The 65,029-nt window shown below is 44.3% G+C and overlaps 1 protein-coding gene across 2 annotated transcripts; it reads right to left on the bottom strand.

The window, feature by feature from the left end:
- Positions 1-27,994: 27,994 nt before the first annotated feature.
- On the bottom strand, positions 27,995-59,381 carry RPIA (ribose 5-phosphate isomerase A). 2 transcript variants are annotated; one of them, XM_007082460.3, is made up of 9 exons: positions 58,669-59,379; positions 49,704-49,764; positions 47,987-48,042; positions 40,676-40,735; positions 38,298-38,362; positions 36,790-36,858; positions 35,906-36,047; positions 33,603-33,702; positions 27,995-28,317 (listed from the first exon to the last, which is right to left on the bottom strand). In XM_007082460.3, exons 1-9 carry the CDS (start codon positions 58,951-58,953, stop codon positions 28,220-28,222), a joined length of 936 nt encoding a protein of 311 aa, XP_007082522.2. In that variant the 5' UTR covers positions 58,954-59,379; the 3' UTR covers positions 27,995-28,219. The 2 variants fall into 2 exon arrangements, with proteins under 2 accessions (XP_007082522.2, XP_042837886.1); XM_042981952.1 differs by lacking the exon at positions 36,790-36,858 and having other exon boundaries at positions 58,669-59,381.
- Between the last annotated feature and the right edge of the window lie 5,648 nt (positions 59,382-65,029).

Raw genomic sequence — 65,029 nt, 5'->3', positions numbered from 1 at the left:
GTTCATAACTTCTTCAATAAATATGTAGAATTTAGATTGTGGAGGTTTAGCGATTCAAGAAGACTGTGTAGACAGAAGTACACAAGTAAAGGCTCCAGGAAGGGGGAAGCTAGGAGAAGATGGAGAAGATTGGAATTCACAAGGGAGTCCCCTTACCATCTGCCACTTCCTGTCCCCTAGGTTCCACATGCCAATTCCTTCCATGAATTCTTAGAGACCACTGGCATGGGAAAGACCCCCATAGATACCTCTGGTCTCTCCCCTTAGCTCCTCTCAGCCTTTCTACCCCTCCATTGTCCTAACAATCTCTTCTTAGGACTTGAATGGCTCTTACTACCCCTACCATGTGGTTACTTATCTCTTAAGAGAAGGTCCTACTTCCTAACTCTGGAACCTTCTGTATCCCTGAAACCAGCAAGATTCTCTGCATAGAGGGAGAAGAGGGAGGACGGTGAGGACAGGGGCAATGGGGTGGGGAAGGCAGAAGAGGGGAGAGTACTGTCATTTGCTAGCACTGTCACTAGCACGACCACCTTGATTCTCATACCACACACTGAGGTATTTATTAACCTGGCCTCGTGGATGAGGATCCTGAGGCTAAGGAAGGTTATGTAGTGTGCTTAAAATCACAGAGCTCACAAGAGGTAGAACCGTAACTTAAACCAAGCTTATCAAGCCCAAACCACCATGTCTTTCTTAGAGTTTGCACTCAGAAGGTTCTGTGCAGGTTTTCAGTAACACTGGTTTGTCATAGTAATAGTAAGGCCTCAAGCAACTCTAAAACTAACAAAGAGATTGGACTAGAGAGTGAATGAAGGTCTTCCCTCTCTCTGAGTCTTTCTTAAAAAATTACACAAGCTTTTCTTTCACCATGGGCTCAAGGAACAAACAAGGAACAGCCTTCAACTTACGACCCCATGATAAAATGTTGATGGTCAATGTAGGAAACAAAAAGTGCACAGAGAAAACCTTCTGTAATACTCCTTCTGGCTCAACACATGCCAGCTTGTAACAGGTTTTTACTCCATAATAATAGCAATGCATACAATGTCCAACACTGACAACGATGATCGTGTCACTGAATCCTCCAACAACCCCACGTGTAGTCTGTATTACAAGGAAACTAAGACTTAGTGTAAATACCATGTCCCAGGTCACACAATAGGTAAATACCAAAGTCAGGCCTCAAACTCAGGCAGCCTGATCAACAGCCCTAACTGCAACACATTGTGGTCCCTTCACAACTTCTATTCACAGCTGCCATTCTTAGGGGCAAAGAAGCCCTGGGTCTTTGACCGAGTAAAGAGCTTGGAAGTCAGGTCAGGAGACTGAAGAGCAGAGGCTGGATGGCATGGCCTAATCACCTGGAGACAGACTGAGATTCAAGGCTAGAGTTCTTCCCATCTGTTACCAGATGCAACAATGAGCTCACTATGGACATTTCGGGAGAGAAATCTGTGATCCTCAGCAAAACTGGAAAGTCAGCCATGCCGAAGATAGCTAGGAGTATTGGTCTCATTTGGAAAAATAACTCATTAACCAAAGGTCCCTCTTAGTACCAAAACATCTTCCATCATCATAGTGCTCAGACCCCAGACAGGCCCTGCCCATCCCCACCCCAGGTGGGTTAGTATCGAGTTTCATGGTGACTGGCCTAAGAAGATTAAAAAAGTAATGCCACCTTTTGAGGGAGAGTCCCAGGGACCAAGATAGCAACTGTCATGGCAACGGTCACACTGCTTTGGTCAAGGAGAAGACCTTTTGGGGAACTGAAAATAGAACCTTGAGCACATCTGTTGGTTTCACTCCCATCCTCCTCCAACAGGCTGGGCAGTGTACTCCACGCCCTTCCAGTAGTTCCTATGGCCCCCTGCACCTGGGTCCTCACAGTACCTGGTCAAGTCTGGGTCCAGCACTTGGCTGGAAGTAACACTGACCCTAACTTTGCTTGATACATTTCTACCTAAACCCACTGCCCCGGCTCTAGTCCCAGGGTTCTCTCCCTGGAAAACCTCAACCCAGAATAGGCAGCACCCTCTCAGAGGTCTGATATGTTGACAGGACCCATACAGTCTGCATGTAAGAAAGACACTGTGAGTAGGTAGATGCTTCGTGAAGCCCACAGAGGTCCTGGAAGTATTTGAGGGCAGCAAGAAATGGTTCACGTTGAATAATAGTTTGGGCACCTCAGGGATAGAAGGCCGGGAAAAATAGGGATGAGTCATGGCAACATTACAGAGCACATTTCAGTAAACTTCCTAGCACCCATGACAGAAACATTCTCTTCTCCTATATTCCCCTTCCGCCAATACATATACCAGGCCACACAACCACTCACTCATCCATTGGTCCTTACCCAAGTCACCATGTTAATTGCTTGCCCTTCTACACCATGCAACCCTAACTACTACATACAAAACTCGTTTATACGATTGGATGTATGGACGCCCACCTTCATTCATTCTACAGACATTGATTAGCATCTTCATGTACCTGGCTCTGTACTATGTTCTGCAGGTAACACAGTGAACAAGAGACAGCTCTCAACCTCAAGGAACTCCCAGCCTAGTGTGGAAACAAGTTAACAGAAATTGCAACATGGAGCAATGGGATGGACAGCGGGGTGTCTAGGGAGCTCTATGGAACCACACATAACACATGCTGGAGGTCAGGAAAGGTACATACCTTCAACCTCCTGCCCAAACATTAGCCAACCTGGGGCTTACTGACACTAAGGGTGTCCTCATAAATCACTGCAGTGCTCCAGTCCTCCAACTGGGAAGCCATAGCTTCTATCAATGAACTCTGCCATGGGGACTCATCACTTATAACTTATATTGGAATTAACACCCTCCTGGTCTCAGGTTCTCTGTCTATAATAAAGTAATAGTAATAAAACCTCTGTCTCCACATCACTATTGACATTAAATGAAACACTGTACATAACCCACTTAGTAGAAGGCATGCACAGAATATATGCTCAATCCATGATCTTTTCTTGTTCTTAATTATTAATAGGTTCTTGGATTCCATGACTGAGTTCAATGGATGTTCTCCTTGCAGCCATTCCACAAGGAAGCCTTTTTAAATTTGGCCTGAAACCTTCATTTCTTCTAATTTGCAATAATACATCACAATCCTTCTGTTCCTCTTTACCTATTTGACATGTCAAGGCAAAAAAAATCTCTGTCTGAAAGATGGAGAAACTAAGGTACAGTGAAGAACTATTTGTTGACACAATATCTCACCCACAGGCCTAAGGATCAAGTTCAGTTCAGTGTATTTCCCCTGAGCTTGCCTGACACCATAATGGAATGTAAAAGTGTTGCAGGGATTTAGGTGGAAGGTGCGTTTCCCAAAGACCAATATTTTATACTGAAAGAAAGGAAACGTGCTCCCAGTCATCAGCATGTGATTTCAAGTGGCCCAACCATTCAGCAGTCTTCCCAGCCAGAAGGAGAGTGAGCTGAGGGTGTCTTTTATATCCATGTGGAAAAGAAGGCTCTAGAATCTGAGACATCATAAACTCTTCTTGGACTACATGCCAACTGAGACCCGTCTTCCTACCCACTTGGTTCATGAGCAGGTGGGCAATGGTTCATTTACAGAAGTCCTCTACTCTCTGGAACTGGTTTGTTGCCCTTCACTGTGCAAAAAAACAAATATCAAAGGAAAAAACAAACATCACAGATAGAGAATAAGAAAATACACAGGGGCGCCTGGGTGGCTCACTCAGTTAAGCATCCAACTTTGGCTCAGGTCATGATCTCATGGTTCATGGGCTGGAGCCCCACATTGAGCTCTGTGCTGACAGCTCAGAGCCTGGAGCCTGCTTCAGATTCTGTGTCCCCTTTCCCTCTGCCCCTCCCCCACTCGTGTTCTGTCTCTCTCCTTCAAAAATGAGCATTTTTAAAAAAAATACATAGATAAATAACCTGGGAATCAGACTATATTCAACCCAGTCCCTTACAACTTCTGATCCCACAGGTATTCCTGGATTCTTTCATCCTATAAACATTTATGAGTACCTGGTCTGTGTGCTGGCAGTTGGAGGACACAGAAGTCCCTGTCCTCTAGGGCAGCAGCATGACCTATGAACACTCACCTTGAGCCCTTCAAGATCCTCAGTCACCAAACAGATGCTCAGATCTGCTCCCTGAACCTGGATAATGTGAGAAGAACTCCTACCTACTCCCATTCAATTTTCACTGTACTCTCCACAAACCTGAAACTCCACATATGGGTTTCCAATATGTATTTTCTTCTGTTGTCCACCAAAGACAATAATCTAGACATGAGGAAATTCTGGATTGAGGATCACTGATCCAAACAAATACAGTTGACCCTCAAACAATGCAGGGGTTAAGGGCCCTAACCCCCACACAGTCAAAAATCCACTCAAAAAAATATAACTTTTAACTCTTGGAAAACTTATTTACTATTAGCCTACTATTAACCAGAAGCCTTAATGATAACATAAACAGTTGATTAACACATGTTGTATGTTAAATGTATTATATATTGTATTCCTGTAGTAAAGCTAGTGAAAAGAAGATGTTATTAAGAAAAGTATAAGTAAGAGAGAAAATGCATTTACAGCACTGTACTGTATTTATCCAAAAGAAAAATGTATGTATAAGTGGACCCACACAGTTCAAACCTATGTTGTTCAAAGGTCAACTGTAATCTGCTCTGGGCTTCTACATTTTGGAGAGATTTTTCAATTCTGTCTTCTTTTTTCAAGAAATAGAAAATAATGTGTATGTGTGTGTGTGTGTGTGTGTACACATTTTATTTAGCAAACCAATGTCTATAATTTAATTCCATAGTGTGTTTAATTAAAGTACATTGACAAAAAGATTAGAGGGGAAAGGATAACAAAGAGAGCTGGAAGAAAGACAAAAGAGAAGAGGGATGGAAATAGCAAGGAAGAGAGAAAAGACTATAGAAATAGAGAAACGGGGTAGGCTCTGTAGAGATCTAATCAGAGGTCTTTCCCCTGAGAGCCGGGGCTATGGGCTCTTAAGAACCGCTGTGCACTGAGATACTGATCAGCTGGCCTGCGCTCACTGTATACCTCCTGTTGCTGGATTATATCCTTCTGATGAGTCTCCATTGACTACACTAACCAGAGCAGCCACCTAGGAATGGAAAGCTTTCCTCCGAATGCAACACTAGTGACAAAATCCACATCAGCCACAGGACTAGAAGGGTCTGAGGCTTTTGCCCTTGTGTTAGCTTGCCTTCTCCTTCCTACGCCCTCCCTGCTCTTCTAAGATTGTAAATACAGTGTCTCCTAAACTGACTGTAAAAAAAAAAAGGCAAAGTTCTTGAAACAGGAGAAGCTAAATAGACATTTGTGGAAAATGACATAATCCAGCCTTCATTGCCCTCATCCCAATACACACCTACCCCCAGATATGTGCTTCTGTCTACAGTGTCTCTCACCCCTGCCACTGTCTCTCTCCACCTTCAGCCCTTGCTTCGTTTTTAATACACTGTCGCTCAGAAATATAGTAAACCCTAATTATTAGGTAAGAAAGAGGAATATACTCTTCTCGATTACTGTATTCTGTATTAAGAGTTTGTAAGTAAAATTTAATAAGTTCCCAGAGCTTATGTTTTCATAAAGCCTACCTGATGTGACAGTTGCAAATAACTTTTTCACTCATGTTGACAGATTCATTATATACTCCAAAATAACAAGTCACATGTCAAATGTAAGGCCATCAAATTTATGAACCTGGTAACTCTTATTAGCTATTTTTCTGTAGGTAAGTCTGAAAATTAATGAAACTGGTTTTATTTCCAGCTGACCTAAAAAAATTCCACCTCCTCCAAAAGATCATCTGTGAAAAATGAGAAAATCTGATTTCACCCAGAGTCCACTCTCCCTTGATTTCCCACCTTATTGAATTCACTATGTCCCATCCATCACTTACGTGTTTGATTTGCGTGAGCCCCAAGTATCCCTGTCTTTATTTCCCATCAAAAGTTAGTCTCCTAAAAGGCAGGGCCTTTTGTCTATTATAAAGAAACCAGCAATGTGGAATTTGGAAACTGTGCAACAAAATAACACTTGAGAATCATAATAGTAGCTGGAAGACCTACAGAAAGTCACTCTTTATTTCCATGCTTCAGTTTATGATTCATCTACCATTTATTGAGGACCTGAACTAGAATTTCTACACCTTGATCTTTATACAATTTTTTACTTGTTGCAGTGCTTAGCACAAAACACCGGGCCTTGGTTGTTCAAGCATTTACTGAAAAAATAAATAAGCAAATGAATAATGAATTGTTGATGCTGATATATGTTGGTAGAACTATCATACAGATTGTTTTTCTGTGTGCCTGGTTGTGTTTGTTTGTTATTTGGATACGCTAACTCACAGAGCGTGACAATACTACCCTAGTTTACAGATGAAGAAACAGGACCAGAAAGACTGAAAGACTTGCCCAAGTGGAAAGGCCAACTCTTAGATATTTGTCCTCTGATTTCAAGCCCGCTGCTCTCTTTGCTCCACACCGTCACCTGCCTGGAACCACCCCCATTGGATCTGATGACCCAGGTCTTCCTGAAAAGCGGCGCTGCCCTTGTAATCCGCTTTTCCATCTGTGACTTTCAAGGATGGTCTGTTTATTCCTTTTCTGTCCTTGTACAGCGTGCCCGCTCTGTGCTGCCTCCGGTCACACAGAACGTTACATGGAAGCATAGGAGACCGTACCTTCTAGAGCCAGCCAACTGCAAGCCAAGTTTCATTTCTTATGACCTCAGATAATCTAATCCAGTCCAATTCCACCAGCACCCCGCCCCATCCAGCACCACGGCCATTCTCACCACCTCTGTGATGGTAGCTCACAGTGGGCACTTCCACTTGGAATGGAAAGGATCAGTCCACTTTCGGGTACAGTGGTTCAACCAGAGGCAAGGAGTCATGGAGCTGACAGAAAAGAACTGCGTGTTTGGACTGAACGACTTGCAATTACTGCTCTGCCAACAACTGGAGGATTATCTTGTGTCCCTCTCCACATAAATTTGTCAAACAACCTTATTTAGTTAAAAGAATATATCTTTTAAAAAAAACGTGTGTGTGACATTATTTCCAATGTTAACTCTAAAAAGAAATAGTGCATCTATGAAACTTCCAGAATGTATTTAAAATCGTGATACCTTCTTAGGCTCAGGTCATGATCTCACGGTTCATGAGTTCCAGCCCTGGGTCGGGCTCTGTGCTGACTGCTCGGAGCCTGGAGCCTGCTTTGGATTCTGTGTGTGTCTCTCTCTCTGCCCTTCCCCCACTCATGCTCTGTCTCCCTGTCTCTCAGAAATGAATAAATGTCAAAAAAAAAAAATAATAACTTGTTATAAAGATGTGAGAGATACCCTAAAAGAAAGGACAGAATCACCAAGAAGATGTTGTTTTGACAATGGTTCCGAGAGTTCGAGTCACCATGAGGAGATATAAGGATATGAGTGTCACAAGCCCTGTCCTCAAGAAGTCTGTAGAAAAGTCTGCAGAAAAAAACATAATCCTTGCCCCCCCCCAAAAATGGGTACAAATAAGGAAAATAATTAGAATAGTGCTAAATTGGACACTGATGTTCTGAGGAGAGCCAACTAAAAGTATCAGAGTAGTGGAAATTTGGTTTCAATTAATCAAAAAGTTTGTATAAAAGAGCTGAAGGTGAATTCATAGACTGCCAGGACTGGAGAGAAGTGCTCAAAAAAATTAGACTACTGTCTTTATTTGAAAAATTAGGAGATTAAGGCCTCAAGAGGTTGACCACTTACTCAATGCTGTTAGTAGTTGAAACTGAAATAAGCCTAGAAGCCAGGCATCGAGGCTCTGTCCAGTTCCCCTTCCTCCAATCTACATTCTTAAGCACACATAGGCCAGGAGGCCTTGAGAAGTTGGCACACAAGGTGAGTGGAAAAGGGCCAACTCAAGCCATGCTGTTTTGTTTACTTCTAATTCGGGGGGAGATGATGTTCCTTAGATTCACTGACACAAACACCAACATGCTTTTTGGACTGGTTAGATTGGACTAGTTTGCACTGGATTGGCTTGCACAGGGTTGAACTGATTTGACCCAAATTAAATTGAAAGCTGGAGGGTCACAGCCATGTTGTATCTCTTCAGTTTCTTCCCCTTGACAAGAGCCCACTTATTCATGCTATGGAAGAACCAGCCTAAGTATACATACTACCTACAGGGTAAGTGACCACATGAAATCAATGTGTTCCTGAAAAGTCAATACATTTTTGAGGGACACTCATGAAGAATTCTTTTGAAAATGAAGGGTCCATCTGCCAAAATAAAATGTAAATCACCACCTGAATTATCCATTTGCCAAGTGGACTGTTGGTATATTGGTTTTTCTTGAAGGGATATGTGCTTCTATTAAGGCTGACTGAAGCTTGGGAGAACCAGGCATTTTCTAGAGAAGTAGCAGGCCAAATCCCTAAAGTTCAAAATCAGAGCTCCCAGGGCCTCTCCCTTCCTTTGGATTCAGTATCAGGTTGTAGGGAATTTGAGAAGGAAGATCTACAGAAATGTAAATGGAAGAGGTCTCCATAATCTACTGGATTTGTTGTACTTTTTTCTCTTCAAAAAAAAAAAAAACAAAAAACAAAAAAACAAGCCATTCAAGACACAGATCACAATGAATATCACAGAAGAAGTCCTACCCCAAAGAAGGATGGAATCTTCATCCAGGGACTGGCATAATATTCAGCACAAGTCACTATTCACTATGAAATTATTCAAAATAGTTGGTGTCAATTGTTAAAACTAAAAGCCTACTAAAAGGAATGTTTTTGAAATTCACCCATAAATCCATAACCCTAACACATCTATTATTTTGATTCCTCACATTCTATTCTCATCTAATATTTATCTATGCATCTTCATACAAAGCTACAGGATAATCCACACCGTTAAGACAATTGTGTGTTCAACTTCTCTCGCTCGCTATTTCACAGCACTTCTCTTTTCTATTTACATGTTGCATTGATCATTTTGAATGATACGCCTCATTCTCTCTTATTGATAGTGGACAATTTTCCTTAGCTTTCCCCTCACTGTTGGACCCCTATAACTTGTGGTCTTGACTCTTTCCTAGGATGGTCACATGTGCTGGCACCCCACTCTCCTTGAAAATGAGACTCAGAGACCATTGCTGTGAAAATGTGCCTGCTCTGTTAGGGAGGCATACCTTGTTCCCAGGCAGCGATCAGTCATGTCCTGACTCAAGCTGTTCTCGAATTGTTTCATATGTATTAAAAAATTTGGTCTCGTTAAAACGTTGCTAGCTCCTTGATATCAGAGGGCCAATTTCTCAGCCTCAAGGCTAACCAAGAGCTAGTACTCAGGAGCAGAAAAAAACGAACTTACACGATCCTGGGAGAACAAGCATTTTCTGAGTGCCTAGTTTGTATCAAGCAGTACCCCAACCTCTTGCTCAGCTAATTCCCACAACAACCCCATGAAGGAAATATTATTCCTACTCTACAAAACAGAAAACAAAAATACTGAGACTCAAGGCTTGGTTTGACCTTCAGTAAACACACACACACACACACACACACACACACACACACACACACAGAAGAGTTTTATAAATATCAATTTCTTAAAATCTAGTCTCTTAAGATTTAGAACTTTGAAAGGAATCTTTAATTCCTTAAGACAGAAATGAAGAACAGGGAAATAACCTTCCCTGATGTTAAATTAAATCTCCTTATTGTTTGGGGCACCTGGGTGGCTCAGTTGGTTAAGCGTCCGGCTCAGGGCATGATCTCAGTGTTGGTGAGTTTGAGCCCCATGCTGGGCTCTCTGCTGTCAGTGCAGAGCCCGCTTCAGATCCTCTGCCCCCCTCTCTCTCTGCCCTCCCCTGCTGTCGTGCTCTCTCTTTTTCAAAAATAAGTAAACATTAAAAAAAAAAAAAAAGAACAACATGCCTTGGTACCAGTTTAGTAGAAAATCCACAAAATTTAAAATAAAATAAATCACCTATTGTTTTCTGTGATCCCAAACACATAATACATGGAAACTTATTCAAGCTTTTAAGTGGTTCCTGACACCTGCTCTAGAGAGGGTTGCTGATATAGAGCAAATGGGATGTCAAGATGGTAAGATGACATACTCTAACTATCAAGAATCATTTTGAGGCCCAGCTATTTCTGCTAGAATAATATTGCTGGGGGAACTAAACAAGACAGAGATAGCGAATTCAAAGATCTGAGCCCTAATCAGAAACATGGACACAGAGGGGCGCCTGGGTAGCTCAGTCGGTTGAGCGTCCGACTTCAGCTCAGGTCATGATCTCCCGGTTCGTGAGTTCGAGCCCCGCATCAGGCTCTGTGCTGACAGCTCGGAGCCTGCACCCTGCTTCATATTCTGTGTCTCCCTCTCTCTCTGTCCCTCTCCCCTTCACACTCTGTCTCTTTCTCTCAAAAATAAATAAACGTTAAAAAAAAAAAAAAAGAAACATGGACACAGAACATCAAAGCTAGGAAGGATACTCGTTGAGGTTGCCAAGAACAAGTCCTGTATCTTACAAGTGAAGACACTAGAAAGGTCAACTGACAAATGAAAGGTCCCACAGAAGTCAGGAAAATGCCACGATGAGGGCACAGATCTTCATCATGTCATTAATTTGAACAACAGGTAAAGAAGCAAGGGGGCTTCCATAGTGCCACGTCACATGGAAAAAAGGCTTCTATTTTAAGAACCCACCTCTGCACCTGCTCTATCCAGATGGGCCTTTGCAAAAGAAGAAATGAAAAACAGGGTTTTCTCACTATGGGGCTGGCATGAGGGTCCAGGTCAGGTGGCTTCAGCCACAGTGGAGGAACCAAATGTTGCTGATGTGCACCCCACAGAAGTGGGGGCCTCTCCTCCTAAGATTCCCAGTTCAGTTACTACAGAGCTTGTCCCCTACCACCAAGGGGAAAAGTAAGGCAAAGTCAGAGAAAGGGAATGTTTAAGACTCTGGCTCCTGTGAAGTTCCCCTGCCATGTGCTGATCAAGCAGGAGGAATGCGAAGAAGAGAAAGGTCCAGCCCAGCCACAGATTACAGACAGAGGAGTTAAAGGCCCACACTCCCTATTCAGCATGTCCAGAAAAAGGAAATCATTGGCTCTTGGAATCAAATGACAAGAAAAACAGGAAAAAAAAATAGTCATAGCTTCTTGAGTATAATAAAAGTGCAAAGGAAAGATCAGGGACTTCAGAGCTAGGTAGACTGGACTTCGAATCTAGCTCTGCCACCAACTTGGTTGATTGGCCTTGAGACTAACACTATCAAAACCTCAGTCTCTGCATCTGTAATTTTCAGATAGTAACAAAGCACCTCTTTGCAGGTTATTGTAAGGACCGTGACAACATGAAAGCACCAGTGAGGGCCTGAGTAAAGGTAACTACTCGTTACTTTTATGAACCCACATGCGAGCGTTGCTTTAACCTTTCAAAACCCTTCACTGCTGTTTCTTCGCTTCGGAACGTGAGCGATCAATCCTGTCCTCAGGGACCCACGATGATACAGAGGCCACTCTCTAGTACCCTCCCCCTCCCAAGAAACTTCCATCCAAGTTCAAAGGATTCTGTGAGTTTTAGTTTTAATCATGTCATCAGACCTCCTTGTTCTATCACAGCCTGATGATTTAAAATCTATTATGTGCAGGGGCGCCTAGGTGGCTCAGTCCGTTAAGCGTCTGACTTCAGCTCAGGTCATGATCTCATGGTTTGTGAGTTTGAGCCCCGCATCGGGCTCTGCTGACAGCTTGGTGCCTGCGGTCTGCTTCAGGGTCTGTGTCTCCCTCTCTCTCTCCCCCTCCCCTGCTCACGCCCTGTCTCTCCCTGTCTCCCCCCACCCCCACCTCCACCATCTCAAAAATGAATAAACATTAAAAAAATTTTTTTTAATCTATTATGTGCAGTTATCAAAATCCACAAACCCCATTTCTTTAGCAAAAAATGAAATAAAAAGTACCCAACGCAGGGCTAAGGAAATTGCCAAAATCTGTTAATCAACCTCAAAAAATTCCCTGTTAACTGCTTTACTTAAGAAATGGGTTATTCTAATTAAAATAAACTGAATAGATTTTAAAAGATTATGGCTACAGTGAAATAAGACCAGTAGAGCAGACTTCCTTTCTTTAGTAATTTTCTTTCTTTAATAATTCAGAAGTCACTTCAACACCTAAAGCCGAGTTACTTTAGTAAGGGGCACCTGGGTGGCCCAGTTGACCAAGCACCTGACTCTTGGCTTTGGCTCACGGTCCTGAGATCGAGCCCCACACGGGGTTCTGTGCTGACCATGTAGAGCCTGCTTGGGATTCTCTCTCTCCCTCTCTCTCTGCCCTTCCACCGCTCAAGCCCTCTCCCTCTCTCTCTCAAAATAAATAAACTTAAAAAAAAAAAAAGAATCCATTTCATAAAATATCAACTAAATTTCATTTTATGTATTCATACTTCTGCATCTGCAAGAGCTTCATAAGCTACAAAGGACTTTACAACTCTGCGGAGGCTCTGTAGTTATTATTTCCCTCTGATTTCTGACCTGGGACCTTTTTCCTCTTGTCTGCTTCCCTTTTGTAGAATAGCAGGCATCTCACGCTTGCTCCACCGTCTTTAAAAGCAGTAGACTGGAGTCCCCCCTGGGCCATCACCTTGCTAACAATCTTGAGCACATCACCAGGCCTCAGCCTCCCAGTCTGTAAGATGAGGGGGCTGCACTGAGCGATTAAGAAGGCCCCTTCCAGATCTACAATGCTATGATTTTTCACACAGAAATAGGAAAAAATTTTAAGGTCCTTTCTTTGAACCTGATTTTCTGTCTACAATGTAAAAATAACCACTTTAATATGAAAAGAGGCCGGGCAAGATTCACTGGAGAACATCGGTAAAGTTTCCCCAAATGAAGCGGCATCTGAAGAGGTGAATGGCCAAAGAGAAACGAAGAGAACACTCTGCCAGAGACTGGGCCCATGGTGCAGATTAAACTAGGACTCCCCTGACATGCACACCTTGTGGCAGACCTCCACAGACCCGTAGGAGCTTACCACCTACAACATGTGCTCACCCAGTGGGTGCTGGGACTACACCAACAGAGTCCGACAGCAAGATCAGGAGGTTACCCAGGTTATACAGACAATATAGTCAGAAGAAAGCATAAGTGAAATCCAGAAATCCCTAAGTATCCTGTTTGAGTGTCAACACTGGACAAAATCGCCAAGGCAACTGATCTAGTATTCCCTTTATCAGGGCACTGGATGCTAACTGAGAGATTTCTACCCTTTAATGGCATGTTTTGAAATAGACAAGCGGCTTAAAATGGAGATAAAACCCAGTAAAATGACACTGGACCTGAAGGCAGGCTTATACTTGGTTTTGGTTCGGCTCCTATGTGATGCTGACAGAGTCACTTCTCCCATCTAAAATAAAACTGAGGATAGAAAAAGCTTGCTTCAGCGCTATAGTAAGTTGAGAAATGGCCAAAGTTCAAGGAAACTCTTGGGAAGCTTATTGTATGCAACCTTCTAAACAACAGCTCCCAGGGCTACACGCAGAATTCACTTCATGAAAAGCAACACCGTGTGCCTTTTTGCCCTCATCAGCATTGAGATGAAACTGTTTTCTCTACGTGTGGCGGGCGCACAGACCCTCTCTCCTTACTGACCCCATGCTGAGTATTTACTTAGTCCTCTGTAACTAGAACAGTGGGGAACGAGTTCCCTCAGCTCCCTCCTTCTGGAGAGACGCCTGCAATCACAGTCAGAAACAGAAAGTCAAAGTTTCCACTTTACTATGCAGGCTTTGTGACAAAAACTTAACAGAATCGGGCTATCATACAGGAACTAATGCCAGAATGAGGCCAGGAGCTAAGTGGGTTGTCTGTATTTCTCAGTGAGATGATAATGTAGAATTTAGTAGATGAAGTTTAGTCATTCACAGTAAACATACATGTATGTATGTATGTCCTGCCTCGCCTTGAACCACATTTTTCTGCTGAGTGGAGGGGAGAGATATAAAGGTGTGGAAATAGCCTGTAAAACAATCCTCATATGGTTGAAAAAAGAACACTTGTGAGACACTCAGCACTGTGAGTAGGTATAGCCTTTTGAAAAGGAATTTAGTAACACGTATCAAAAGCCACAGAAATTCCACTCCCTTGCACTCAATAATTTTAAGTCTAAAAATCAAACATTAGAAAAATCCCACCCACCCACCAATCAGAGAAATGGCCAAGGAAATAAAGGAAAGCCAACTCAATGACTTACACTCATTTGAGAGGAAGGTTCTAAAGTCTACGAGGCAACGTGGAAAACTCAATGGGGCATTTGTAAAGTGAGGTGTGCAATTCTACACACTTAAAATTAGCTCTATGCAAAAAAAATATGTGGGGCGCCTGGGTTGCTCAGTCGGTTAAGTGTCCGACTTCGGCTCAGGTCATGATTTCGCGGTTCGTGGGTTCGAGCCCCACATCGGGCTCTGGGCTGACAGCTTAGAGCCTGGAGCCTGCTTCGAATTCTGTGCCTCCCTCTCTCTCTGTTCTCCGTCTGCTCATGCTCTGTCTCTCTCTCTCCTTCAAAAATAAATAAAAACATTAAAAAAAAAATTTTTTTAATGTGCTTATGAACAAAGACTGGGGAGAAAAACACCAACAAAAATGCTAAGACTACTGTGTTAAAGTGCAAGATTGTGAATTTTCTTCCTTTGAGATGTTTGTTAGAATATAATTTTTCCAGAAAGTAGTATTCAGGAACAGGAGAAGGTGGGGAACAACTTTCCAACACTGCACGGTGCAAGTCAGAAAGAAACCACTGTCTTATTTGCAGATTCAGATAATACCAATCCTTCCCGAGTACCAGCTCTGTGCCAGCCCCTGGTCAGATCATTCCACAGCTGAGGAGACCCTTCCCCAGCACCCAAGGTAAAAGGCTTTACTTAGCCAGATGAACATAAGAGCTAATGGCCTCCCAACAGTGTGAACTGATCTCAAAGGTAAAATTGCACGAGTTACAGCAAATACTTCTCAGAATCTTAAGTTGTCTTCTATTGACAAGTGACATGTGAACCATCAAAATATGTTTCGCCATTCTGGATTGAGGACCAACTGTCTAAATTAAAGTCACAAGGGCACGTTTGGGGACAGATGCAAGATTCAGTTAATCAAGTCACTTCTCTCGAATTGCTCACATCCATTTGTCCGGTTCCATTCTTGAAAGTACTTAAAAGGGCAAGAATACATTAATGAAAACACTAAAGTGGACCAAAATATTTTACCCACTTGATTGCTGCAAATGTTTCCATTTTATTTTTGGAACAGTAATACATGCCCTTGGTAAAACCTTCAAACCTCTCTCCTGCTCCATTATCCTCCAGATTAAGAAATTCTTAATAAAGCATTTTAGCTCTAAAGTAGATTTTTTTAATAAAAGTGGATTGAAACCAAAAGCTGGTATGTTAGAAGAGACATAACAAGCTAGACCTGGAGGTACAAGCTGTATAAACTCTCCTTGTAGAGCAAAAGAATTTTTGAACTAAATCTAGAACCAAAATTTGGGGGATTCATTTAAAATTATCCTTACTATAGGGGCACCTGGGTTGCTCCATCGGTTAAGCATCCGACTTCGCCTCAGGTCATGATCTCACAGTTAGGTTCATGAGTTTGAGCCCCACGTCGGGCTCTGTGGTGACAGCTCAGAGCCTGGAGCCTGCTTCGGATTCTGTGTCCCCCTCTCTCTGCCTCTCCCCCACTCGTGCTCTGTCTCTCTCTGTCTCTCAAAAATAAATAAATAAATGTAAAAAAATTTTTTAAAATAAAATAAAATTATCCTTACTATAAAATTCAGATTATAAAAGTGTTGATTAATTTAATTACAGAAAGTGATTCAGAAAAGTAAGTTCTAGAATCCAGTCTTTTATTTGGATGTTTTGGATCATTTACTCTCTGTCATTATTTATACTCTGATATACACTGAGACATGATCTAATAGAGTTCCTACAGAAAACACACAAAAATATATTTTGCCCCTTGAAACAAATTTATAATTCCTCAGTACTTACCACACGTGTACAATTTATAAGGTTACTTAGAAAAAGGATTCCTCTTTTCTCCCCAAAACTTTTAAACGTAAGTATAAAACTCCCTATGCCCACAATCTGATAAAATAGTGATGTTTTAGAAATAAGGATGCATTGTGGTGATTTGTATTGCATGTGAATTATATCTCAATAAAAAATAAGAAGGGGGGAGCCTGGGTGGCTCAGTCGGTTGAGTGTCCGACTTTGGCTCAGGTCATGATCTCACAGTTTGGGAGTTTGAGCCCAGCATCAGGCACTGTGCTGACAGCTCAGAGCCTGGAGCCTGCTTCGGATTCTGTGTCTCCCTCTTTCTCTGCCCCTTCCCCACTCATGCTCTGTCTCTCTTTGTCTCTCAAAAATGAATCAACGTTAAAAATCTTTTTTTTATTTAAAAAAAAATAAGAAGGCATTAAATAAAACCCAAGACAACTATACTTAAAAGAAAGGAGCTGATCTGAGGCATTAACCCAGAGAACACAATTCTCAGCTCTGCAAAGTACCTCGAGAACTTCCAAGATCAACACTTGCAAACATTATCAGCCTGAGTTATTGGTTATTCAGAGACTCAACTTTTCATGCCTGACATACTTTACTTTGATGAAAACGTGCTTATTTTTCACAAATTTCTGAAATGGCATCCATCACCCTCTTTACCCTTAGTAACTGTATTTTTCTTAACACACTCTATTGACATTTCACCCAAAGCAATCTTTTCCTTTAAGAGGCTTTATCTCATTTCCCAAAACAGAAAAGCATAAAGCTGTAAAGCATCCTGTACTTCCTTAGGGGGAAAAGCTACATAAATAAAAACATATGTTCACAGAGAGTAAGGGAAGGAAAGGACAAACTCTCCAGAATTACAGGAAATTATTATCCCACCTCACCGGAACTCTCTTGGATTTTTCAATACACCATATGTGCGTGCACGTGCGCACACACACACGCACACACGCACACACACACACACACACACACACACAAACACACACACACAGAGCAAACTGTGATGGGTACACAGCCTGGGGGGAGGGGGGGCACTCCAGCACCCAGCTCTTACCCGTTTCTGTACGAGCTGCAGGTTGAAAGCACTCACTGTGGGGGCCCTAGTGGCAGCCCAGGGCGGCTCCTCATGAGGCTACAGGTGCCTTCAGTATCAGAGCCCCATTACATTTTTTGCAATGTCCGCTACTCAAAGTCTGACTCATTCTCCCCCGGGAAGGCTTCCCCATTCTCTTGAATTATCTCCTGTGACCCTTGAGGACCTGTATGTAGATGTCCAGGAAAAATGATCCGCCTGAAAACATCCTGGAGGAACTTCAGGCAGGCAGGAACTCTGGCCCAGCTCAGCCTGCACCTTCAACGGTGGGAGAGCTTTGTGGACCCAGGAGATCAGAGAGAGATTAAGAGAGCAAAAGTACCAAACGGTGATGATACACACCTTAATGCAAAGAGATGTCCTGAATAATGCAGCTCTCACTGCTCCTGACTTTGTTGGTTAAGTGGCCCAAACTGATCTCTCAGAGTCAGTCACTTTAAGTGACATGCCTTGCAGAAACTGTAAGATGTGGAGCCTTGCACCCATCAATTTGAGGTACTTGTTTAGGAAAAAGCCAAGATGGTTTTATAGAGCGTTTATTCGTATATGACACTTAGGGCCGAGAGCTCTCCCCAGTGACCGCTGGTACCTCCGTGTAAGCATAACCAGTACCAGTAAGGCCTAAGGTCCAACGGGCACCATGCCAAACACTCCAAAGGGTCAAGGAAGGACCCACGAGTTCCGATGGTGGCTGGTTTTCCCACAAGTCCTCCCAGTAGCCTATAATGAGAAGAAGGGGCAGCTCTGAGAGAGACTGGCAGAGGCAAACCGCTGGGGGCCCTGGCCAGCCAACAGGGCAATGTCTCCCTTAGGGTTCTGCTCTGCAATGGCTGGGCAAATTCCAGTGTATCAGGCTCAGCCCAGGGAGGCTTTGGTGTGCGGGGCTGGAGCGCCCCCTGCTGGCACCCACCACGGAAGGACACCCAGCCCTTGGAAGGCCCCTGACAAAAGTCTGCAGCTTAATGAGACTGTTTGTGCCACATCCATACTAACATACTTATTATCTTCGTAAAAATTTGGCATCTCCCCCACACACACTTGCCATATTTTATCTTAATAACATTGTCTGCGTTCTTTAGAATATACAGAACATATGAAAATAAATCGTACCTAATCCCATCAGCAAAAATAACTACTTTCAACATCATGTAATATGCACAATTTGAATCTAGCTGAGATCATGCTGTGGGGCAGTCATTACCCATCTACTCTCTCATCCATTTCCTGCCCTTGGCTCGAATGCCAACTGGCTTCTGGCTAGATTGGCTAATGGGAGACTACTGGTAAAAGCTTGGAAAGTGAGAAGAAGGGATAAGATATTTGTCCCTTCCTCCGCTTTGAGGAGGAATTTTCCACCGGTGGCGGCATCTCCTCTACGGTTCTAGATTCCACCAACTGCCCAACTTCTGGCACCTTCTCCAGTCCTGGGATTAAAGTGGCTTATTTCTGGGTTGCTTCTACATAATGATTGGCTTCTCTGCCTTTCCATCACCTGTGAAGCATTTTCTACAATGAATTCCCTTTGTTTGAAATACCTAGAGTGGCTTACTTTTCTGATTCGATCCTAGCTGAGATATGTCACATCAATAATTTTTACTTTATCACTCAATATTATTCTATAAAAGTTTTCCTGCATCTTTAGTTCTTGACAAGTCTTTCTCAATGGCTGCGTAATATCACACCACATCACACCTTCGTTGACGTGCATCATTCGGGTTTCCAATGTCTGCTAAAGTGTAACATTGGTATGAAAATCTTCATGCATACGTTTATAGCTACATTTCTAAATGTTTGCTTCAACTGGATTCTTGGAAAGGATTATAAAGGAATGATCCATTTAAAGATTCTTGGTAAACATTGCCCCAAAAATCCCCAGGAAGAAGGTTACACCAGTTTACAATCCAGCCAGAGGTCTAAGAGAGTTTATTTCACTACGCTCTCTGCAACTCTAATCGCAACATTAATTTATTTAATAATTTGGTAGAAAAAAAAAAGACACGTTGTTGTTATTGCTTTAACTTAGATGTGCTGTGTTTTCATTGTTAGTGAGGTAGAACATTTTCCAGGTGTTTATTAGTCGTGTGCGTTTCCTGTTTTGTAAATTATCTATTTTACTATATACAGTTCTTAGTCATTCTCTTATCGACTGGGGCATCAGTCAATGTTCTAAGATGCAAACAACAGGAGTTAGCTCTGACTAAATTAAGCAGAAATGGGGTTTATTCAAAGCACATTATGCAGCTCCAAAATGGATAGGAAGGCTAGAAAATTAGTTCAAAAATAGAACCAAGGGAACCTGGTAAGCTGGAAATATGACCAAGAACTTATCCCTGAAAAGGTCTGAATAAATGCCACTATTGATGCTGCTGTCCTGAGTGTTGTTCTTGGCATTGCTGCTGCCCGCCACCAAATTCTAGATGCCACCAGCAGAATGAACACTAAACTCTTCTTGTATCTTTGTCATTCCCTGTGACAACTTGCAAACTCTGCATCAATTCCTTCTCTCTTCAAGAAGTGGAGTCTATTTCTCCACCTCTTTGAATCCGGGCTGGCATTCTGACTTGCTTTAAGTAATAAAAGCGAGAGTGACGTTGTACAATTTCTGAGGAAGCCTTGCAGCTTCCACAAGAATGCCCCTTCCACGACTCCAGCCGCCATGCTGGGAGGAAGCCCAAGATGGCACGTACAGAGTGAGAGAACCAGGCACTCCCAAGACGTTTCAGTCTCAGCCAGCTTGCCCCAGCTGAAGCCACATGCAATGGAGGTGAGTTATCCCACCAACGTCTGAGCAACTTATAGGACTGTGTGCAAATGAAGAGTGGTGGTTGTTTTAAGCCGCTATGTTTTGAGTGATTTGTTATGCAGCAATAGATAACTGAGACACCGTCTTTACATTCAAATCCTGGGCAGGAACAGCCAATTGGCAAAGCCTAGCTCTGTGCCTTGGTTGCCAGAGAGCAGGGAGAATGGACATTTCCACTTCAGTAGAGAGCAGGGGAACTATGTCCACAGCAAGTTCCTACAGTGAAGAATTCCCCAAATAGAAAGAGGGGGTTCAGAGGGTACGGGAAAAGAAACAAACCAAAAATAATCTGTCAAACTCAGTACCTGCCTTTTGTATCTGTATTTATATACTGATTTCTCTCTACAGATATTGATAATTGTGGCTCCTTCCCAAGAATTACATTCATTACTTCCATTTTATATCTTATTGTATTTGTAGGACTCTTATATAATGGGTCGCTTTAATGGAAACACTTTCAAGTTAACTGGATTTAGGAAGTTTCAGAGTCCCTGCCCTTGGGGTAACTAGTGACACTGCACAATGCCTCAGACAAAATACCCACATGAGAGGGGTGCCTGGGTGGCTCAGTCCCTTAAGCACCAACTCTTGATTTCAGCTCAGGTCATGATCTCATCATTCGTGAGATCAAGCTCCACATCGGGCTCTGCACTGGTAGCATGGAGCCTGCTTGGGATTCCTCCTCTCTCTCCCTCTCTCTCTCAAAATAAATAGATAAATAAATAAACACTTAAAAAACTACCCACATGAAAGAATGGTTCCTGGCAGTGGCAGTGGAAGCTTCTCTCCCGGCCCAGACTTGCTGTGCCCTGACATGGGAAAGAAAACATTCCATCATCCTTAAAGAAAGTCTTCAAGTAAAGTAGGAGGCTCCTTAGAACTGCTTCAATAGACTCTTACCTGATATCCCTGGCCCAGGCTCTTCCTCATCCATCCCACCCTCCTCCCTGCAGCCAGCAAGAACGCTAGCGGATCATGCCACTCCGCTGCCAATTACCCCCACTGTGAGAATTAAGGCCAAAGTCCTTAGCTTGGGTGAACAGGGCCCTTTCAGTATGTGTCCCCTGCCTTCCATCTCTTCTCCCTCTGGAGGCATTACTGGTCAGCCACACATAGTTCCTCCAAGTCATCTGTACCCACCAGGTCCTCACTAACCCCTGTCTTTGCACATTCTGTTCCCACTTCGTGGAACGCTTCTTTCCATCTCTTTCACTCTTCTCTCAGACACTGCTTCCTGCCTGGTGGGCTTCTGTTCTTCCTTTAAGATTCAGCAACTAGAGCAACCGCTGAGAAAGTCACTAAAATATATACAGTAAAAAGAAAAAAAATGAAAAAAAAAAGCCAGAGGAATTAAAAAGGTTTGCTAAAAAATATTTATTTAAATCAAGATAGCAAAGAGGACCAAAACAACAACGAAAAGGAGACAATGCAAACATACACCCATACAGAAACTTGTACATGATGGTTCACAGCAGCATTAGCCATAGAAAATGGAAACGACCCAAATGTCCATCAATTGACAAATGGATAAATAAAATGTGGTCCAGCCATACAACGGAATACCATTCAGCAATACAAAAGAAAAAAGGACTGATCTATGCTACAACATGGACAAACCCTGAAAACCTTATGCTAAATAAAAGCAACAAGATACAAGACCATATATTATAAGATTCCATTTATATGAAATGTCCAGAAGAGTGCGAATCTATCGAGACAGGAGTGAATTCACGGTTGCCTAGGGCTGGGGCGGAAGGTACTGGGGGGACACAGGGAATGCCTGTTAATGGACACAGGGTACCTCTTTGAGTTGATGAAAATGTTGTAGAATTGACTGGGGGTTGCACAGCTCGGTGAATATACTAAAACCCACTGATTTGTACACTTTAAATGGGTACTTATAAACAGGACTTCTATCTCATGAAAGCTGGAAAAATTTTTAAACATTTTTTTATTTTAAGATTCAGCTAAATGACCACCTCCTGTACCAGTCTTTCCCTGACTTCCCCAAGCAGAACACACACATACACTTATCTCAAGTAAACCTATATGGCATTTCACTGGGGCATGTCAAATTATCCTAACAATTTTTTCTTTCTGCAAATTCCAGGACAGAAATTGACAAGCCATTTTAAGAAAAATGTTATGGAAAATAGCATACATATAAAAGTAGAGACCAGTGAACCTCCATGTTATCTATGACTTAGCTCATGGTTTCTGCATCCACTGTGCACCCCCACCAAATTATTTTCAGCAAGAAACCTGGAAACTGTAAGTCCAAAGCAGCCTAATAGCAATGTGACATTTATTAAGTGCTTTATGTGCCTCTAACTGGTCTAAACACTTGGCATGAATTAGCACTCTTAATCCTCAGAACAATTCTAAAAGGTAACATTATTATACTGTGAAGAAATCAAGGCTTAAAGGTGAAACAACCTCTCCAAAAGCTACTATGTGGAAGACTGATATTCCAAACCAGGTGACTATCTTAATCACACATACCTCTCTCAGAAAAAGCACTATAACGCAACTAATCACTTAATTCAGAAGCTGAAAGAATGGTATTCTGTTCCCTGGAGTTAAGGCTACTTACAAGGTCAAGAAGCACAGATGAAGTACAGATGGTCTCAGTCTAAACTGGGGCTACTGAGTGGACCCCCTGGGGAGCCCTCCATTTGTCTCAACTCTGTGGGCTCTAAGAAATGTTCAAGGCCCCAGGAGATCCTCAGGCTTGCTCTAAGATATCAAAGGAGCCTTTACAAAGACAGAACAGGGGTGCCTGTGTGGCTCAGTCACTTAAGTGTCCGACTCTTGATTTCAGCTCAGGTCATGATCTCATGGTTTGTGGGATCGAGCCCCACATCAGGCTCTGGGCTGACAGCATGGAGCCTGCTTGGAATTCTCTCTCTCCCTCTCTGCCCCTCCCCTGCTTTCTAGCACACACTTGGTTTGTCTCCCCCTAAACAAACCAACAAACAACAAAATAAAAAGCCAGAGCAACAACACCACCAACAACAACAAAATAAAAAGCCGGAACAAGGACAACACTGGAGTTGTCTTAAATTCTAAAACTGTGCTTACCAATACTTTAGCCATTCACCAGTGTGGCTACTGAACACTTGAAAAGTGACGAGTCCAAACTGAGATATGAAGTAAAATACATACTATATTTTGAAGACTGCGCACAAAATGTCAAATATTGATTACATGTCAAAATAGTAATTTCTTTTTAAGTTTATTATTTATTTTGAGAGACAGAGAAAGAGCTCGCACAAGAGGGCAGAGGGAGGGAGGGAGGGAGACAGAATCTTAAGCAGGCCCCACACTCAGCGCAGAGCCCAACACAGAATTCGAACTCACGAATCGTGAGATCACGACCGGAGTCAAAATCAAAAGTCAGACGCTCAACCGACTGTGCCACCCAGGTGCCCCTGAAATGGTAGTATTTTAGATATGTTGGATTAAATAAAAGATGTTATCAAAGTGCATCTCGCCTGTTTCTTTGCACCTTTTTAGCGTGGCTAAAATCAGATCAGAGCTCTGGAACCTTCCGAACTCATGCGGGATTGGAGACTGGTCCAACCCGCTGCTGACAACGGCTTCTAAAATAAAATGTAGAGGAGCACAGCTCTATTTGAAACTCAGACCAGGGCACCCCCGAACCTGGGAACACCCTCAAATGTAGTTCTGTCACCAGGGAGCCATTCTGGAGTCTTACCGACACGAGGCCAAGGCCTACAGAGAGGCAGCCAGGGCTCTAGTTCCTGGAGACGGAGCTGTTTCCTCTCCCACCTTGCTGCTGAGCAGAGATACTTCTCAGTGATCTGACATAAAGGAATCAATTTCAATGCTGAATTTATCTCGTGCATCATTCTGCATAATGTATTGACCACGGAACACTGGAATTGCCTTCCCCGGGAAGGCCTTTCCCTCCCTCTCTGGATTCCAGCCCCATCCCACTGCCCACATGAACACACCCTTCACCCTTCTCAAAGCACCACTACAGATGTTTATTTGCAGAGTCAACACGGGCACATTTGAATGCTAGGCTCTGTTGGAGTGTGCTGCTGCCTTACCAGACAACCCGGTTACCAAAAAAGCAGAGGCACTGAACCTATGACAAAAACATCATCTGATTACCGGGTTAGTGGGGAGTGGAGACTGATGCAATCCTAAATCTGGCTGCCTCAGCTGCCAGGTGTGACAGGAAGTGAGCAGACTTAGGCCTTTGAGAGAGTTAGGAGGCACGGTTGTCATGGCATCAATGACGTTTGGAAGCTGGAGCCACGTCACGGGTATCTGTGGCCTGACTCCTTCATCCCAGGGTCCAGTACACAGCAAGTGCTCAATACTTGTTAATCAAAGAGAGAAGAAGAGGTGACCAGAGAATGCTCAGGCCTCCTGGATCCTGGGGTCCGCATATCCTGAGAAAGAGAAACGTAGCCCTGTACCACCAGCTCTCTCGTCAGGCCTTGGTGCTGCTACAGGCTGGCCTGGCACCCACAGCAAGGCTGTGGTGTTCTCCTGGGGAACATCAACAATTTCACTCCATCAGACACGACTGCTCTGTGACTGTGACGGACGAAGACAAAAACCAGACGACTCCATAACTACATCTCACCATAGACCAAAACTGAATGTTGTCCAAATCACAAAAAGGACCAGACGTCCCCATATTCTGGCTGAACGACTGCTGCTTCCTTATCAGTCCCAGATTTTTAGCCTCATCCTTCTCACCTTCTTGGTAAAAATGAAAATACCGAACACAGAATTTTCCTGCTTCCAATCCATTTCAATCCAATCCAATCCAATCTAATCCAATCCAATCCAATCCGGAGCAGAGCCCTGCTTCCCTGAGCCCTCCTACAAATCACCAGACCCAGGCCCAAATCCCCTAGGCCCTAACACCCTCTGACTGAGACACCCCACAGCCCTGCATGGCATGTTGACTTCCCTAATTCAATGGGTCAATAAAACCAACTCTGTCCAACCATGCGTTTCTGAAGAGTCTGGCTAAAGGGAACTAACAACCTTGGCCATAAACACCCTTTCCCAGGCGAGCCATGCTGCTGGTTGCCGCTGTGCCTACCTACCTATTCCCCAGGCCTGGAAAGGAAAAGAGGGAACAAGCATGGGGGAGGAGAAAAGTCAATGGTGGCAGATGAGGAGGACTTCTCCAAAGTGCACTTTTCCATGGCCCACCCTAGGTTGGTGCAGTGTTCTATTCCTTTCTGCCATTAAAGCTCACCCAGAGACAGAAATTAATACAATAGGATGACTCATGAACCTACACTCACACACACACACACACACACACACACACACACACACACACACAAATAAATAAACCACTTCATTAACTTTGGTCCTTTAACAAATTACTTGTGGCTCAAGTTGCAAATGATGGACACAAGAATTAAGGAATACAAACTATTCAGAGTCCTACAACCACCTTGAATTAGGAGTAAGGCCTGGAGCCAGTTAAGTCTGGCCTGCCTTCCAGTGTATGACCTGAACAAGTTAAACGAAACTTCAGTTTCTCACTCTGCAAATTAAGAGAATAAATACTATGAAGTTGACCTAAGGTAACAGGGCAAAGGCCCAGAATAGCACCTGGCACAAGGGGAGTGATGACAGGTAGGGGGCTGTCGCCAGTCACCTGATAACCGCTTTTCCCACCTACTCGCCCACCTCTTCCCCACTATGCTGATAATTCCCTCATATCACAGTGCCATCACGGCATTCCTCGGTCAACCTGCCAGGCTCATCCACCACGGCGGAAGCATCTAGGGTGTGAGAGGGGTCTTACTAGAAATTGGCACATGATGGGAATTTCAGAAAAAGGTTGGTAAGTGAATCAAAACTTTATGAGCTCTAGCTGAAACCAAAATTGAATAGGTTTTATTCAAATGCAAGTGATCCCCCCCCCGCCATATGCCTCCCAAAAGTGTGGCAGCTTAACTCGGTTATAACCTTTCCCAAATGCCAAACCTGCAGCTTGCCCTGTGCCCCTTGGATTCATCATGTGCCTGAAAATTTTTTCCACCCCATGTATCACCTGCAAGATCACATTTCATTACAATTTTATTGAAGAACCTTCAATCAAAATTCACCTCTAGAACAAAGTGCTATATGTGTGCCTAAAGCACGGCGGATGTTTTGTTTATTTCAAGAGAAGGAGAACCTCACAGTAACTCGCTGGAGCTGCAGTCTGGCCACAGGTGCGAACGGCCCTGAAACCCACTGAAAATGTCCACGGGATGTGGAGCATGCAGGTGGCTTTCAGACACCCAGTTTAACCTTATCTTTATCCCTGAATTTAACCCATGCCACAAGAGCTTTAAAGGATTTCAAAAACTGGTTCTATCAAGTTTTCTCAGCTAAGATCTGATGCCCATTTTGTACAAAATTCATCATCTAGTCCAGAGCAGGCTTGAAGAAAACTAAAGCACTCCTAACGATAGGTTTCCTTAGCAAGTATGAGGCAACCATTTGTAAAGAGCATCCTGGGGCACCTGGGTGGCTCAGTAGGTTGAGCCCCTGACTCTTGATTTCAGCTCAGGCCATGGCCCCAGGGTCGTAGGATTAGGCCCCGCTCGGGGCTCCATGCTGAGTGTGGAGGCTGCTTGGGACTCTCTCTCTCCCTCTGCCCGCCTCCCCAACTTGCGCTCTCTTAAAAAAAAATAAAATAAATCTAAAAAATAAATAAACAGCACCTTAAGAGCAAAGAAAAAGAGAAGGAAGTCGGCAAGGAAAAGAGCCTCTTTAATGCTGGTTCTGTTAACTTTCATTGTGCTACCTGGTTTAGCAGGAACTGAGAGGCCAGCCAGCAAGCTTGGTAGTTACAATCCAAGCTTCAGAATGGAGGGCAGGCTGAGGGAGAGGACTATTCCGAGTCTGGAGCGAGGTCGGCCCAGGGGAGCCAAAGGCCGTGGGCATGAACACCTAGCAAGCTGCATTCCTCAGTCCCATCAGAATTACCACCGAGGGGATCGTGGCCTTCCCTCTCCCTGTCTGTGAGGCTTTCTGGCAGTTCACTGCTCACTGGGCACACACAGTCTGAATATTGGCGAGGAGAATAAGGAGGGAATATGGGTAACCTGCTTAATGCTTGTCAGCTTCTATGACTAATGGTCTGACTACCAGAACGCTTGGGGATAATCTGCGACTTCTGTTCAGCTGAGTTATCTTCCATTAACAAAGAAAACAGCGTTTGACAAAGGTCTATGGAATAAAGTTGACATCGAGCTCTCTCAGAAATACAGGAACTATCAATCTGGTCTTTTTGGCTCAAGATTTCTCGAGTTAATTCCACCCCTTATCAAAAACCCAATGTACGCTGGGGAGCCAAACTGATCCCGATTTTACTTCAAAATGACTGCAAACAGTAAAGACAAAGAGTCAAAGTGGCACCACACTGTTTTATTTCAACCCTCAAACAGTCCGAGGAGATGACAGCTTCTGACGCCCCATGCAAGTAATAATAAAGGAAGAGAAACAATAACAAAAAGACAAGTACTTAAAAGTATTTCACATTTCACAGCAGTGCTTTGGCAGGACTGGCAAGTATTTCTGGCCAACTGCTTCCCACAACAGGGGTCTGAAGGAACCCCCAGGTCTTAGCAAAAGAACCACATTTTCTCCCTGACGGTTTACACTCTGAGTCACTCTACACCACACTGCTCCACTCGCCAGACTTCTGTAAACCTCACCTTAAAATATGTACCTAAGTATTGTACGTGATCACAACAAAAACTAAAGACAAGACAGCGTGGTAGAAAAGTAAACTCTAATGTTTCCAGTAAGGCATCAGGGAATCACTGCTGGCTGGGCCCTTCATTTCACCAGTTTAAAGAAAAGTTTTGATTTACGTTTCTCAGCAAACCCAATATTCAGATGCTTAACCAGCAGGCTCAAGTTAAAAGTTTAAAAGACAGTTCCCTTTTTTTTTTTTTTTTTGGTAAATGTTTCATATAAAACATGAAATCAAGTTCTACTTTATTAAAAAAAACAGTATTTTTAATAGTAAAAATATATAGGTTTATATTTCTCTTTTTAAAAAGACATTAAATAACAATACTTCAGAAGACTGGATTTAACCCCCCAACCCCCACCCTGCCAGCTGTCTATCTGGCACCGAGACATTAAGGCAAAGGCTCCTGGAGAGGCATGTTCACTTCAGCTGTGGGCCGGGGCTCAAGGTGAACACAGTTCGCTCCTGCACGGTCAACAGAAAGGCTTCTCCCTCATGTTCACAGAGCCGTCCTGCATCCCGAAGTAGACTCTCTCAGCCATGTTAATGAAAAGGCCTGTGTCCACCACGCCTGCAGGATGAAGGATGAAAATAAGCATTAAGTTTCAGCTCCCCAAGGCATGAAGAGTCAAGGATAGTAGGGTCGGTAAGGGCAACTACCATTAGCAGCGCTGGACAAATGACAGGTCTGAAGTCTTTCCTTCCCAGAACAATGAAGAGATTCTGATCATTTTCATTTCCTCTTACAATCCCTTTCTCCCCTGCCGTCTTTGTCTACCCAAATGTGCCAACTTTTTACCTACCTCAGGGCCTCTGCTCATGCTATTGTTTGTTGAACTAGTCGTCTTTGAGCACTTCAAGGGAATGGTGCTTCTCTTGTCCTTCAGGCATCAGATGACAAGTCTTCTCTTCAGAGAGGCCTTCCATTGACTAAGTAACCTCCACTCCCACTTGTTATTTTTTTTAATTGCAGTATAGTTGACATATAATGCTAGGTTAGTTTCAGGTACACAATATAGTGACTCAACAATTCTGTACATTACACAATGCTCACCACGGTTAAGTGTAGTTTCCATCTGTCACCACATAAAGTTATTACAATATCATTGACTATATTTTCTACCCTGTATTTTTCATCCCTGTGCCTTCTTTATGTTATAACTGTTTAGACTTCTTAATCCCCTTCAGCTATTTTGCCTATTCCCCTATGCCTCGTCTCTGGCAACCATTGGTCTGTTTCTGTTTGTTTGTTTTCTGTTTGTTCATTTGTTTTATAGATCCTCCATGTAAGTGAAATATGGTATTTGTCTTTCTATGACTATTTCACTTCGTAGAATACCTCTAGGCTCATCCACATTGTTGCAAATGGCAAGATCGCTTTCTTTTTTATGGCTGAGTAACATTCTATTGCACATATACACCAAATCTTTATGCATTCATCTCTCAATGGACACTTAGGTTGCTCCCTATCTTGGCTACTGTAAATAATGCTGCAGTAAACATGGGTGCATATATCTTGCATGAGGGTTCCCTTTTCTCCACATCCTCGCCAACATTTGTGTTTTTTTAACATGTTATTTCTTATCCTTTTGATTCTAGCCATTCTGACAGGAGTAAAGCGATAGCTCTTTGTGGTTTTGATCTGCATTTCCGTGATGATGAGTGATGCTGAGCATCTTTTCATGGTGATTGTTAGCCATCTGTGTGTCTTCTTTGGGAAAACGTCTAGTCAGATCTTCTGCACCGTTTTAATCAGAGTGCTAGTTTTTTGTGTTGAGTTGTAAGAGTTCTTTATATATTTTGGAAATTAACTCCTTACTGGATACATCATTTGCAAATATGTTCTCCCATCAAGTAAGCTGCCTTTTCATTTTGCTGATGGTTTCTTTCACTGTGCAAAAGCTTTTCATTTTGATGTAGTCCCAATAGTTTAGTTTTGCTATTCTTTCCCTTGCCTGGGGAGAAAGATCCAGAAAAAAATGTTGCTAAAGCCAATGTCCAAGAGATCACTGCCTATGTTTTCTTTTAGGAGTTTCATGGCTTCAGGCGTCCTTAACCCACTTTGAGTTTATTTTTGTGTATGGTGTAAGAAAGTGATCCAGTTTCATTCTTTTGCATGTAGCCGCACAGTTTTCCCAACACCATTTACTGAAGACACGGCTTCTCCCATTGTATATTCTTGCCTCCTTTGTCGTAGGTTAATTGACCATAGACGCGTGGGTTTATTTCTAGACTTTCTATTCTGTTCCATTGATTGATGTGTCTATTTTTGTGGCAGTATCATACCATTTTGATTACTACAGCTTTGTAGTATATAGCTTAAAATCTGGAATATCTTCAGCCTTGTTCTTTCTCAACACTGCTTTGGCTATTTACACTCCCAGTTATTTTCGATCACACTATCGGCCTTAGAAGTCTCCCCCAGAGTTCAAGAAGACATTTGCAATGCATATAGCCAACAAAAGACCCGCATCAATATGTAGACAGTTCTCCCAATCAATAAGACAGACAACCTAGTAGAAAAACGGGCAAAAGACTTAACGAGGTACGTTACAAAAGAAGCTATATAAAATGGCCAGTGGACATAAAAAATGATGCTCAAACTAATTAGAGAAAAGAGAATGCAAATATTCACCAGAATGAACATAATGAAATTTACTAGAATGCAAAGACACTTCCACTCACTGACAGTGGGAGGAAATTGGCAAAATCATTTTGGAAAACACCTGTTAGTATATCTTCTAAAGCTGAACGTATTCATACCTAACAATCTAGCAATTCTACTCCTAGGTATATATGCAATTGTTAGGCACACACATGGTCATCAAAAGACACGTATAAGAATGTTCACAGCAGCACTTTTTCTAATAGCCTAAAACCAGAAACACACGAATGCTCATCAAGAATAGAATCTCCAAACACTTTTTTTCACACACAGAAATACGATGGAATACTATTCCGTGATGCGAATTAAATGTATGCAACATTTACCAAAAATATTTACATATATACATACATGCCACAATGAATAAAACTGTTCAACTATCAGGAAAATAAAGTTTGATGAATGAGTGTGTAGGGAAAATTGTTAGAAGGGTAAATTGGTGCAATCCATGGAGGGCAATTTGGCACCATCTGACAGGAAAAGATGGAGGGAAAGAAGGAAGGGACTTTTCACTGTTTACGCTTGTAACGTTGAACAATGTAAAATAAAACGAATTTTAAAATTAAAACTTCGCAAGAAGTCCCCCAATACATAAAGAAACAAAATCATCTATCGGTGATGAAAAGCCATCAAGCAGAAGAAAAAGCTGCCGAAACCTAGAGGTCGCTGGCACGGCCCTGCACCAACCCGACTGAAGCCTCCCAAAGGAAGCAAAGTGGCCACGTAAGACCCAACGATTCTGCAATACGAGGTGACAGCTTCCCCCTGAGCCAAGAGAAAGTCAAACCAGGTTCAGAAAAGGCTTCGAAGAAAGAGTAGAGAGGAAGGACAGGAGTTGGTCTGATCTCAGAGCACCTTTGCTCGGGTTACTGACCATGCCCCAGTGGCAGAAAGGGCAGAGGTGGCTCACTGTGAGCACAGGGGCAAGAACCCGTGAGCTGTGACCCTTCTATAGAGCTCTGTGCTCTGGGTGGAACCCAATGGAACAGCCAACAGAGCGAGTGAGCAGCCAAGCACCAGTCCAGCTGTCCTCTGAGTGTCCACACACACACACACACACACACACACACACACACACGGGCAAGGGCAGGGCGGTAGGGGCAGACAGGGAAACCTGCCCTCTTCCCTTCCCTGGCTTTTAGTCCAGCAGTAACAGACCAGATGAGGAAAAGGGGAGAGAACGGGAGGAGGCAACAAGCCACATCGATGCTTCTGGTGGCATCGTACTGAATAATTTAACATCTAGCCTCTCTTTCCTCATTTTCTTTGGTTTAAGTTTCTACTGAGATTCTGAACTTCTCCAGGCTGTAGCTTCTACTTAATGAGGCAGAGGGCAAATATCGGAGAAACTTCCTCACGAACGACAGCTCCAGGTCTCAGTAAGCCAAGAAAGGTCTGAGCAGGAGCAACAGAGCTACCTAGTGGGCACTGCAAGAAATCCACCTGCAGGGGCACAATGCCCACACTAGTGAGCGGCTTCCTACACCGCCCCCTGGGTCTATCTGCATTATCATCAGGGGCAAACGCTCCCATTTTACTAACAGTGACTAGTGACCTCTACATCGTCTTTTCCTCTTGCTCTCTCGGCTCATTACTTCTTCCATTAAATGAGAACACTAAGTGAGAATAAGCATAATTCAATTCATCTTTTTTGCTTAATAAACCTGCTTAAAGATAGTCAGTCTAAAACCACAGACTCCAGTAAGAATACTTAGCTCCTTATTACATGGCTTTTATTCACACCATTTTCATTCCCAAATAGCATGGATAACTTAAAATCTAGGATGTTTAATTAATGGTGACAATACTATCCTTTCTTCCTGGGGATTTATTCATTCAACAAACACTCCCTCCCTTATGTGCTAGGCACCATTTTAACTCATTTAATCCAACAATCCTATGAAGTAGGCACTAATATTAGCTTCTTTTACAGAGGAAGAAATGAGTCACAGAGACGTTAACTAACTGCACAAAGGTCACACTGCCAGAGTGAGGCTGGGTTAGGAACCTTATCCAGGCAGCCTGCTCCTGGATCTAATCCTAGCCCCTACAATCTGCTAAACTGACCTTACCTGCCCCATTAGCCAGTTCTGGCCCAAAAATATGCTATGCCATGGAATATTCCCAGTCAGAATCTTAGTCTCTCAATACCGTATGATTGGTATTTCTCACATCTGCTTCCTCCATCTGATCCCCTCGCCCGGGCCTTCAATACTCCTCTGGCCTGGGGACATGACTACCTTCTACACTGCCCACCCAGCCTTACTTACCCAGGGCCCCAGATCCCTGCTACAAGCAGTAGAGGCTCTCCCACCCCAGTGTTCATGTCACAGATGCCCCTCCTCAACCTGGCACTTGAGGAAGTAAGGACTAAAGCTTCAGGGTCTAGAGGAAAACAACTCAGGGCTCCCCTCTTGGCACTGCAGCCCTTAGGCAAGTCGTTGAACCTTCCCTGATCCCTGGCCTCCTCTCTAACTATCTCAGCCAACTGGAGGGTTTGTAAACACTTCGTGCAGTGTCTAAATTACGCTAAGGCAGAGGTCAAAAGCCACCTCTCTCCCATGGAACTTTCCCACATTCTCCAAAGGAATCAACCCATGTGCACTCTAGACTCCTGGTATTTCTCCAGCAAATGTAGCACATTCTATCTTATCCGTAGGCATGGCTTCTACACAGCCACACACCGCTTTCCAAACCAGGTATACATGAACTTTCCTTGAGAAAGAGTCATATTCTAGAAATGGGAGCATTCCCTGTAACATGCAGCACAGCACCTGGCCTGTGGTATGTAATTAATGAGTATGGGTGAATGGTGTCATTTTTCCCCACTGCTTAAGAAGAGAGCCCACAAAAAATCAGAGAGGCTACAGTTAAGCTTCTGGAAGGGAAGGCTCTATCCAGAGGGGGTGTGGTTATTTCAAGCCAACCCCCCTCTGACACTCCATCAGCTCCAGGCCAATCCCAGTTGGAATGGGTTGTGAAATGCACAACCAACAAAGCTGCTAGGTAAGCGAGAACTATTCCTGGGGGCAGCAAAGGTGTGAAGTCGGAAACTCCAAGCATGGTACAAAGGAAATTCTTTTCAACCAAGTCTTACAAACCCCACACCATTCGTGCCTCCTACAGCCAGAGGTGGGGGACAGTCACGAAGTGCTTGGGTGTCTATGCTCGATAAACACCACTCATGTTACCTGGGATCATTTTGATAGCTGTGTTCACTTCACTCCATTTATGCACCCGATCAAACTTCCAATCCAGGATAAAATTTCCATTATCCGTCACGACGGGACCCTAGAAGGTAATTTTCCATATTTACCAAGGATATAGATATAGGTGGGCAGGTAAGTGAAGGTGATGCCCAAATACAAGTATCTTAATGAACCCGCTCCAACCAGTACCCCCACCTCATGCTTTCTAGAAGGCAGTGCCATGAAGAAGTAATGAGCAGAAGCTCTGGAATGAGAGCTGCAGAGGCATAGAGGAGGCTCAGAAGAGCCATCAACTTCTGTGAGCCTCAGATTCCTCAACTACAAAAAGGGGATAATGATACATACTTTATAAGGCAGCTTATGTATAAACCATATGGGTAAGCATTTACCGCAATGAGGGCTCACAGTAAGGGTTCAATAATTCTCAACTATTGTTAGAATGAAAAACTACAGCAACAGACTATCAACAGGATGCAACATTCTCACCGCTTCACATTAAGCGCCGGGTAATGCAAAATAAGGCGGTGCTATCGTACCCATGGCTTCCCCAAGCAGGCGCTCCCACCAAAACAGGAAGCAGAAATGGGTTCTGGGGTCAAAAAAACCCAGGGGATGTTCTGCATAGAACTTGTTTGTGTGACTCGTCATGCATTTCTGTCCAGAGCCGCACATACGTAATCGTGGGGGGCTTAGCTGGCTTGTGTTCTGTATCTGGCCTCTGGATCAGAATTGGCCCTTCTGTTCCTGATGCCAAGAGAGATTTATAAGCCTCCCATGCCTCCTGAAGCCAGACCTGGCTGGTCCCCTGGTGGATCTGGGAGGGAAGAAGAGCAAACAAATGCCCAGGCTCCTAAGATCGTGAGATATGACAAGAGAAAAAAAACCCAGCTTGCTCAGGACTGCACTTAGACAAACTTAATGTGTAGATCACACATGGATGGTATTTCTACTGCCCTGGTGGCAATAGTTAGTTGGAAGCCTCACCCGAGGGGAAGACGCTCTGCCCAGGACCCTCAACCGGGACTCCAACCGGGCTGTTCACTGCGCTTCCCCGGCCAGAAGGCTGCATGTTGTGAGTACCCGATTTGATGTATTAACCCTTCTTTGTCCTTCTCTTCCTCTTTATGTTTACTATAATTACTTAATTCCATAAATCCCTTTTCCCTTATAATTAAATAAAACTTACCTCCATGAAAACAGAAAGTGCGGCTACCGTGAATTACTATTATTCAGAACAGGGGGTCGTTTTAGTTACTTAATCTAAAATTCCTCCACAGCTTTGGGCACTAGAAGGCATTTGGGACCACAAATGTTGACAGAACCCTACAGTCACAGGCAAGGAAACTAGGCCTCCCTGTCGACGGGAGGAAGAGGGGTGGGAGTTCCGTGAAGAGCCCCCACGAAGGCAGGAGGCTGGGGCTCTTGTCTGGAGTGACGGCAGCCACGACAGAGGACCTCCAACAGTCTCCTCCAGGCTCTTCAGCTACAAAGGGAACCACGCTCAGAGCTCTGTACAACCACTAGGAATAGGGACTGATTTTTTTGGGGGGGTGGGGGGACTGATTTTTAAAACATCACAAAAACACCAGGAAAAAAAAACACACCAATATAAAAATTCATCACAGAAGAGTCACAGAGAATTTGTTTTCTGTATCTTTCAAACTTGTTATACAGTTATGTCAATAATTACAGTTCATTTTTTGGGCTATCACTTTTGCTTGTTCGGTTATTTAAGTGTAAGAGAAAAAAAAAAGTTCTATGTAGCCCACTCTAAAAGCTGAAGAGAAACATTTTGGACTAAGTTTCTGAAGCATATTCCTAGAGAGGAGTTCATATCCCCCAAGAAACTCAACTTCTTGTCACATTTAATAACAGAATGAAGTAAGAGGATAAAAAGAAAATGACACTATGAAACCTAAAATACTTGCTGCCCAGTGTGGAGGGCTTCCCAGAGCCCATCTTTAGCCACCGTTAATCACGATGGTCCAGGCCGCAGGTACAAAGGTCAGATCACCTGAGGATCGTCAGACCCCAAAGGACAGACAGAAAGAATCACTCCCCGACTTGTACAGGGGATATGCACCGCATTAAATGTAGTCTTCTCTACACGAGTTTGAATATAGAAACTGGTAAAGCCAGTACTCTAAAAATAAACCAATAACCTGATTAAAAATAGATAAATAAAAGCTGACTACCCACGCTAGGCACAGAGGTCCTAACAGAAGCAAAAAGGACCCCACACTGAGAGCCTGAAATGCCCTTGAGAAACCTCCCTGGCCACTTACTGCCTTGTTGACGGCCATCCGAAGTTCAATCACGCCCCCAAACTTCTGGGTCACAGCTCGGCTCACTGGGACATAGGCCATTGGGATGACCTCAATGGGGATTCCCTTGTGCCACTGATCCCCAAGGTTCTTTGAATCTTTTCTGAAAAGAAAGTCAAAAAGTACAATAAATATAAATAAGCTCAATGACACAGATAAAAAACCGAATTCAGACACAATGAGAGGACAAGAGAGGTCAACAGAGACAAGAACACAGGGCTTCAAATATATTAGCTATATTTTACTATTTAAAAAATGAGGTATTTGAAGTAAATATGACAAAAATGTTAAAAGTGGTTATGACTGGCTTGTGATTATTACACAGGTATTTATTACTTATATTCTTTCTACAGCTATAATATCTTGTAAGTACATACAATTTTCTTGTTAATGAACATGCTCAGCATAAGCGCCTTCTATCAGATTCCTTGAAGGAGAATCTGAGAGCCTGGTCAAAGGCGAGGCACAACACAAGTCACACAAGTCACGTGTGAGCCCAGAGGAAGCAGGGCGTGCTGAGTCACTGCCCGTGGGCAGGGCCTGTCCTTCCTCTGAGGCTCCCTGCAAGGATCAAATGAGTAGTACATGAGGACGTGCTCCTGTCACAAGAGTGACAAGCGGTTAAGCTGTTTCCTCCTCCTTCCAACGCACACGTAACACAGCAGTATCTACCTTCAGCATGAAAACAAAACAAAATCCAAGACACGGCCCTAAGTCCTAGCCATCAAGCCTCAGAAAGTCACACAGTCCTTCCAGTTCTCTATTTCCTCCTCCATAAAATGGGGATGAGGCCTGGGGTCTGATCTACCTCCTCAGTGGACAGCTCAGAACACTGAACAAGGTACCTGAAGTCGGCAATCACGATGAAGCGACTGGCATAGCCAGCCACAATTTTCTCCTGGGTCAGGCAGCCTCTGGGGATGGGAAGAGGCAAATGAACACAAGGTAGGACACAAACTCAATTTGAAAACTAATGTCAGATACAACAAACCCAAATCCACTTAATGAGATACTTAATTTTCGATTCTTAAAGGAAGATCCCAACTCCATCATGCTGTGCGACGAACTGAACTGTGTCCCCCTCAAATTTCATATATTGAAGCCCTAAATCCCGATGGGTACTTGGAAGATGGGGCCCCTAAGGAAGTAATTATGGTTAAATGTGGTCATAAAGGTGGGGCCCTGGGTCTGACAGGATTAGTGTCCTTGTAAGAGACACCAGAGAGCTCACTGGTTCTCTCTCCACCCTGTGAGGGCACTATGACAAGGCAGCCAACAACATGCCAGAGTCTCCAGAACTGTCGAAAGATGTCTGTTGTTGAAGCCACCCAGTCTATGGCATTTTGTTAAGGCAGCCCGAGCTAAGAAATGCACTATGAAAACACAAGCCTGCCTGTGTCTGGGAGAAATGGTTCCCACTCAGGCCAGGCACAATCCCATCTAAGATGCATCTGTGCTCAGGGAAAAGTCATCTGAATCTGAGCATGGCATGAATGGAAGGGTCTATAACTTGAGAAGGACGAGCTTTGAACAACCTGTCTTGTCCACTATCTGCCATTTGGGAGTGATGAAGCAGAGAGAGCACGGTGAAATATTAAACATATTCTGTGTCACCCCACAGTCTGCTTGATTATGAGAACTGGCAGAACAGGCCTTCACCTTCTTCAACTCACCATTTCCTTCCCTCCAAATCAACACTGAAGAAACACCCAGGGGTGCCTGGGTGGCTCAGTCAGTTGAGCGTCTGACTTTGGCTAAGGTCACGATCTCAAGGTTGGTGGGTTCAAGACCCATGTTGGGCTCTCTGCTGTCACCACAGAGCCCACTTCAGATCCTCTGTCCCCCTCTCTGCCCCTCCCCCACTAGTGCTCGCTCACGCACTCTCTCAAAATAATCTTAAAAAACAAACAATACAAAACAAAAAAACACCCAAGAAATGCTTTCCAAATGAATGAATAAATATATAACCAAGCACTCACAGAGCTTAAGAGAAGCTTTAAAACAAAGATCACACACTCCCCTGCCCACAGACCTAATAATCTAGCCCCAACAACATATTTGGCTTAATTTGTACAGTTTTTAAAATCTGAATCAGCAGAAGAATGTAAATACAGAGAATCCATTAAGATGAATAACCTCACCGAAGAGGCCCAGGTTCCTAGTCACCAGACTGCTACTCATGACTAGAAATGCCAAGCCGGCTCTACAGCCAAAGGCCATCAACTTCCTAGTACGAAGACAAGCTGGCATACATTACGGTGGCCATTTGTTTATTCTGTCCTCCAATTTGCTTTGCTTTGCTCAGGATGAACTGGCAGATACTCTTCAGCAAGAAAGTCCCCACAACACTTACCCGCCGCCCTTGATGAGATTGAGATCAGCATCTACCTCGTCAGCACCATCAATTGCGAGGTCGATCTGCATTGGGGGAAGGAAGGAAAGACAAAGAAACTACTAAAAGCCTTGGGAGGTGAGGCTCTGTGCAAAGCTTGGACAAGGAATAGCTCATCCGAGCTTTAGCAGCCCTATTAGCTAGTTTTAGTTGTTCCCATTAACCAGTCAAGAAACTGAGCCTCTGAGAGGTTAAGCTAGTCCACTAGGGTCACCAGGAAACAAACAGGAGGCCTGGAAACCACACTGGGTCCCGCTTTTACCCATGACATTTCACTCCCTTTTCTTATTGATGGGCTTCTCTGTGGATGAGCTAGAATTATTTGAGAGCACACAACCCCAACATGGGTGACATCACCCCCAAGTAGAAAAAAAAGATACACAGTACATCTGTGGCATTAAAATTTCATGGGGGGGGGGGGGCTGGGGGGCTCAGTCGGTTAAGCATCCAACTTTGACTCAGGTCATGATCCTGGGGTTCATGGGTTCGAGCCCCCATGTTGGGCTCTGTGCTGACAGCTCATAGCCTGGAGCCTGCTTCGGATTGTGTCTCCCTCTCTCTGCCCCTCCCCTGGCTCGCACTCTGTCTCTCTCTCAAAAATAAATAAAACATCTTTAAAGAAACTTAAAACTTCACTGGAGGGGGCAACAGAAAAAAGGCTGAGAAACGCTGACTCAGAAGTCTCCATACTAGTGTGGCAAAAAGAAAGACAGTTTCAAGCAGACACAGAAAACCCAATGTATAGTTATAAAGCTGACACACATTGGACATGATCTGCAACTGGACACTACTGAGGCACCCCCACTGTGACCCCCCCCCCCCCAAAGCACCTGTCAGGGCTTGTCCACTGCCACCATTAGGAAATTCCACCACCAACCCCAAGAGCAGTCACGGGCAAAATGGGTTCATTTATCTTTTGAAATGTAAAATCAAGGAAGCTATGTACTTCTCTTCACTACTGACCTCTGCATGAACAAGGTGGGAGTGTTAAGCATCGTTATTTAAAAGACCAGTACAAAAAACCCTCAGGGTACAAATCAGTTCAAGTTGCTTGGTCTGGCACAGGCGGAGAGCGTACAGAGCTTCAGCGGCACCGTGCTCCCACCCTTTCACAGATCCTGCCCTTGGTCTGAAGAGACAGCCTGCACCGCTTCTCCCTGCCCCACGTGGATCCGAGGGCCAGGCCACGCCAGGGCGACTCTCTGGGGCCTGGAAGTCTGCAGCCTTCTTTGCAGGAGCCGCAGGCCCGCCTTCGGCCCACACCGCTCTCCTCACAGTGTGGAACGCGAATTCACACGGTGCCCTGCTCTGCCCACAGAAATCCCCCAACAAGCCCTTCCCATGGTTCCTACTAAGCCCTCGGAGGCCCACAGGTACCAGGACGACACAGGTTAGTAGACCATCAAGTCCCACTCTGCAGTTTGGTTTGCGAGCTGCCATAACCCCTCCCCACTCTTCCGATCCAACCGCTTCCACTGTGCGCCAATGTATTCTACTCACTTAGTCCCTGCCACCCCAGCTGGCCTGGGCACCGTCCACGTATGCCACGGGCCGGCCTGGAGTTGCTCCCGTGGCTCCCATCTACTCCTCTCCGGAACGCCGTCTCCTGCCCTGGCCACCTCACCTTCAAGCTCTGCTCAAACTTTACCTCTCCCCACAAAACCCTTCTAAGGAGCACTGCTCCAGAGCCAGAAGCATCCGAATTCACATTCAAGCTCTCTACCAGTTACAAAAGGTGTGGCTCTGGCAAATGGCTTGTCCTCTGTGTCTTTTTCACATCTGTAAAATGGGATAATGATGGTATGCACCCTCAAGACTACTGGAGGTTAAGTAGTTCAATATCGGCATAGCGCTTAGCACCCATACCTGGTGCACAGGCAGGGCTCAGTAAATGCTAACTGTGAGTATGCTGCTCACTCTCATCAACTCAGTCTCCTCTGTGTTCAACCACCTTTGCTGTAACATAACACCTAACTGTAATCTGTTTTCAAATGTCCGTGGCTGCCTCAGAAGATTATTTCTTACCTCCACTTAGTGGTAAGCTCCACGGGCTCTTACACTTCTGTACCAGGACCATAGGAAGCCCTGGATCCACCCAGGGTTCGTCCAGTCCCCCCTCACCACAACCACTGAGCCCTCAGGGTTAACCACAGGGAATGTACTGGAAACTAACAACCTCTCCTCTAGTGACCTCAGCCAGATTTAACATTCAAATTCCCAGGAGAAAATCTAGCATGACTCACTGACCTTTCTCCAAGACTCAACAAGATACCGAGTCCATGAACAAGGGACAGCCTTAAAAAAGGAGACCGAAAGACAAAGCAGCCCAACTCTCTTACCTCTGGGTGTCGGTCCAGGTCACTGAGAGTTAAGCCATACTGCAAGATGAGCTGACGGGCCTACGGAGGACAAGAAAAAGCACCCACAATCATTTACTCTGAGCACGTGGCAAAGATTCTCAGCATTCTTTTGGATTTAAGTGTCAGACACGGAGTCCCAACCAAGGCTCTCTCCCAAACCCAACTGTGCCCACTAAGAGTAGGAGACACAGCTTTATGAATGGCAAAACTAAGTTAATTCATCCCGGGAGCCAGAAGAAGGCAAACAGCATACAGTGAAGATCGCCAGTGCCAGACTAAGAGTTCCTCCTCCGTGATCTGCTATTTAAGACAATGCCATGGGGGCACCCGGTGGCTGGGTTGGTCGAGCATCCAACTCTTGATTTCGGCTCAGGTCATGATCCCAGTGTCATAGGATCAAGCCCCGCATGTGGCTCCACGCTGAGTGTGGACACTGCTAAGATTCTCCCTCTCCCTCCTTCCCTCCCACCCTCTCTCTCTCTCTCTCCACCCCTCTACCCCCTACCCCACTCACACTCTAAAACATAAAGAAGTTTAAAAAAAGACAATGCCATGGACTCCTAAAGCTTATGGTAATACAGTATTAAAAAAAACAAAAACAAACAAAAACAAACAAACAAAAAAAAAACTTCCTAAAAAAGGAACTGAATGGATAGAGTGATTTCCAGGCTATAATGTTGAATAAAAATAAGCAAAAGGGGTGTCTGGGCATCTCAGTCAGTTAAGCATTTGACTCTTGATTTCAGATCAGGTCATGATCTCACACAGTTACTGTGATCAAGCCCCATGTCGGTCTCTGCGCTCACAGCTCAGAGCCCGCTTGGGATTCTCTCTGCTCCGCACCCACTTGCATGCACATGTGTGTCTGCTCTCTCTCAAAATAAATAAACTTAAAAAAATGTTTAAAACTAAAAAATAAGCCAAAGAATATATCCACTCCGCAGAGTATATTAAAGGCAGGATGACCAGAATGACTAAGTGAAGAGCTCAGCAAATGGAGAACACCACACTGGGAAAGACCTGGGATTTACTTTATAGACGTGCCTCATAATAACCTTTCAAAGAGGCTGACCAAAAACAAGAGAGCAGTGATTACTGCTACCACATGGCCCTGAGTGGGATTTATAGCTGGAATAAATATACCTTGAATCTTCAAGTATGACCACCCAAATCCAAGTGATAAGGATCTGTATTCATGCCTTTGCTTACCATAAGCAGAGGGACCAAAGGATAAAAAAAACTTTCTCCCAAAGGCATGTCTTGAAAATATTTTGTTTAAAATGAAAAGCACCTGAGATTAAGAATCAGAAGGTCTCAACTCTAATCTTAAATGAACCAGCCACATGACCCTTGACAAGTTTTCTTGGGATGGATGAAATGACCAATGTCAATCTTCAAATCCAAAATCCTAAGAGTCAAACCAAAAAGATCCTGGAATTTGCAATATATGGGCCTTGTTGGGATCCTAATCAAACAAACTATAAAAAAATATTTTTAAACGATAAGACAAATAAGGGGAAATTTAAACCCTGAACCCGTGGTTCATGGGATCGAGCCCTACACTGGGCTCTATGCTGACAGCATGGAGCCTGCTTAGGATTGTTTCTTTCCCTTTCTCTCTGCCCCTGTTCTGCCTGCACGCACACATACAACTCTCTCTCTCTCAAAAATAAACTTAAAAAAACAGCCAAGGTAGAGGAGAATGGGGTACAGATAAAAAAAATTGGCCATGAATTGGTGATTACTAAAACTGGGTGATGGGCACATGAAAGTTCATTATGTGGTTCTTTATCCTTTTTGAGGTATGAAAATTTCCATATAAAAAGCTAAAATAAATCACTGACTGAAAGTAGCAAATTCAAAACAAAAATAACTCCATGATTCTGGGGAGCCTGGGTGGCTCAGTCGGTTAAATGTCTGACTCTTAATTTCAGCCCTGGTCAATCTCGCGGTTTGTGAGTTTGAGCCCAGCATCGATTCTTAGGATTCTTTCTCTCTCCCCCCTTCTCTGCCCCTCCCCTGATCTCTCTTGCTCTGTCTCTCAAAATAAATACATAATGAAGGGAGAAAACAATAAACATGGTATTGCAGAATCATTTCTCAGTTCCTAGATTTCTCCAAAAGTAGCGCTGAGAAACCATCCCAATTCCAGACCCTGATGCTATAAGAACAACGGGAAAATCTGGAAGGTAGCCTCTAAGATGACCATCCCACCTCTTGGTCTTCATGCCTTTGGATAATCCCTGCCCACAGAGTCCCAGGGTTGGTCTGCGGGACCAATGGCACACAGCAGAAGCGATGCAGATACTTCTGGGATTGGTTTATAAAGAATGCCGGGGAGTAGGTAAGGGTGGCATGCTCTAGCAAGATCTCTCCCTCCTCCCTCCGCCCCCTCTCTTATCACACACGGCAGGGGAAAAGGTTGCTGTGTCCCGGAGACACTAACAGAGCCTCTCCCAAACAGCCTGTGAAGAATGAAGGCCTGCAACACCCACATGACTGAGCCTGGAACCACAGCTGAGTCTTGAGATGACCGCAGCCCTGGCCAACAGCTTAACTGTAACCTCATGAGAGACCGAACCCAGAACCGCCTAGCTAAACCACTGCGGATTCCTGACCCTTGGCAACTATGAGATAATAAATGTTTGCTGTTAAGTTGCTAAATTTGGGAGTAATTGGTTCCATAGCAACAGATATTGAATACAGATGGTGTTAGAAAAATGATACAAACTGCACAGAGTTCAATGTGATAGTCTACCATGCAAATAAAACTGTGTGATGTACTATGATTTCCTATTCATCTTATGTACTTTAGAAATACTAAACTGCATTCAGATATATAACAAAAAAACTGGGTATCAGGGAACTGGTCTACACTGGACAGTGTAACTGTTCCATAAGGATGTCTTCTTTGTCCATCTAGATTATAATCAGAGTATGAGAGAGCACATTTTACATACTCTTGCCACCCTACAGCAGTTAGCATCATTTGAGCCAATAGTTGGGTAAATAAGCAATCATTCTGAGTTCATTCTAGGAATTACCTAGTGCAAACCCCTGTTTTAAGGAAGAAATGGATGCCCAGAGAGGTCACAGTGGTAAGTTAGGGACAGAGTGAAGACCAGAAATAGTCTCCTGCCTTCCTCTCTTACCTAGGGACTAAGAAGGGAATCAGAAGGAAAGGAAAACAGAGAGAATGGTAAAAGAACAAGAAGCAGAGAGGACAGGCCCATTTATAAACGGAATTGAAGTCATCTTATATAATAACATGCTATTAACGATAACAATTTTAAAAGGAGTTCTTTGAGGTCTTGGCATTCCTCCTCTACCTTCTCCCAAACTCCCGCCCCATGTGACCAACTCAAATGTCATCCTTCCCGGGAAGCCCTCCCCAATTCCCCGGGCAAGGAGTAGGCTCTCCTTCCTCTAAAAGGCACATTATCTCTACTTCTCTACCATTTAATTATAAATAATGACCCACGTAAATGTAGCATTAATTCATCCAACAAACACGTACAGAGTGCCTAAAAGCCAGGCACCACACTGGGCACTGGAGATGATGATTAACACCTCCCATGCATAGGAGCCTCACATCCCTATGATACTACGCATATCCTCAGTGATCACCATGTCCAACTGAATTCTGCCTCCTCACCACCACCAGCAGCCACCCATCCCAGTTCCCATCCAAAGTCCAGCATGTGATAATGCCTAGGGGCACGGGTACCCCAGTGTTTATAGCAGCGCTCTCAATAGCTAAATTATGGAAAGAGCCTAAATGTCCATCAACTGATGAATGGATAAAGAAGATGTGGTTTATATATACAATGGAATACTACTTGGCAATGAGAAAGAATGAAATCATGTCATTTGCAGCAACGTGGATGGAACTGGAGCGTATTATGCTGAGTGAAATAAGTCAGTCAGAGAAGGACAGGTATCACTGTTTTCCCTCATATGTGGATCTTGAGAAACTTAACAGAAGGGCATGAGGGAGGGGACAGGGAAAAAATAGTTACAAACAGAGAGAGAGGGAGGCAAACCACAAGAGACTCTTAAATACAGAGAACAAACTGAGGGTGGATGGTGGGGTAGGGGAGAGGGGAAAATGGGTGATGGGCACTGAGGAGGGCATTTGTTGGGATATGCACTGGGTGTTGTAGGTAAGCCAATTTGGCAATAAATTATATTCATAAAAAATAAATAAATAATAAATAAACAAATAGTCCAGCATATGAAAGGAGCCCCATGAGTAAGTGTTGTATGGCTTCTGCAAGCCCTGGGACCCTCATCTTCCCAGACAATAAGCATTATTTATTTATTTATTTATTTATTTATTTTCAATATATGAAATTTATTGTCAAATTGGTTCCCATACAACACCCAGTGCTCATCCCAACAGGTGTCCTCCTCAATACCCATCACCCACCCTCCCCTCCCTCCCACCCCCCATCAACCCTCAGTTTGTTCTCAGTTTTTAACAGTCTCTTATGCTTTGGCTCTCTCCCACTCTAACCTCTTTTTTTTTTTTCCTTCCCTTCCCCCGTGGGTTTCTGTTAAGTTTCTCAGGATCCACATAAGAGTGAACACATATGGTATCTGTCTTTCTCTGTATGGCTTATTTCACTTAGCATCACACTCTCCAGTTCCAACCACGTTGCTACAAAGAGCCATATTTCGTTCTTTCTCATTGCCATGTAGTACTCCATTGTGTATATAAACCGCAATTTCTTTATCCATTCATCAGTTGATGGACATTTAGGCTCTTTCCATAATTTGGCTATTGTTGAGAGTGCTGCTATAAACATTGGGGTACAAGTGCCCCTATGCATCAGTACTCCTGTATCCCTTGGGTAAATTCCTAGCAGTGCTATTGCTGGGTCATAGGGTAGGTCTATTTTTAATTTTTTGAGGAACCTCCACACTGTTTTCCAGAGTGGCTGCAGCAATTTGCATTCCCACCAACAGTGCAAGAGGGTTCCCGTTTCTCCACATCCTCTCCAGCATCTATAGTCTCCTGATCTGTTCATTTTGGCCACTCTGACTGGCGTGAGGTGATATCTGAGTGTGGTTTTGATTTGTATTTCCCTGATGAGGAGCGACGTTGAGCATCTTTTCATGTGCCTGTTGGCCAGGATCTGCCCTAGCTTTAAACAGTCCGTACCCCTGTCCACAACATGGAGAACTCTGTACACTGACCTCAGGAACCATAGGGGTAGGACCTGCTCCCATCTGCAAGTCCTACAACTCTCCCTTCTCCCCATCTTTGACTGAACTCCACACGGGTCCCCTGTGAGTGTGGCCCTGCATACACAGGGAAATCAGAGTCACAAACAACACGAGCTTCCCACACTCATAACATGAGTTATGGGACGAACTGCGTTCCCCTGAAAAAAAAAAAACAAAAAAACAAAAAAAAACCAGGTTGGAGTCCTAATTCCCAGTACTTCAGATTGTGACCTTATTCGGACATAGGGTCTTCACAGATGTAATCAGGTTAAAACAAAATCATTAGGCTGAGCCTGGGTGGCACAGTCAGTCAAACATCCGACTTTGGCTCAGGTCATGATCTCGTAGCTCGTGGGTTCGAGCCCGGCATCGGGATCCATGCTGACAGCTCAGAACCTGGAGCCTGCTTCAAATTCTGTGTCTCCCTCTCTCTCTCCCCCTCTTCCCCACCCCTCTCAAAAATAAATAAACTTTTTTTTTTTTTTAAAGAAGGGTTAGAAAAGACAAAACTAAAAAGATAATAGGACAAAACAGGCCACGAGCACCAAGAATAAGACAAACATCCTAGAAAGAAAGAAACACAGAAAACAGAGGCAAGAAAATTAAAGGAATGATAGAAAAAAAACCTCCCCCAAATTAAAGAGTATGAGTTTGCAGAATGAAATGTCCCAGCAAGTGCCCAGAAGAATAGATGAAAACGAACCCCACACTAAGACACAGTATGGTGAAATGTCAGAACACTGGACACAAGGAAAAGATAATATCAGGGTATAAGGGTTCAGAGTGTAAAAAACCGGTTTCATACAAAGGATCAAGAATCAGAATGGCATCAAACTCCTTTAACAACAAATGCAAAATGACACAATAGAGAAATGCCTTCAAACTTCCTCAGAAAAGATCTAGTATATAATTCTCTAAGCCAAATAACCAACTTCAAGAAAGGCTAGAATAAAGACATTTTCAGGGGCCCCCGGGTTGAGCATCCCATCCCTCTCTCGATTTCAGCTCAGATCACCGCCCCAGGGTCATAGGATTAAGCCCCGCATCTGGCTCCGTGCTGTGTGTGGAGCCTGCTTAATATCCTCTGTCTCTCTCTCTAAAAAAGTAAAATAAAAATTAAAACAACAAAAATTTTTAAAGACATTTTCAGACATCCAAAGTTGTCAACAACTTGGCATCCCACACACTTAGCTTCCCAAAGGATGTACTTCACCAAAACTGAAGGAAACAAAAGAGGTGGAGCAGAGGGAGAAATGAGGAGAAACAGGACCAAGAAACAGGGCGATCCAAAAGGGGAGAAGAGAAGGAAGGTTCCTGACTGCAAAGTTATGTAACACGTTACCAACCCCGAAGACCCAGAGACTCGGCCAAGACGAGATGGATGGAGCGGAATACCCAGAAAGAAGTGAGATTTTCCCATCTGGGTAAGAGCTTGGGCCTGAATTAGTAAAGTGCACGTAGATAACCAAGCAAATGAAAAAAACAAAGGCAACATTTACTTCACTTGCAGGAAAACAAAGTAGCAAGGAGGTTAAGGAAGAATAATCACAGCACAGGACACAGTTCAGCTGTAGTTTGGACAATCACAAACAACTCTGTAAACACTGAGTAATGCTGCACCAAAATGTAACTGTACTGGAGGATTAGGAGAGAAAGCTGCCTGTGAACTGGGGAGCAAGGAGATAAAAAAACCAGCAAACACCCACTTCCATTCATCCATTCCGTGGAGATCACGCAAAGTTGAAAAAAAATTTTAAATAGCAACAAAAGCATGTCGTTTCCAGATACTAGAGCAAATACCCAACCAGCTAAGAGTTTTAAAACTGCATATACTACGCCGTGCTGCCACAGGATACACTCAAATATTCAGAGTGAGTACGTGAATGCGTCTAAGGCCACACTTCCAAGGAGCAATCCTCAGAAAATAAACTCCTCTCCTGCTCCTGGCTCCCCCACCTACAGCAACCCTGGTACACAACCCAAAGCCACACCTCCATGTCCTCGGGACCCAGAAGATTCAGCAGCCAAGTGCCAAGATGCAGAATGGAAAGCAGGACATACCTGAAAGGAGGTGGGAATGCAGACAAGGTTCAGATTCTCTTGTTTCACTCTTTCAGCTGTGGAGACAAAAGCCATGTTGGTGGTTTTTCACTCTCCTCACTTTATTTTTCTTGTCAGGTGCACATCTGCTCAAGATCCAACAGAAAAGGAAAGGTCTGGGGCGCCTGGGTGGCTCAGTCGGTTGAGCATCCGACTTCAGCTCAGGTCACGATCTTGCGGTCCGTGAGTTCGAGCCCCGCGTCAGGCTCTGGGCTGATGGCCCAGAGCCTGGAGCCTGCTTCCGTTTCTGTGTCTCCCTCTCTCTCTGCCCCTCCCCCGTTCATGCTCTGTCTCTCTCTGTCTCAAAAATAAATAAAGGTTAAAAAAAGAAAAAAATTTTTAAAGAAAAGTAAAAAAAAAAAAAAAAAAGGAAAGGTCTATTCCCCCACTGACAGCCGCCTTTCATTCTGTGTCCCCAGCCTTGGTGAGAAAGTTTGTGAACACACATCGCACACACAAGACAGGGACAGGAGTAAATACTAACTACGAATAGAGCCATGTCAGGTGTTTGCTACTACTACGTACCTGGCAATATTCAAAGACTTTTGTACATGTGAACTCTTCTCATCCTAACAACCCAAAGGTAAGCTGCAATTATTATTCCCACTTTACAGATGAAGAAACGGAGGCACAGATAGGTAAAGTCACTGGGTAGTTTTATCACTAACAGGTGGCAGAGCTGATATCCCATGCAGTCCAGCTAGCTCCAGTCTTAACTACTTCCTTATATTGCCTCTCACAGAAAAAGGAGAACTTTACATGCATAAAACATATAATCATTTATAGGCCACCAGAGGGCGGTTAAACAGGGTTTACTTATTCTTTTTGGATTTGTGCATTTCGGTGAGGGGGAGGGATCTTAAGAAAAAACTACCTTATTAAAAGTTCCAATCTTTTGACTCACTGGGTCTGCAACATGGGAGGTTCAGAAGCCACTATTATGAAATGCACAGTAATTCCTTTGCCCTGCAATCCTCCACACACTCAATGGTAAGGTAGAAAGGTATGTAACACAAAAGCCCGTGTTAAGGCAATAAGGATTCCAGCAGCCATCACGCCAGCACCACAGCCACTCTTTTAAAGACAAAGTGTTCCTGGACTTTGTCTCCTGAGCACTGCCCCCGCCTTGGCACCTAGAAGAAGCAATCAGCATTCAGGCAAGTCTCTCCTGGGCTTTGTTTTAACAAACAAAAGCAGGGCAGTAAAACCTGTTGAGCAGCCACAGGGGCTGATAATTCCAGAGCCTTTCCTAAGCTCAGAGACACCCTAATCAGTAAGCCAGTACCTGCAGGAAGGAGCCACCAACTCTGGGTGCCTCATATCCACTCCAGGATCACGGACAGGCGAGCCTGCTCTGAGCTCAGTTTGTCCACCTGAAATTAACTGAGGGACCCAAAGGCTTTAGAAGCCTTGCTTCAGGGCCCCAGGGGCCACACACAGGACCACTGATGAGGATTAAAATTCTGTTGAGATCTCCTCCTAAATCAGCTCCTACCCTCCACATGAACAAAGTAAACAAAGCCAGGGCATCCCCCAAAGTTGGCTGAAGAGGCCCAAGAATACCTCTCAGAAGAGCAGAGCTGGGCAGGTGCCAATGCTGTGCCCCCCCTCCATCCCCCTCTTCCACATCTTCATCCCCGTGGCCCCCACAAAACATCCAGACAGCCCAAGAGCATACCTATTCGCTGTACAGCATGAACGATTGTAGAGCCACTTCCAATTCCCAGCACTTGGTTATTCTGCCAAAAAAAGGAGAGGAAAAACAAAAACTCATTAATACCATATGTGACGCCCTCTTTAGCCCACTTCCTAGATCAAGGTGCTGTGCCCATTTGATAGCAACATAAGCACTGAACAGAACCAACTGAGAGTACTTTAGCCTAGTGCCCATGGCAGTTTATCAACAGCTCCTTCTACTCTCATCTGACACTAACATCACCATTTCCTCCTGTTAAAAAGGTAAACTGAGGCACATTAAAAATTTTAAGAATGTATTTGAGCAAGTCAGGCCGCATTCAATCTGGCAGAGACAGAAAGGAGCTCCGAGGAGCTACACGAAATGAGACTTTTACAGCCAGAAGGAAGTGTGAACAAGGAAGTCACAGCAGGCAAAACAGCAGACTGGTTATTGCCAGGTTACTTTTCCTTAGGGGACAGTAGGGGCCACTGAGGCAGATTACCTAACTAGTGCCGAGCAGACAATTCCTGATGGACTAACAGAACATTCCATTTCTGGGAGGGCTGAAAATGTAATTAAATCTTCTTTTGGTGATACAGGCTTAACACAAGTGACTTAATTCGGGGCCTGTTGTCTTGCTCATTGATGAGGGAACATGGGGTAAGCTGAGGGCAAAATACAGGCTGGCACCACCACCACCCCCTGCCCCCCAGGGTGGAAATATGTGTGATATTCCCTGGACACTCCTGGCTACCCAAGAACAAAGGAAAGGGGTTTAAGTGCTTGCCATGGTGATGTGGGAAACTAAGGCAAATGAAAAATTAAACTCCCTTACTGCCTACAGTCCATTGACAAGTCCTTGAAACTGGCAGAGTAACCCCCCTCTAGGAGCTCAACTGTCTCCATGATGGCACTTTGCTAGGGGCAAAAGAGAACCTTGGCTGAACATTGTCCCAACCTTCAGGAACCTGTAAGTCTACTTCCTTAATCTCAAGCACCCCAAGATATACGCTGGCAATCATACTCTGAACTTATTGCCTACCGATATACATCTGAAAGGTCTCATGACTGAGGTTTTACTAAACAGTAAAAAATGGCATTTCCCTAGCTAACAGCTAGCCCCTCAAGGTCCTGGAAACCTTGCTCCAAAATCCCTTAGAGACTTCTATATCCCTATGTATATATATATACATACACATACGCACACACACATATATGTACACACACACACACACACATATGTATATGTGTGTATATATATATATATATATATATACACACACATACATAGTGAGTAACCTGTCATGACCCCAGTGCAGCTCTTCCTGTCCACAGGGTCCTGTCTCCGTGCCTTAATAAAATCACCTTTTTGCTCCAAAGACCTCCTCAAGAATTCTTTCTTGGCCATCGGCTACGGACCATCCCACCATCACCCCAAAACTTCATCATTTACAGCAAAAAAATTCACTATGGGCTTCCCCTTGCACAATGAGTTGTTAATCAGTTGCTGGAACTCTAAGAAATTTGACACAAAATATTTCAGCATACTGAACTTCCTGAAGTTGCTTATTCAAAGTAAGGTTATGTAGGAGGTAACTGATATTGTGAAAAGATTATTTAAAAAAAAAAAAAGAAAATTACGAGACTTATGTCAATATAAAATGAATAGGTCATAGATTTCATTTAGCTCATTAAATTAATGAGTGAATGGGAAAAGATGTTACAACCTGTCCACAGGAAAAACCCTAGAACCGAAATTCATATGCAGTCAAGAAATGTTGAAATGAATTTACAAGAGTCTTACGATAATAATCAGTTGACTCTCATAAAATTTGCATTTCTATGAACAAAAATTACGTGCATTAAGAGTGTTCTACAAGTTAAAGGTCTCTCCACAGAGTTGTAAATGGCCTAGTGGAAGGCCATTCCAAAGAAAGGATATTTAGTAATGTCTTTTGCTCATTTCCTTAAATTTTGCCTTATGGTGTTGAATTCTTCGCTAAAGTGGAGATAATTAGGGTTGAGGTCACAAGGGATTGTTGTGAGATTTGACTTATATTAACATTTAATAAATATTCTCGGTAAGTGCTTAATGAATGGTAGCTTTTGCTCTGGTTTCTAGCTGTTTTGCCTTAGTCTGGCAGGAAGTTGCTTAGGAACTGAGTGAGCTCCACATTAGTTCCTAATTGTAGTACCCTGACCCTGTTTTGCTGTTTGTGGTCTAACTGACCCCGGGTGGGCCCCTACTCTGCCCCTCGTCTGCTCACAGGGATTCTCCCCCTTTCTTAGGATAGCAGGCTCCTGAGGCCTGTTTCTTGTCCTTTGTACTCACAGCACTCTTACCCATTGTCCCTACTGCAGGTGAAGACTCTCTCATAATCCTAACTAAGCTTCACCCTCTTCCCGTATTGAGGCAGCCTTGTGCAAAATAGGGACCTTCTGGCATCAAGTGGACGGATGCTGATGTGGTTTCCTATTTCAAAACGTCTGCCATCCCCTTCAGACAGGGAAACTGAAGCGACTCCATGGGGGGGAAAAACACCCTGCTTTTTCGCTTTTTCCTGCTTCTATTCTTGCTAGTGATGAGGGAGCCAAAGGCAAACTGAGGGCAAAGCACAAGCTAACACCCCAGACCCCTCTCTCCAGGTGGGATATGTGACATTCCTCAGGCACTTCTGGCCGCCCAAGACCAAAGCAAAGGGAAAAACAAACTGACAGAGATCACAGTCGTGCAGGACGTGGGTCTCCATCAGTTTGCAACTGTTTTGTTTTTTTTTAATTTTTTTTTTAACGTTTTTACTTATTTTTGAGACAGAGACAGAGCATGAACAGGGGAGGGTCAGAGAGAGGGAGACACAGAATCTGAAACAGGCTCCAGGCTCTGAGCTGTCAGCACAGAGCCCGACAAGGGGCTCGAACTCATGGACCGCGAGATCGTGACCTGAGCGGAAGTCGGCTGCTTAACCGACTGAGCCACCCAGGCGCCCCAGTTTGCAACTGTTTTAATGATTTACAAGAAAAAAGGCAATCTCCCGAAACCTACAGACTCAGCTTCCCGAAACCCTAACATCACCCTCCCCCTCCATAGTGATGTGGGGAACAATGGCAAGAAAATGTAGATAAAATTAAATTTCTTTATAACCTGCAGCCCATTGACAAATACTTGAGATAGGCAGAGCAAGACATTCCTCCGGGAACTCCCCATGGTCTTAATGGTCTTAACGTTAATACTTTGCTAGAGGGAAAAATAACTTTAGCTCAAAAAAAGCAAGGCCTCCAGTATCTTCTGAGTCTTCACCAGCATATGAAAGTCTGAGAACTTCCCACTGCCTTTACACACACCCCCTCGCCCCAAACTCCCAGGTATATAATCAGTTCGAACCCCAGAGCAGCTCTTTGGCCCACCGGTCCTGTCCCCATGCTTTAACAAAGGCACCTTGGCACCAAAGACATCGCAAGATTTCTTGGCCATCGGCTCTGGACCCTCACCACCACCACTTCAACCTCATCCCTAGGACTGTGTGCACCCCCCCACCCTAAACAGGCCTTAGGGTATCGATAAAAGTATGTCCTCCTTGTAAAGGTCAGGGAGTTCAGGGTATCTTTAGTCTTCTAGCACAATAGATAACATCTAAGTACTGATGGGGTGGGGTCATCATGAAGGGTTTTCGGAGACTCCTAGCTCCAGGGCATAGGTATAAGTGACTTATGGGGAATACCTGGGCACTCATCCTTTTCTTTTTTAATTTTTATTTATTTTTAGGTTTTTGAAAGAGCTAGAGAGTAGGGCAGGGGCAGAGAGAGGATCCCAAGGAGCCAAGCAGGCTCTTCGCTCAGCAGAGCCCAACACGGGGCTCGATCCCACAACCCTGGGAGCCTAAATCAAGAGTCTGATGCTCAACCAATTGAGCCACAGAGGCACCCTGCACTCATCCTTGTTTTGACCAGTTCCAGGATGCCTGAGAGGCACATACCCCAGGGCCACTGTCCTCAATAAAAACCCCGGCCCGCAAGCAAAAATGGGAGTCTCTCTCCTTTCCTTCCTGGGTCTCCCAGACACTCAGGTCTGCTATAATCTATCCCTCGCACTATTCAATAAACTCTGCTCTCACTTCCTACCAGCTTGAGTTTGATTTTGATCCTGTGTGAAGCCAAGGACCCTCTTGACTGGTCCCGAGAGACCCTCTCTGGTTCCTCAGACCTGGCCAGGCTGCATCACCCTAAAGGTTACTTTGGACTCTACCCCTTCTGCTCACTTCAGGGAGGCTCTAGATGGTGGGCCTGGTGCCCCCCTGAAGTTTCCCTGTGATGCCACCAACCTGAAGATGCCTGTGATTAGTCGCTGAAAAGTCACTGAAGCTAGAAAACTCTGCCTTTCACTCTTAGGGTATACCTAGGCTCTGTGTTTTTTGTACAGCTTTTCCTTTCTGACTGCCCCTGGGGATTGGCCAGGACTCTTTCAGTACTCACCTGCAGAACATTTTTGTAAAGCCAGCTTAAATTGCACATTCATTTTAAGTAAGCTAAATCTTTTGCCTGATAGGAAGCAGCGAGTGTTAAAAAAAAAAAAAAAAAAAAAAAAAAGGCCCCAAATGGAGTCACTTATGCTAAGCCCCAGGTCACCAAACCAAGACTTGACTTAATTACAGTTTTGGCTCTTCCAGAAAGGGAATCTTAAGCCAGTCAGTCAGGAACTGTCTGATCAGCACTAGCTAGGTAATCTGCCTGAGAGAACTCTGCCATCCCCTATAGCAAAGTGACCTTGTAATAACCAACCTGCTTTTATGCCTAGTCCTAGGTCCTGTCCCTTCTGACTAGAAAAGTCTTTCATTTTGCAAAGCTCTTTGGAGTTCCTTTCTATGTGCTAGCTTGGATGCTGCCCGATTCATGAACCACTGAATAAAGCCAATAGATCTTTAAATTTTACTGTTGAATTTTGTTTTTTAATACTTCATAGGAGACAAAAAATCCTGGGGGCAACTCAGGACAAATTGAGAGCTAGAGCCAACACCCCTCACTCCCCACAGGACAGACACCCAATGCTAGCCCCTGGGCCCGTATCTGATACAGTCCTTCTCAAAGCAAGACCACAGCTCAAACTGTAAAGGATTAGAAAGCATGACCAACAAGCGGAGAGAGCTGCAAAAAAGAAATGAAATGTTAATATCCCAGCCACTAAAGCACTTCCAGCTGGGCCTCTACCTACTGATGGCTTTACCCATTAGCCTCTGTGCTTGCTACCTGATGGAAATCACTTTGACTAACTCATAGTTCCCAAATCACCAAATCCACCATGGGGCCCTCAGAAGAGAGCTTGTTCTGGGTCGGTATTCCACCTTCAGTGATGCCCTCATGAAGGCAATGCATCATCCAGTAGTCATTTAGCTACCTGCGCAAACGTCAACAGTAAGGTCTTCAAGACAAGTGAATGGTAGGTCACAACACAAAAACAGTCAAAATAGCTGGATATCTGGGGGCGCCAGGCAAGCGTCCGACTCTTGATGTCCACCCAAGTCATGATCTGACAGCACAGAGCCTGCTTGGGATTCTCTCACATCTCTCCCTCTGAAAATAAATAAATAAACTTAAAAAAAAAAAAATAGCTGGGTATCTTCAAGAATGAGAAAATTACTTAATTTACTGAGGCCTACGTAGGCTTGACCTGACTCTCACACCTGACCCGGAGCTGACAGCTCTAGCTATACAGTCATCCTCATTACCATACACTGACGTCGCTCACAGGCTCCCAGCAGGCAGGTGGCACACAGATGAACTCTGGTGAGTCAGACAAGCTCTACGCAAGACTCTTCCCTTTGTGGAGGAGGCCAGGAATTACAGACAGAGGCCTGCCAGGCGCAAGCTCTTCAACCACGTGGTTCTCCTACCATGGAATCAAATGACTGGCCCAGGAATCAGTGTCCTAGCCAAAGCGAAACAGAGATAGCCAAAGGCTGCCTGTGAGGTGGCCCAACAGCAGGCAGCTGCCAAGCAAGCTCTTCAGGAGGAACGGGCCCCTTCTGATGGGCAATACCAAACCACGTGTCATATGAAACACTTCTGCTGACCAACTGGAGCTACTGCTCACCAACTTCAAGCTAAGTCGGTCAAAGAAACAAAGCCAGGCTCCAAAGGGAACAAAGGGAGCTACAGACCTTCAGGAGAACATGGCCCTGCATGGTAACCCATCCTGGGTGGCTATACTGCCAGGAACAGGCACATCTGAGGTCAGGGTGGCTACCCAAAGGGTTCAGCTGAGAACTCTCCAGGTTCTCCATCCATCCAGATGTGGAAGTGGTCACCACAGTGGAACACCAATGGGCTGGGCAACTGGAAACCCTACACTCCAGAGATTCTAACTAAGCAAAGGGCCACCACAACCTCCATATTTGTGTCCACACTCCACCAACTCAACCAACATTTACCAGGCAGGCCCTGCTGCAACCACCATTGAGCAAAGATAAGGTTAACTATCCACTAAGAGCTTACTTACTCTTTAGGAGGATAGGAGAGATAAACATACAGATGACTAGAACATAAGACACCATAAAGCATCTAAGGAGGTATAAAGCACTACAAAATCGAAAAGATCTCCCTGCTACTTAGGAGGCTAAGGAAAAACCGAAAGGAGGAAATGGTCTATGAACCAAACCCTGAAGGACATATACGACTTTAACAGGCAAGGTCAGAGGACAAGAGCGAGTATTCTAGGTAAAGTGTAGTGATGTTAAAACACACTCTATGCCAGTAGTCTGACTTTTCCAATGTTCTGGTACATGGAGGACAAAGGATTATAGAAGGAAACAAGACTGTGGGCTTCAGGAAAAGAACCACAGCCTCTCTTCCGTGCATTCTCTCCAGCTGGCCCAGTACCGAGCTCGCAATAGATACTTTAGATGTTAACAGGGACATTAAAATGAGGCCACCTGAGGGCCACTGTGACAAGAGCAGATGAGCGCTTCAGAAGATGATAATGCATCACTCGGTAGATTGGCAGAGGGGACAAGATAAGGGCAACTGCTATCCTCTGGCCATGGGGAGAGCTTAAACTGGTAAAGGTGATAGGTCAAAGGGAAGGGTCAGCTCTAACAACATTCCAAAGGTGGGACCAACAGGACTTGGCACATGACCACCTTGATAAACTGACACAAGTGAACAATTTCAAGACACAAGGCACTAGAAGAAAAACATGGCTTAGATTGGGACAAAGGACACCCCTCTCCCCCAACTCCCCAGAGGGCAGCTAGTAGCTAAGCCTTGACAATCAGGCACATGACTATGTTCAGTAAATGTGTAGATTTGAACTCTCCTGTTTGCAGGAGTATACAGGAAATGATTTTCCTTCTCCCTGAAGCAACATTTCTGGCCACCACACTAACTGCCTGACACATATTAGACACTCAAATACCTGGCAAACGAATGAAATGAACAAATCAACGTTTAAAAGCAGAAAATACAAAATTCAGGTAATGTTAGCATCTCAGGAAGAAGCTCTGTAGGCAAAGCAGATGCAACTGAGATTGGTGTGAGGTGCCCCAAAGTGCCAATGAAGCTCTCCCCATGATCACCCGGTAATTTCACAGAATAATGTGGCTGGAATCCAGTGTTTTGTAGCTCTAGCCTCAGGTGGGGGCTTACAGATTTTTATGTAAGCAAATACATTATAAAACGAAAGTCAAGAATACTTAATGTCAGCAAGTATTAATGTAAATAATAGGAAAAGGTATGTACAGATTTCATTTACTCATCTATTAATTACTCACTTTATACAGGCATTTTGAAATTTCAGCTTACTGTCCCAATTTTTCAGCTGAGGCACTGAATCCCAAAAGCAGAGCCAGACTGCACATTTTGCATTGTCTCTGAGAATTCCCATGGAAAACTCCACTGCTAACCAGACTTAGAACAAAATACACCAGAACAGGGCAGCTGGGGAGCTGGTGGAAGGGCACTGGAATAGGAGTCACTCAGTTTGGGTCCCGGAGGATCCCTGGGCATTCCTCTACAAAACATGTTTCCATAGAAACAAGTTACCACACTGGTCCCTCCCACTTAGTCGAGCTGTTTGAGGATCAAACATCATATATCAATGGAAAGTAACTCTATATGCTGAAGCATTAACAAATGTAAACGTAAAGAACTATCATTAAAGGAGAGAGGGAATCTGATACCACTTTCTAAGAAATAAAAAGAGAGACAAAAAGCCCAACAGAGCCCAGGAAACTCCACCAAAGGGCAGAGATACTCCACTTGGCTCCGAGGAAGTACCACAATTAAGATAATTAACCTGACTGATAAAAGCAAATCCACTCTGGTTAAGAGACTTCACCGAACAGCACCACACCCGCCACTTAACAAGTGGGGCCACGACCCCACCGGTAACACCTAGACATCTCGGCGCCCCAACCTTACAGAACAGCTTCCTCCAAAATGCAAGCGCCCACCCACCCCTGTGAAAAGCAGGAGGTTTAAAGCCTGAGTCTTCCTGTCTCTCTTTCGCTAGCGAGTACACTCAGGACCGGACGCGCGCCACGCTAAGAACCTCCTTGGAGTGAAATTTCAACGCAATTTTCAAAACAGCTCTCCACTTCCCAGCACAATAAAGAGCGATGAAGAGCTCTTGGCAGCCTCAGGACTCACCATTTGCCATTTGTTGATAAGGAAGCCGCACGGCAAGTCCCCGCCAGCCCCACTCCAAACACATCAGACACCACCAGACACCACTTTGCAAAGTGTTACCCCGCCGGACAAGGAGTCTTTTTAGAAAGCTCAACTTTTAGGAAACTCGCCCCCAACTGATTCCACATCTAAAAGATCTTTAAGGAGCAAGGAAAAGCGCGGGGGGTGGGGGGGATCTAAACCCGGATAAAGTGTGCACCCTCTCTCCTCTCACGCACCCCCCCGCCCAGAGCGCGCAACAGGAGCCCATCAGGCAGAGCACAGGAGCCCCACGCCCGGAGCTGCTCACCCTCACGTGGTTCTCCACCGCCGCGCGGCCCGCCAGCTTCTTGGCCTCCTCGGCCTTGGACATCGTGGAGGGGGCCGGGCAGGCGCCGTTGGCGTCCCCGCCGTAGGTACCTGTACCGCCGACGCCGGCGCGGGTCCCGGACTGCGTGCGCCCGGGAGGCTGCACGTGGGAACCCAGGACACCCCAGCTGTTCCCGCCTCCGCCAGAGGCCGCGCCCCCGGCCCGCCCGGGCAGCGGGGCCAAGACCCGCCCGTAGAGGGTGCTGAAGGGCCCGGGGCGCTGCATCCCGACGCCAAGCTCCAGCCTCCGCCCCGGTCCTGCCCCCCGGCTCGTCCGGAAGTGTGGTCGCTCACGCACAGAACGTGCGCCTGCTGCTGCCGGAGTCCTTGATGGGAGGTGTAGTTCTGTGGCTTCGGCAGCCCGCACCCACGCACCAACGGGAACTACCAGCCCCACAATGCTGCGCGACTGGCGAGCAAATAGCCCGCGACGACCTTCGGTGCGACGGCCCGTGTGTGGCCCGAGTAGCCAAAGTCCGAACCTAGGCGTAACACCTAGCAGAGATGCGTTTACGCCGCGCTTGGGAGGGTCCCGGGGGTTTTTCTTTCTGCCCTCACAACCGAGAAAGGGGTGGTGAAGCTGACCTTGTCGGTTTTCCCAGTAGTAGGAGCGTGGCCGTGGACTCCTTAGGCCAATCGCTGTTCTGGAGACGTCGCCCCCTTTTGAGAGTGACTGCTCTAGACACTCCCGGGGAAATGCACAAGCGGTTTGCGCAGGCTTGTTATTGGACAGAGAACAGGTTCTGAACCCAGGTTCAGCTGCTCCCTGCTGGAAAATCAATATTCGAGAGACAAGTAACGGTGGGAAAAGAAGGTTATTTTTTTATTCAGGAAACCGGCAACCTGGGAAGATGGTAGACTAACTTCTCAAAGACCGTCTTCCCGATCAGGCGAAGCCTGAGGGTTTTTAAGGGGAAGGCATTGGAAAAGGGAGGAGAGCTAAGTGCAGAGAAGCAGGTGCCAGGCAGCTAATCGTATGTGGATGTGACCTTAAACGGACTTGCTGGAGTCAGCGGCGGCTGTTTGTGACTGTAGTAAGGCCTTATCTTCTGGGAGAGCGTGGGCCTTCATTCCTCAAGGCCGGCAAATCTCAAGGAAATTAGGCTGGTTCTGCTGTAGACCAAGGGACTTAGGTCAGCAAGCAAAGAGTGCATAAGCTTGAAGCAAGTTAACCCTTAAGACGGTTGGAGTGCTGTTACACACTGAAATCTTATTAGAGCTGAAGGCCCTGGACTACAAGTTTAGAACTCCCAACCTGAGACGTTGTTCTGCACCAGACAGTTTTGGATGGCTTACTTCCTCCAGGATGGATGCCGGGCAGAGACCTGGCAATCCTTGCTGATGACTTATGAAGGGATTCAGAACAGGTGTCCCCAAAATGTGCCACTTTGTCATGTGGACTGTTTTGAACTGAAAGCAATCCAGACCCTGAGGAACTCAAGAGAAACTTTGCCCCTCCCTTAACTGCCTAGAAGTATCTAAATTGGGTGTCTTTTCTAGAATGAGAGTTATTACCAATGATAAATTTTATCTAACATCTGTATAGCAGGGCAAACATCTAATTACCAAACATCTCATTGCCCTGTGAATTGCCCTTCTCCCCTTTGAACTCCACAGCACTATCCCATTCCTTAGCTTAGGCTGGCATATATACATATCTCATTTGTCTTGATATATGCCAAGAATTTCTCTGTGAAGCCTTGAGCAGCATCAGTCAGATTTACCAGGTACCCAGCCCCAAAGAAGAAATGGATTTGTGTCTCATTTCAAGAAGGAGGCAAGAAAGAAAGAAAATAACCTGTTCTGCCACCTTGGTATATAAATGAGTTATCCAGAGAAGGCAGAAGGGCCCTTTCTAAGACTGACCGTACCTTTAGCTAGGGACCCTCACACAGTTGGCACCCTCACCTCATTCTGGTCTCTGCCTGCTCAATGGTCTTCCCCACACGCTTAATAAAGTACCCCTGTCCCAATCCTCAGCCTCCCAGTCCCCACCTCATGCCCATCATATCTTATTCTGTTCTAACATCATCTTGTTAAATAACCTGTTTCTTTGTTTATTGCCTGTATTTCCCACTTCAAGAATAGAAACAGAAAACTTGTGTTTCTTGTTCACTACTGGATGCCTGAATTTACGGAATGAATGAATATAGGGCATCAGCCCTTGGCTCCTCCTTCCCCTCATCCACCAACTCTCCACCCTCACCCCCACTCCACCTCAGGCATGGCACAGAATAATTTCCCGCTTTGATTAGCTTACAAGCAGTTTTGAGAGTTTAAGAACTAGTTTTACTAAGAAATGATAAAACAACAGACCCAAATAACTGCATCTCAAATGTTTTTCCTGTCTCTCAGGAGCTGTTGGCTATGTAAGAAGCACACTGCAGGCATTCCTGATTCTTTTACAGCAACTGTTTCCTTGCCGATTTCCCTGACTCAAGGCCCAGCCACAGCTTAAAGGAAAGGGACTTCAGGTAGAGGCCCCTGGGCCTGGTGGTACCACACCTGGGTAGGGTGCAAGCAGGAGAGGAACAGACCTGAGGTCAGCTGCTTGTGCCCCACCCCCACCCCATTGGAAAAGCAGGATACATCCTGAGTACCATTTAAGTGGCCTGACATAAAGTTCTATTAGTGGGAAAAGAAGCTGTAGGAAATGAGCACTTTTTTTTTTTTTTAAGTTTATTTATTTTGAGATAGCACATGTAGAGAAAGAATCCGGGGCTCGAACGCACAAACCATGAAATCATGACTTGAGCCAAAACCAAGTGTCAGATGCTTAACCAACTGAGCCACCCAAGCACACCCATCAGCATGTTTTTCTTAAGTTGGTTAACTCCAGGCTCTCCGAGGCTTCAATTTTTTTCTAAATTATAATCTAAATATTTATTGGGTTTATGGCTCAGATGTTTTGATTATAATATTTTAATAGACTTTGCTTTTTATTTATTTATTTTGAGAGAGAAAACGCGCAGGAGAGGCAGAGAGAGAGAGAGAATCCTGAGCAGCCTCTTCACTGTCAGCGCAGGAGCCAATTCAGGGCTTGAACTCTCGAACCATGAGATCATGACCTGAGCCGAAACCAGCAGTCAGACGCTTAACTGACTGAGCCACCCAGGCACCCCTAGACTCTACTTTTGAAAGCAGTTTTACATTCATAGCAAAATTGAGCAGAAGGTACAGAGATTCCATATATACTGTCTGCCCCCACCTATGCATAGCTTTCCACCACTATCGACATCCCTCACCAGAGCAATATATTTATTACAGTTGATGAACCTACATTGACCTATCACCCGGAGTCCACAGCGTGCATTATGGGTCACCGTTGGCGTTGGACATTCTCTGGATTTGGACAAATGTATAATAACATGTATCCACCACTGAAGTATCATACAGAGTAGTTTCACTGCCCTAAAAATCCTCTGTGCTCTGTCTGTTCATCTCTCCCTCCCCTGTAATCCCTGGAAACCACTGATCTTTTACTGTCTCCATAGTTTTGCCTTTTTCAGAATGTCACATACTTGGAATCATATACTATGTAGCCTTTTCAGATTGACTTCTTTCACTTAAAAGTACGCATTTAACTTTCCTCCACATCTTTTCGTGGTTTGATAGCTCACTTCTTTTTAAAACCGAATAATATTCCATTGTCTGAACGTACCACAGTTCATGTATCCATTCGCCTACTGAAGGACATCTTAGTCGCTTCCAGCTTTCGACAATTATGAGTAAAGCTGCCATAAGCAGTGTGCAGATCTAGGTGTGGACGTAAGTTTTCAGCTCCTTCGGGTATAGCAAGGAGCACAATTGCTTGATCATATGGTAAGAGGAGGTTTAGTTTTGTAACAAACTGCCCAACTGCCTTCCAAAGTGGCTGTACCATTTTGCATATTTAACTAGGTTAACATAGCACGTTAACCAAGTAAAATTTAAATTCAAAATAACTAAATAAACAAACAAAGTGGGCTATACCATTTTGCATTCCCATCAAAATGAATGATTATTTCTGCTACCCCTCACCCTCACCAGCATTTGGCGTTGTCAATATTCTGGATTTAGACCAGTCTAATTGGTGCGTAATGGTATCTCATGGTTATTTTAATTCGCATTTCCTGGTTGATATGTGATGTGGAATATCTTTTCATATGCTTATTTGTCATCTGTGTATCTTCTTTGGTGAGGTGTGTGTTGAGGCATTTGGCCCATTTTGAAATCAGATTGTGTTCTTATTGTTGGGTTTTAAAAGTTCTGTGTATGTTTATACAGCATTCCTTTCTCTGATATGTCTTTTGCAAATATTTTTTCCCAGACTGTGGCTTGTCTCCTAATTTTCTTGAAAGTGTCTTTCACAGAGCAGAACATTTTAATTTTAATGAAATCCAGTTTATCAATTCTTTCTTCCATGGCTCATGCTCTTGGTGTTGCATTTAAAGAATCATTGCCAAACCCACGGTCCTCTGGATTTTCTCCTATGTTATCCCCTAATTTCATAGTTTTGTATTTTATATTTAGGTCTGTGGTCCATTTTGAGTTAACTTGTGTGAAGATAATAAGGTCTGTGTCTAGATTAATTTTTGCATGTTCCAGAACTAACTGTAACAAATTCCCTTAGAGCTCAGGTCCCAAGAAATCTCTGTGTACTCCTCCTGGTTAACAGCAAAAGTTCCTGCTATTAGACAACAAAAGCTATGATCAGACTTTTCAGAAGCTCAAACTTTCTACTTTTCAGTAATGGAACACAGCTTGTGGATTTAAAGAAGTTTTTCCTACTTTTTGGACATTTCCTATTAGTCAAGCATGTTTAAGTTTACCTTGTATTGTCCCCTTATATATTCAGCAGGACCAAAATATAGGCAGTGCTGCACCTTATCTTACATCACCTTATCAGTGCTGCACCTTATCACTTACACCAGAAGTCTTTGAAAGAAATACATTTATCCCAAAGCCACACTATCCACTAAGGAGAGAAGTCGCCACCTATTCTTTCAAATTATGCTCAACTACCTAGACTGGATCATGCAATATGTACCAAATAAGACAGCCACCAGCGACAGAAGGGGCCCCCAATTTGCTAACACCCTACAAAATTTAACACAAATTATCAATTTTTCCCTCTCCTTCAAGAAATCTCCCCTTCTTTGTTTCCATAGAGAACATGTCTTCCCTTACCCTTTTTCTTCTCAACCTACTCAGCCCAAGCAGAAAGTGTCCACTCAGTTGTCTCATATATTCATTCAGCAAATATTCATGGAGCATTTACTCCATGCTAGGCACCAGGACTACAGCAATGGGCCACACAGACAAACACCTGTTGTCCTGAAGCTCACATGGATGTCCAGGTTCCCGCTTCCACTCCGGAGACCAGAGCATCTTCCCATGGAAGTGACCCCATTCCCTTGGCACCTCAAAGGCAGATGATGCTATTAAAAGAGAAGTCTACAAAAAAAAAAAAAAAGAGAGAGAGAGAGAGAGAGAAGTCTACAAAAATAGGCAAAGCATGACTCTTACACAGGTTAAAAATGAATACATTGTTTACTGTTTCAGGTCGCTTGTGAATGAGGGAAACTAGGAAGGTGTTACAACCAGTTTAAAGTAAAAAAAAAAAAATCATATATTTATATGGAGTTGGGATATTGAAATGAACATGCCAGTGGGGGAAAAACAAACTTATTCCACAGCGGGACTGGGATGTCAATTGAACCTCTGCTAGACAGACTTTCCATGACCCTAGAGAAGAATGAATATAGACGAGCAGACTACCATCAAGAACAATTTTGTATTGCTGTTGGTTATCTATAGCTTACAGACCTTTGAAATAGCTTTCATAGAATCAGATAACCCAGAGGAGTGTCCTCTGCCATCTAGACAATGCAGAATTTTCCACCGAAGCACAAAATTTTCCCTACAATGCTAATGTTAAGGCTCCCGTGGATGCTATCTCTCTAAAGCTACGGGGAACTGGCACAGGATTTCTCAGACTCAGCACTGTGGACATTTTGAACCACACAATTATTTGTTTTAAGGAACAGCAGCATCCCTGGTCTTTGTTCACTAGAGGTCAGTAGCACTCCCACACTCTGCAGTTGTGACCAATGGTGTCTCCAGACATTCCTACCCTTTGAGCAAAAGCCCTCAGCTTGACTTTAATTAGACCAATTTAGGGAATATGCCCACTCAGAACCAATGGGGGTAGAGGTGGGAGGTGGGGTGGATTTTATTTAGTTCGAACCTCAAATTCCTTAGAAGCTAGAGTCGCCTTGGCCCAAGGACTATGGAAAGGAGGGGTAGAATAAAAATTAGGT

The sequence above is a fragment of the Panthera tigris genome, chromosome A3, assembly GCF_018350195.1.
Source record: "Panthera tigris isolate Pti1 chromosome A3, P.tigris_Pti1_mat1.1, whole genome shotgun sequence".
NCBI classification, from domain to species: Eukaryota; Metazoa; Chordata; class Mammalia; order Carnivora; family Felidae; genus Panthera; species Panthera tigris.
The sequence above is the reverse complement of the archived record's forward strand: the minus strand, read 5'-3'. Positions and strand labels throughout refer to the sequence as shown.

Excerpts from the sequence above, each read along its gene's own strand:
- RPIA (XM_007082460.3), bottom strand. The coding sequence starts at position 58,953 with ATGCAGCGCCCCGGGCCCTTCAGCACCCTCTACGGGCGGGTCTTGGCC. Across the intron at positions 48,043-49,703 it reads TCATGCTGTACAGCGAATAG|CTGAAAGAGTGAAACAAGAG; the intron begins GTATGCTCTTGG and ends TTGTCTCCACAG. Across the intron at positions 36,859-38,297 it reads AATCTCATCAAGGGCGGCGG|AGGCTGCCTGACCCAGGAGA; the intron begins GTAAGTGTTGTG and ends TCCCATCCCCAG.